The sequence below is a fragment of the Trichomycterus rosablanca genome, chromosome 1, assembly GCF_030014385.1.
Source record: "Trichomycterus rosablanca isolate fTriRos1 chromosome 1, fTriRos1.hap1, whole genome shotgun sequence".
Classification (NCBI taxonomy): domain Eukaryota; kingdom Metazoa; phylum Chordata; class Actinopteri; order Siluriformes; family Trichomycteridae; genus Trichomycterus; species Trichomycterus rosablanca.
In genome coordinates, this window is record NC_085988.1 from 15155706 (window position 1) to 15227794 (window position 72089).

At 41.1% G+C, this 72089-nt stretch overlaps 1 protein-coding gene across 1 annotated transcript; it reads right to left on the bottom strand.

The window, feature by feature from the left end:
* Positions 1-20675: 20675 nt before the first annotated feature.
* On the bottom strand, positions 20676-58393 carry LOC134300492 (synaptopodin). The gene is made up of 3 exons (XM_062985122.1): positions 58213-58393; positions 27582-29617; positions 20676-22340 (listed from the first exon to the last, which is right to left on the bottom strand). The coding sequence occupies exons 1-3, from the start codon at positions 58391-58393 to the stop codon at positions 21411-21413; spliced, it is 3147 nt and encodes a 1048-aa protein (XP_062841192.1). The 3' UTR covers positions 20676-21410.
* Positions 58394-72089: the final 13696 nt, after the last annotated feature.

The window sequence follows — 72089 nt, forward strand, 5'->3', positions numbered from 1 at the left end:
CTTTACAACCCATTGTTCTACATGTCACTGTAAAAGTCCTAACGCTAGAGCTGCTCAAAGCTCTCATCCTTCACCACCCACTGCTCCTCTACATGTCACTGTAATGCCCACTGCTCTACATGTCACTGTAAAAGTCCTACTGACATATTTCTGCTCAAATATTTCATCTGTAACTATACACTGCTCTTCATGTCACATGTGACACATAGAGCAGTGTGTAGTGAAGGATGAGAGATTTGAGCAGCTCGAGGATTAGAACTTTTACAGGAAGACGTAGAGAAGTATACAATTACAGATGAGATATTTGAGCAGCTCTAGCTTTAAGACTTACAGTAACAACTAGAGCAGTGGTTGGTTAAGGATGAGAGATTTGAGCAGCTCGAGGATTAGAACTTCTACAGGAAGACGTAGAGAAGTGTACAATTACAGATGAGATATTTGAGCAGCTCTAGCTTTAAGACTTACAGTAACAACTAGAGCAGTGGTTGGTTAAGGATGAGAGATCTTAGCATCTCTATCATTAGTACTTTTACAGTGATATGTAGAGCAGTGTATGGTGAAAGATGAGAGATTTGAGCAGCTCTAGTACAGTGACATGTAGAGCAGTGGGTAGCAAAATATGAGAGCTTTGAGCAGTTCCATCCTGAGCAGCTTTATTATTAGAACTTTTACAGTGACATGTAGAGCAGTATATGGTGAAGGATGAGAGATTTGAATGGCTCTGTTTTGTCACTGTACCAGTTCCAATGATAGAGCTGGTCAAAGTCCTCATCTGTCCACATACATTGATCTAGGTGTCATTGTAGAAGTCATAATTCTAGAGCTTCTTAAAGCTCTCATCCTTCACCACCCACTGCTCTGGGTGTCACTGTAAAAGTCCTAACACTAGAGCTGCTTGAATCTCTCATCCTTAACCACCCACTGCTCTAGATGTCACTGTAAAAGTTCTAATGCTAGAGCTCCTCAAATATGTCATCCTTCACCACCCACTGTTCTACATGTCACTGTAAAAGTCCTAACACTAGAGCTGCTGTAGTCTCTTATCCTTCACCACCAATTGTTCTACATGTCACTGCAAAAGTCCTAATGCTAGATACATCATACACTGCTCTAGGTGTAACTGTAAAAGTCCTAACAATAAAGCTGCTCAAGGCTCTCATCCTTAACCACCCACTGCTCTAGATGTCACTGTAAAAGTCCTAATGCTAGAGCTCCTCAAATATCTCATCCTTCACCACCCACTGCTCTACATGTCACTGTAAAAGTCCTAACACTAGAGCTGCTCAAATATCTTATCCTTCACTATACACTGCTCTACATGTCACTGCAAAAGTCCTAATGCTAGAGCTGCTCAAATCGTTCATTATTTACCACCCAATGCTTTAGATGTCACATATTATTCAACACTCCATGCTCTATATGTCACTGGAAAAGCTCTGATGATAGAGCTGCTCTACATTTCTTAATATATTTTCTAATAATAGTGCTTAAAAACACAAAGTAGAACTGTGTAAATGACTTATTACTTCTACACAATGCTTTACCTTTCACTGTAAAAGCCTTACACTAAAAGTGCTTGTTATTTATTATTTAGTACACATTACCCTACATTTTACTGTAAAAGCTCTAAAATAGAGCTGTTAAAATCTCTCATCATTCACCACCCACTGCTTGCAGGTCACAGCTAAAGTGTTATACAACTGCTATACATTTCTTTATGGAATTCCTCATAATAGTGCTCAAATTACTTATTACATACTACACAATGCTCTACCTTTTATTGTAAAAGTCCGTCACTAAAACTATTCAAATCACTTATTGTTCACTACACAATTCTCTACGTTTAACTGTAAAAGTACAACTCTACATTTCTTAATAAAATTCCTAATGATAGTTCTTAAAAACTGAAATCACTTATAGCTTGCTACACAATTGTCTACATTTTCTACTGTCCTACAATAGAACTGCTCTACATTTTTGTCTTAGTCTTAATTATATAGCTGTAACCACTTACAGCGGACTTGCTCAAATCACTCATTACTCAATACACAATGCCTTACATTTCACTGTGTACGCCCTGTAATAGAACTGTTGGAGTCATTCATTACTCACTACACAATGCTCTACACAAAGCGTTTTATTCTTGATGCTCAAATTGTTACGGGGGGTGGGGGTAGGGATTACTGGATCCAAGTGCAGAGTGTATTTTTTGTGTTATTTTATTTATTTATATAAATATTTATTTAGTTGTTTATTTATTTGTTATAAACAGAATCGAATAAGTATACCATATACCAAGTATATGGGTAGTGGGTGGTCCAGGGACTCTACTGGAAGTCCCAAAGACAAGGCCAGTGAGGAATCAATAAAACTGCCAGCGGCCCCAGAGTCTACAAAGGCCCTTAATTCAGTGTGCCTTTGAGGGGGCCATGATAATGTGACTGGGAGGAGAAGGCCAGAAGTGGGGGACCCGGTACGGTCTAAACCCGACCTCCCTGATCGGGGTAGACCCTTCCGTTTCCCGACGCCTGTCCCACACCAGACGAAGGACGAGCGACCCTTGAACTCGGCAGGCGGGTACCTCCAAGCTGCATGGGCTCTGGTACTTCCTGCGGGGGTACCGTTTGCTCTGGAGGACCCTGCCAGGACTGTCCAGATCTAGGGGTAAAAGTACTTCTCGCCCGCTCTCTGGCCCTCTGGCGCAGACGGTTATCTAGGCGGATGCACAACTCATAGAGCGCAGAAAGAGTGGAGGGCAGATCACGAGTGGCCAGTTCATCCCTTATCCTGCCATTAAGCCCCCGCTGAAATATTGCTATTAGGGCTTCCTCATTCCACTTGCTTTCTGCTGCCAGAGTGCGAAAGTCAATCACATAATCTGCTACCGAACGAGCACCCTGAAAGAGCTCCAGTAGGCGGGGCCCGGCCTCCTTTCCACCAACGGGCTGGTAGAAAGTTTGGCGTAGGGCCTCGGTAAAAGGTAGTGCATTCTGGGGAACCCTGTTCCCAGAGGGCAGTGGCCCAGGTCAGCGCTCTGCCTGTGAGGAGAGATACCATAAACGCCACTTTTGATCGCTCGGTAGGAAACCGGGATGGCTGCTGCTCAAATACCAACGAGCACTGTAACAGGAATCCCCTGCACTTCTCTGGTTCTCCTGCATAGCGCTCAGGGTTTGCCACCTGAGAGTCCTCTCTGACCGGGACTTGGTCTGGAGAGGAGGTGGCCACCTGAGGAGGGCGCTGTTCAGCAGCCGCAGCCACGGCCTGTTCAGTGTGACATTTAACTAATATTGTCAACTGCTGCATCATCTCGTGCAGCAGTTGCTCATGTCGACCAATGGCTGATCCCTGATGTTGTAGAGCTTCTTTAATGGGTTTTAGCTCCGCTGGATCCATACTTTGGTCGCACCGTTCTGTTACGGGGGGTGGGGGTAGGGATTACTGGATCCAAGTGCAGAGTGTATTTTTTGTGTTATTTTATTTATTTATATAAATATTTATTTAGTTGTTTATTTATTTGTTATAAACAGAATCGAATAAGTATACCAACTTGTATACTTACACTGATAATCACGATATTCAAATGAAATAATGAACGTATGTGACTTTGGTTCGTACTGGATTCGAACCGCGATCGCTTGCACCACAACCCAGCGCGTTATCCGTGCGCCACTGAGCCGGATGGATGACTTAATGGAAAACCGCTACAAAAGCGGCAGAAATGTAAAGGCGGCAAATCGCAAACAAAGAAGACGCCAACTGTGGCGTGCTCAAACAAAGGAAACTTCTGAAATATAAATAAACTTAACTCAGATTCCTCCCCACGCTCCCGTGGAGAGATAGTTGTGTTCTCTTTCGAAAGAAACAAAAACTTAAGTGCTTGTGTAACTGAAAAGTTTTAACAAACTGAAAATGAGCGTCTATTGACTCAGCCCAGTTATCTCGCTTTCTTTTTACTCTTATTTTTCCCTTTAACTCGATTCCTTTTTTTTCTTCTCCTTTTCCGTTTTTTCTTTCTTTCGACTTTCTAATTGTGCTGCACTCTTCTATGTTTAGTTTCTCTTCTCTTTCCTTTTTTCTCTCTTCCTTTTCGTTCACTTCCTTTTCTTTTACTTTCTTTTTTACTTTCACTCTTATCTATACCCACCTTGGCTGATCGCACTGAAACAACGGTGCGACGCTGGCTGCTGTCAGACACAGGGTTTATATGCAGTGCCGCACAGCTGAGCCTGGTTGGCGCTGATTGCCGCTGGGGTTTCTGGGAATTGGAGTTCTGAACCCCAGATCCTCCAGCTCTTACCCTGCGCCGCCCAGGCCCCCTGCTGGCGGTCGACTGCACCGGCGGGACTCTTACACAAATTACCCACAGTAGACTTGCTGTAATCATTCTTTACTCATTACACTGTAAAGATACCACAGGCTTTATCTCAGTCATTTCATTATAACCTACGTAGTGCACAACACATTATGAAAAGCTGCCTTTTATCCTCCTTCATTTTTTTGTAGTTTTATTATTATTATTATTATTATTATTATTATTATCATTATTGTTATTATTATTGTTATTATTGTTATTGTTATTATTGTTATTATTATTATTGTTGTTATTATTATTATTCATATTGTTATTATTATTATTATTGTTATTGTTATTATTGTTATTATTACATTGTTATTATTATTGTTATTATTATTATTATTATTAATAATAATTATTGTTATTATTATTGTTATTATTGTTATTATTATTGTTATTATTGTTATTATTATTATTATTATTATTATTGTTGTTATTATTGTTGTTATTATTATCATTATTATTATTTATTCATTCACTTGAAAGGTAGGAAACACCCTGGGCAGTTCACCAGTCTATCACAGGGCACACACACACACACACACACACACACACATTCACGCCTAATGCAATTAAGAATCTCCAATTAACCTAACGGCATGTCTTTGGCCTGCTGGAGGAAACCGGAGCTCCTGGAGGAAACCAACACATATGCAACTCCACACAGAAAGGCCCCAGATCACTCCACCTGGGAATCGAACCCAGGACCTTCTTGCTGTGTGGCAACAGTACTACCCATAGAGCCACCATTCCGCCCCATTATTATTATTAGTATGATTATCATTGTGTATTTAATGTATTGTAGATAGTATTAGTATTAATAATAAGTATTATATTTATATATATATATCAAAGAGAATAGTGGGAGGGAGAGGGAGCTGGAGGTAGCATGTTTTACACACTTTGGTTACATTCATGACAGGACAGGTAGTTACAGGTTACACAAGATTTATCAATTCAAGTTTTTAATATCAAACACAGTCATGGACCATTTTTGTATCTCCAATTCACCTCACGTGCACTGTGGGAGGAAACCAGAGCCGTTATAAGTTATTTATGTATTACTAAGGTAACTATCAGAAATATTATTCATTTGTTATTATTATGATTATTGTTATTATTCTAGAAATTAATATAGACTATGGTTGTGTTCGAAAACCTAGTGCACTCTGTACATAGACAGCATTTTACGCCATCCTACACGCGCTCCCGAGAAGTAGGCTGTTCGAAGTTAGGCATCTTAAAATTTCAACTGTATTTTGACTCAAGAACTAGGGAGCATCCGATGCTGCCTTAGCGGCAAAGGCAATCCCAGCATTCAATGCTTCAACGACTTTTCTCACAAAAAAAACCCAAATATGGCGGATGATGCAGGGCAACGAACTAAGTTATTTTTTAATGTAAAGAAATTACTATTGATTTTTAATTTGTATGAAGGTGTACAAGTGTCATTTATTTGCAAGTTCGGGCAATTTAACCGTTTTCGGTACACGGAGGGAGATGTTATTTGGCATGCTAGCGCATTGTGCCACCTCATCCCATTGGTTTGAATGGCATGATGCTAACTGTGTTAGCTTAGTAAGCGAAAACCAATGTAATCGCTGTAACCAGAGCTGGATTTCGAGTACGTCGTATCAAATCCAGCTCTGCCTTGCCGGCTCGAGGCTGAGTGGCTGTATGAGCAACAATTGGCCGGTTGCTCAGTTGGGGGGGGACAAAGAACCGGATGTGGGTCTCTCTCTGTCAGAATGCGATTACGACCTCTGCTGGCTGATTTTAGAGACGCCTGCACAGAGCTGAGGAAGAGTGCCCTTAGGGTGTGTCTCTCCGCAAGCAACGCTAGGTGGCACAACACTCATCAATGTGTGGGTGGCAAAAATGCATCCGGCTTGCTGCTCATATGTCGGAGGGGATATGGGTTAGCTTCGATCTCCTCGGTCAGGGCAGGGTTCGGCATAGACAGAGAGAAAGCACGATGCAAATTGGACATGCTAAAAAAAAGGGAGAGAAAAAAAGAGAGAAAATGCAAAAAAAACCTAAAAAAAAAACAAAAAAACCCCCCAGAATCCTCTCTCCTGAGGCAGCTGCCTATATATAGACAGTAAGACAGCGAGGCAGCTCACTAGGTTTTCGAACACACACTATATTGAAATGATCATTTTAATTATATCATCTTTTATACCTCAAAGATGTAACCTAACATGCTTTACAAGAACTGTCTGTGAAGGAGGGAACGAGAAATACAATGCAGTAAATATAAGTGGGTAAACATAATCAATATTTAATTATTTAAAAATAAAATACCACAGTAACATTGGCAAAATAACTGCAATATAAAAACAACCATTGTGGAATAAAAATATCTCAACATAACTTTTTTAATGAATCCGTTATTCTAATGCCATACATCTAATAATAATTTTAGTTTATTTACCAGCTTTTATTGAATAATGTTTTTAATGAAATATTAACAATAAATGTAAACAAATGATGAATTAAATTAAACGTTTCGCAGTAGTGTTTATTTTATTCAGAAGACTAGGGTAGTAATGGTAAGATAGTGTCACACCATTTTCAGCCAGCAGGGGGCAGGACAGGACAGCAACCAACTCTGGGAAAAGAAATTACAGCACATTTACAGCTCTAGCAAAGACAGCTAGGCTACAATGTGGCTGAACTAGTAGAGTAAATGTTATACAGAGACATGGGTCCTGGGGTCCTGAACACCTAGGTTTAATCATCTGTTATCAATCTGGTTTCTTCTTACCTTTGCAAAACATGAAAAAAGGCAGATTGGCTGCTAAACTGTCTAGGTGTAAGTGAGAAAGTACACAACGTGTGTGTATGTTGCTCTGTGTTGGATTGGTGTCCTGTTCAGAGTTTATTCCTCTCTTTCACCCAGTGGTCCCGAGAGGCACTGGAATCACTGGTACGCTAATGAGTGATTATTAAATAAATGAATGAATAAGAAAAGACTTACACTCATGGAGTATTTACCTTTTATCTATATAACATTATGTGGACTTGATCATGTCAGTGACTTTGTACAATAGATTTGATTTCATTGAGTTTTATCCTTTCCATTAAAGCTAATGGTTAGACGACTTCGAGCTGGTTGATTTGATCTACTATTTGGAAGCTTGTTTAGGTTTACCCATTATAGCCATAAGATATGAAATACTAAGATATTCCTACATTGTAAAACATACCAAGTGGAAGCATTTCCAATAGTCCTCTCAGAATATTGTTTATACAGTGGAGTCAGAATATAGACTTTTTGTACAATGTGTTATGGATTTATTTTAAATGCATTTGTGTGCCATTTTTTCCCCATCAGTCTACCCATAATCACACATAATAGTAAAGACAAGTGTTTGAAGTTATTAGTATACAAAAGTATTCAGACCAAATTGTGGTCAGTTCTGTCCCGTTTGTGCTTGATGTGTCTGGAAATCAATAGGAATTCACAATTTTAATTGACTGGACATAGTTTAAAAAGACATGCCCAGGTCTATAAGAGCCACAATTTACACTGCATTGTCAAGACAAAAACTAAACCATGAAGTTCAAAGAACGGTCTGTGGATCATCAGATCAGTTTGAGGCAAGGCATAGATAAGGGCAAGGATCTATGGCTTTAATAATAATAATAACAATAATGTGTTTTACTTATGTAGCACTTTTTATGATCACCAGGGTTCCTCATAACTGGTGCAATTACGACCTCTGCTGGCTGATTGATGGCGCCTCCGCAGAGTTGGGGAATAATGCTGATCAGGGTGTGGCTCTCCGTGCACAAGGCTGATCCGCATATGAACTCGCCTCGTGCAGGTGAAAAAAAGCAGTCGGTAATGCTCATGTGTGTCAGTTGCGAAGCTCGTCAGTCAGCAGTGGAGGGTTGTATCGGTAGAGTTGAAGCGTAACGCGACCAGGGTAGTTGGATACAACTAGATTGGGGGGGGGGGGGGGGGAATCAGAGAAAAAGAGAGAAAAAGAGGCTTCAAGAGAGATTTAAAAGTGGAAACAGACGTAAAGTCACTCTTACCCCTTTTCCACCGACGCGGCACGGAGCCCGTTCCGGTTCCTGAACTTGATTATGAACCGGTTCCGCGTGTTTCCACCGGGAAAAAGAGGTTCCAGACAGCGAACTAGCGGGCCAATCTGGCACCACAAAATACTTGGTTTTTCAGCGCAAACCGTGACATCCGTCTGTGGGCGTGTCATGTTGTACAGCATAGCGACAGCAACAATGCCGTCAGCTGGGGTCTCGTATGGAGCTTAATGCTGCATTTTTATCTTTTAAACTTCACCTGATTACATTTTGAGCCAGTTTGCCGGTGATATTTTCAAAGCGCCTTTAAAAAGGTGAATTGTGTGATATTACGTGATAAAAGTGACCCGGACAGAACGAAAAATGCTTAACGTGAAAAATAAAGCGTGAAGCTTTTTCAACTCCCTGAGCTGCATAAACACACGTGAAGTAAATCCAGTTAAACACAGATACATGTGGTATTTTAGAGTGGATTTGATGTTTATTTCACACAGATGTTTGTTCGTGTTGTTGAACTTTAGTGATCTTTCACCGCTTAAGTCGAGCGCTGAGCAAACCGGCTATATGTGTCGAGGCCGCGGTGAAACCGAAGCACAAAACGCTTCTCACATCAATAAACTAAAGAAAACAACAACTGCGACAAACACGTCACGTCTTCTTATCACCGATTGTTAGATTGATGCTTTTTACATAAAAACAAACATCTGTAACAGCAGCACAAATGCTCACACATAATCTACACGCTAACTTTCGTTAAGTAACACCCACCGATGATGACGCTGCTTGGTTCTCAAAAACTGGTAAAAACGTGCGTCGGTTCTCTACAGAACACCAAAGTTCAGAAACCTGAACAGAACCGGTTCAAGAACCATGTTTTTTTTGGTGGAAAAGGGGTAAAAGAGATCGGGGTAAGAAGTTCTAGAACTTAGGGGCTGCAGCACTAAAAGATCTGCCTTCAGTTGAGAAGAGTCTAGTATAAGGAACAGTAAGAAACATGCCATCAGAGAACCTAAGTGTGTGGGGAGGTATTTAGTGATGCAGGAGCTCCCCTGATATGTGCCAGGGCTATAATGAGCATTATTTTGTACTTGATAAAGGACATTACCTGAAGCCAGTGCCTCTGGTTGAGAATAGGGGTGATGTGGGCAGACTTCTGTTGCGGTTACAGCATTTAAAGCATTGAGATCAAGCAGAAGAAAAATGTTGATGGCAGCACCATCTGCGGCAAGAAGTGGATCGTTTGCATCTCTTAGTAGTGTTAAGTCTTTGCAAGACTTAATAGCCGGATCACAAACAAGCATTTATTACATGAGATATGGGATAAGAACTGGGGGATACACAAGCTTTCAGAAGGCTAGTCAGGGCAGGGTCAAGCTGCCAGTAGGAGGAAGTAGACTTACTTAATACTGTATTTTGGAAACCTGTGAGGTATCAGTCATCTCGAAACTCATTAATGTGTCCCAAGTTACTTGGGAAAACAAAGAAGAGAAGGATTGGAGGACTGCAGGGAAACATTTATATCTTTTAGCCGCTTTGTTAGTGTGGCCTGGCATTGACTAGAAGTACTTGGAGCGGCTGATGAGGGTGGTTTAAGAAGGACATTGGGCCTTGAGTTGCTATTATTTATATAATAGCAGAATAATAGGCGAAGCAAGCTACATTACGGGCATCTCTGTACTTGAGGACGTGTTGTTTGTATAGAATCAAGTGGACAGTGAGACCAGATTTCTTACACAAACATTTAAAAAGTCTACCACAGAGCAGGTATTATTTGGGTGGTGGATCATTCTCAGCACTGCAGTGACACTGACATGGTGGTGGTGTGTTAGTGTGTGTTGTGCTGATATGAGTGGATCAGACACAGCAGTGCTGCTGGAGTTTTTAAATACTGTGTCTACTCACTGTCCACTCTTATAAACACTCCTACCTAGTTGGTCCAACCTTGTAGATGTAAAGTCAGAGACGGTCGCTCATCTATTGCTGCTGTTTGAGTTGGTCAACTTCTAGACCTTCATCAGAGGTCACAGGTGCTGCCCACGAGGCGCTGTTGGCTGGATATTTTTGGTTGGTGGGCTATTGTCAGTCCAGCAGTGACAGTGAGGTGTTTAAAAACTCCAGCAGCATTGCTGTGTCTGATCCACTCATACCAGCACAACACACACTAACACACCACCACCATGTCAGTGTCACTGCAGTGCTGAGAATGATCAGGGGGCTAACAAAGCATGCAGAGAAACAGATAAACTACAGTCAGTAATTGTAGAACTACAAAGTGCTTCTATATGGTAAGTGGAGCTGATAAAAGGTAAGGTTAAAGCAATCCAGAACAGACAAAACTCAGTAGCGAGTGAGAATCAAGTATCGACATGTAAAGTCAACATGGCAGAGCAAAAAGGTGAAGCCAGGGTGAGCAGATCATGAAGTTTAGACATTGCTATGATGGACAATATCTAGACCACCACCCTTCCCTTTCGAACAGGGTTCATACAAATAATTATATCTTGAGAGAGTCAAGTGAAAGTCTCATGGCTGTTGCCAGGTTTCAGTAAGCAGCAGGAAGTCCAGATTTTTTCAAAGTAATCATATCATTAATCAGAGTTCCTTTGTTGGTTATGAAGCGTTAGTTCTGGAGAGCCAAGTAAGTGCGGTTGAGTAGTTACACCACTCAATTCATAGCAGGCATTCTTGGAAGTGGATGGAGAAGTCCATGATTAATTTTAGTTCCATAGGACCGCAAAGCAGGATTGGCAGCCTCCTGTACATAGTGGATGGAAAGCAGTCGCTTAGACCTGTGAATATTCCATTGGCGATGGAGGATACCAAGTGATTGGCAGATATTAAATGAGTCCAGCAGTGTGGACAGTTAAGACATTTAATCTCACCAGCAGAGTATATGAGCAGCATGAGGCCAGTAAGGATCACTGCCAACATAATTAAACTCCTGTATAAATGATGACCAGTGAGTGGCGTGATAATTTTTTACTCCTTTATTGGTTGAAATCAATAGCTTCCCTGGAACACCACAGCACTGCACCAGTAAACCCGTGTTGCACGAGCCAAACACCTAAAAACCCACATCAACCAGTCAAGCATAAGCAAAATACAGTAGAACAGCTAGGCAACATCCCACAGTAAACATTCCTGTTGACCACAACCTAGCCAATGGAACCTCACTCACTGCAGATGAGTCAAAACCTTGGGGAGAGGAAAGGGAGAGGAGGTTCAAGCAGGTGAGCAGCAAGTGAGCAGGATCAGACCACACGGAGAAAATAGAGATAGATAGATAGATAGATAGATAGATAGATAGATAGATAGATAGATAGATAGATAGATAGATAGATAGATAGATACAACCCCAAATCAGAAAAGTTGGGACAGTCTGGAAAATGCAAGTAAAATAAGAATGCAATGTTTCTTACATTTACTTTAACTTTTATTTGATTGCAGACAGTTTGGACCCAAGATATTTTATGTTTTATCTGCTCAACTTATCTGCAGGGCAGTTGTAGCTTAGTGATTAAGGTACTGGACTAGTAATCAGAAGGTTGCCGGTTCAAGCCCCACCATCGCAAAGTTGTCACAGTTGGGTCCTTGAGCAAGACCCTTAACCCTCAATTGCTCAGATTGTATACTGTCACAATTGAAAGTTGCTTTGGATAAAAGCGTCCACTAAATGCTGAAAATGTAAATGTAAACTTCATGTCATTTATTAATAAACATCCATTCCTGCATTTCAGGCCTGCAACATATTCCAAAAAAAAGTTGGGACAGGGGCAATTTAGGGCTAGTAATGAGGTGGAAAAAACTAAATAATGATGTGATTTTAAACAGGTGATTGTAATCATGGTTTGGTACAAAAGCAGCATCTAGGGAAGGCTGAGTCTTTGATGAGCAAAGATGATCAGAGGATCCAGTTTATCAACAAATGTGTGAGAAAATGATTGAAATGTTTAAAAACAATGTACCTCAAAGAAAGATTGGAAGGGATTTGCATATTTCTCCCTCTACAGTGCATAATATCATTGAACCATTCAAGGAATCGGGAGGAATTTCAGTGCGCAAACGCCAAGGGAACGTCTGTGATCCCTCAGATGGCACTGCATCAAGAACTGCCACTCAACAATAGCTGATATAACCACATGGGTGAGGGATTAGTTTATCAAACCTTTGTCAAGCTCTACAATACAGAGTTACATGCACAAATGTTAACCATGTCCAGAAGCGGCGTCGACTTCTCTGGGCTCGGAGGCATCTAGGATGTCCTGACTTGTACCCAGTAGAGAATTTTGAAACGAAAATGTGACAACAACGACCCTGTACTGTTGCATCTTAAGACGTGTTTGCAGAAAGAATGAAACAAGATAAAAGCTGAAACACTAAATCACTTGGTCTCCTCGGTGCCAAAACGTCTTTTAAGTGTGGTGAAAAGGAATAGTAACATTACAAAGTGTTAAATGCTTTACTGTCCCAACTTTTTTTGGAATGTGTTGCAGGTCTGAAATGCAGGAATGGATGTTTATTAATAAATGAAATGAAGTTGAGCAGATAAAACATGAAATATCTCAGGTTCATCCTGTCTGCAATCAAATAAAAATGTAAGAAACTCTGTGTTTTATTATTATTTGCATTTTTCATGTCGTCCCAATTTTTTCTGATTTGGGGTTTTAGATGGATGGATGCTTTATTTATCCCAAAGGAAATTATAGAATATACATCAATTTTATATCCTAATGTCCACAAAACTAATAGGCAAAAAATACAAAAGACCAAAGCCAAAATTAGGACAGACAAACATGATGACAAAACAAGCAAAGCTAAACGAACCAATACTAATTGACAAAAATGCAAATCCTTAAGATTTTGGAATGACTGAGTAAAACAGCCTTCTCTACCATCACTATCAGCCGAACACCAGTTGTGGCTAAACTGTTTGCACTAATGGTTCCATCAGTTCAGTAGAGTTCCAGAGACTTGTGGAATCTATACACATAACCACTAAGGTTATTCTGTCTGCTTGTAGAAAGAAAGGTAAACACAGTGCTCGTCTCTGCATATTTGCATTTGTGATATAGGGAGTAAGAAAGAGGTAGTAAACTGACCCAAACATCTGCTCTCCACCCTGAAACAGAACCCTGCTGAAGGAAGGTTAGCCTGTGTCAGCGTTGGCCGAGTGCTGGTCAGATTTATTGCTGGTTTAAATTGGGCAGTGCTGACTTGTGTTTAAAATACCATAAATGCTGGTTGGTGATTTGTGTTCAGTTGTTGGGTTTGTATGCTAGTTATTTTGTTTTTGCTGGACAATGACCAGCATTTCATGTGTATTTTATGCTGGTTATGCTGGTGACTGACCAACATTTGTTGTGTTGTTTGCTAATTATGCTGGTTTTTGCTGGTCACTAACCAAAATTTGTTGTTTTATGGTGGTTATGTCGGTCACTAACCAGCATTTGTTGTGATTTTTTTGCTTGTGTGTGGTGGTCAATGACCAGCATATGCTGTTTTTTCCTGGTCAGTGACCAGCATTTATTGGGTTTATTTACTGGTTGTGCTGGTTTTTGCTGATCAGTGACCAGCATTTCTTGTTTTTGTTTTTTTTGTGCTGGTTATGCCAGTGACTGATCAACATTGGTTGTGTTTTTTGCTGGTTATGATGGTTTTTGTTGGTCACTGACCAGCATTTATTGTGTTGTTTTTGCTGGCAGTGAGGGTCACTGACCAGCATTTGCTCCAATTCTTTTGCTTGTGTTTGGTGGTCACTAATCAGCATTTATTGTGGGGTTTTTTTGCTGGTGTTTACATGTCACTAACCAAAATCTGTTGTGTTTTATGCCAGTCACTAACCAGCATATGCTGATTTTTCCTGGTCAATGACAAGCATTTGTTGTGTATTTTATGCTGGTTATGCTGGTGACTTACCAACATTTGTTGTGTTTTTTAGTAATTATGCTGGTTTTTGTTGGTCACTGACCAACATTTATTGTGTTGTTTTTAGCTGGTAATGAGGGTCACTGACCAGTATTTGTTGTGATTTTTTGCTTGTGTTTGGTGGTCACTGACCAGTATTTGTTGTGATTTTTTGCTGGTGTTTGATGGTCACTGACCAACATTTATTGTGTTGTTTTTAGCTGGTAATGAGGGTCACTGACCAGCATTTGTTGTGATTTTTTGCTTGTGATTGGTGGTCACTGACCAGTATTTGTTGTGATTTTTTGCTGGGGTTTGATGGTTACTGACCAACATTTATTGTGTTGTTTTTAGCTGGTAATGAGGGTCACTGACCAGCATTTGTTGTGATTTTTTGCTTGTGTTTGGTGGTCACTGACCAGAATTTGTTGTGGTTTTTTTTGCTGGTGTTTGATGGTCACTAACCATTAAATGCTATTTCTTTCCTGGTCAGTGACCAACATTGGTTGGGTTTATTTGCTGATTGTGCTGGTTTTTGCTAATCAATGAACAGCATTTCTTGTGTTTGTTATGCTGGTGACTGATCAACATTTATTGTTTTTTTTTTGCTGGTAATGAGGGTCACTGACCAGCATTTGTTGTGATTTTCCTTGCTTGTGTTTTGTGGTCACTAACCAAATTTGTTGTTTTATGCTGGTTATGCCAGTCACTGACCAGCAATTGTTGTGATTGCTTGTGTTTGATGGTCACTAATCAGCATTTGTTGTTTTGTCCTGGTCAATGAACAGCATTTGTTATTTTTTTATGCTGGTTATGCCAGTGACTGACTAATGTGTTTGCTGGTCACTGACCAGCATTGTTTTGATTATAGGTTTTGCTGGCTAGCATTTTACTATTTTACTTTGTTATTTAACAGGTAAGACTACAATCCGTTCAATTTTATTCAAATTCAATTAAATTTTCTTTACCACATCTGTATTAATCTTCTGTTCCCGTAACAGAACTCTAACCACATAATCCTAAAAATAGACGGATTAACCAATATAATTTATTTGTGTGCAAAGTCTCTTTGATGAGAAAACTAAAAAAACATGATGGAATGAAATTCTTTTCTTTGCATATTGCAGCTTGTTTGGACGTTGGGGTCAAAGCACCGGGTCAGCCTTTGTACGACGTTCCTGGAGCCAAAAGAGCAAACACAGCCATTTACTGAGAGAAATTATGCAGCTGAACTTCAAACATTTGGGGAATTCGCATGGGTCAGCACAACTGGGCAGCGATGCTGAGCCTCTCACTGGGTGAACAACCTTCCTGTTCATGGTTTATTCCCGTCAGGTAAGTATGTCAAGTAATCAGTAGTAAAAAAACACCATAGAGCAAAAGAAAAGAGACGTCTGATATCAACGTTTGTGTTTATTTATAAGTTACACAGCTTTTGTAAGAGTGAGAATAGTGATGCTGGTTGTATATTCATAACAATACAAAAAAGTATCAGCTAAGAGAAGAGCGAAAGCTTGATTAGGCTTAGAACGTGGGGACTGATACGCATCACTGACACTGAGACGGATATATAAGTAAAAGATGCCCAGTCACCCTGCAGCTGCTGTTGCTGTCTGTCAGTCCATGTGGGAAAGTAATTACTCCAAAGATCTGCTGATGTACCAATATAGAGTGTCAGGTCTCCAGGGAAGAATCACTTCTGTGTGTGCCAAATTGCAACACATAATGCCAGTATGAATGCCCTTGGTGTACATGACACATTTCTTCTTGCACAAATTTGTGATTGACTTTATAAATAAACAATCTGTAGTTGACAATGATACCACAACCGGTCTTGTAAATACACTATATGGACAAAAGTATTGGGACACCTCTTAATCACTTAATTCAGGTGTTTCCTTTAGTCCCGGTGCAGCAGGTGTATAAAGTCACTGAATTCCAGCATGATACTCATGGTAAAAGGATGCTATTGCTGCAACAAGTCAGTTCGTCAAACTTCTTCCCTCCCAGATATTTCACGATCAACTGTGAGTGGAGTGGTGTAAGCACACTGTCACTCTCTGGACTCTGGAGCAGTTTAAACATGTTTTGTGGATTCAAGAATCACCCTTCTCTATCTGGACGAGTCTGGTTTGGCTAATGCAAGATGGTTGGGTAAGTTTGGTGAGGAAGAATTTGAATGGTCAGCACAACTGGGTAGCGATGCTGAGCCTCTCACTGGTTGAACAACCTTCCTGTTCATGTTTTTTTTCCCTGTCAGGTAAGTATGTCAAGTATTTAGTAGTGAAAACACCATAGAGCAAAAGCTTCTCTAACTGGACGTGTCTGGGTTTGGCTAATGCAAGGAGAACGTTACCTAACTGACTGCATTGTGCCAACTGTGAAGTTTGGTGGAGGAGGCATGATAATGCTATGGGTTGTTTTCAGGGAACAGTTTGGGGAAGGCCTTTTGACTAAGATCCAGTGCACAAAGCAAGGGCCATAAAGCATGGTTGGGTAAGTTTGGTGTGGAAGAATTTGAATGGCCCACACAGAGCCTTAACCCCGTAGAACACCTATTTGGGATGAACTACAATGGAGATTGTGAGCCAGGCCCTCTTGTCAACATCAGTGTTTGACCTTGCAAATGCTCTTCTGTAAAGTTGCTTTGAGACAATGTCCACTGTAAAAAGCACTATACAAATACATTTGACTCCTCTGGATGAATAGGTAATAATTCCCACAAACACACCTCAATGTTTTAGAAAGCCTTCCCAGAAAAGTGGAAGCTGTTATAGCTGCAAATGGGGGACCAACTCCATATAAATGCCTATGGATTTAGAATAGAAAGCTCCTATAGGTGTAAAGTGTAGTTGCCCTAATACTTTTATCCATATAGTGTATGCTCCATTTCATACAATACAAATGCAAAGGTGTTGTTAAAAATAAAACAATGATATAAAGTCAGTATGAGCTCATCTAACCTTTCTGAAATCCACAAACAACTGCTGTGTTTGGTTTCACTATAGAACTACAGTGACCTTTTAACCAGTGACCTTTACATTTTCTCATATTTGTTCATGGTTAATAACAGATGAAAGCTCATTTATTCATGTAGACTTCTGAGTGTTTTCACACTGCTGTATTAGTCACTTCTATTTACTGTACTGATGCATTATTTTATTTTCACCAACTTCTTTATCCTGGTCAGGTATTCGGATGGGTCCAGTTCCAATAAGAAAACACTGGGTGCAGGACAGGGCGCCAATCCATCGTAGGGCTTCAGAACGGTTCAGATAAAGCATTTTGATTGAAGCTGGTTACTTAAGCCACTTGTTTGAATGCTTACTGCACTGTAGATATTAGAATACAAGAATTCTGTTTCAGGTGCAGACAACATGAGCAGTGTGGGTCAGCTCTGGTGTAGATCATAAAAACGTCTTTGTGATAACTCCATCTGCTTCAGGAGAAAAACAGAGTCTATAGATCTTCTCTATGGTAACATAACTTCAGTGCCAAATGTAGGGCAGCTGCCTTCTGTGGGCACTTGTAGCTTAGTGGTTTAGGTACTGGACTAGTAATCAGAAGGTTGCCGGTTCAAGCCCCACCATCGCCAAGTTGCCACTGTTGGGTCCTTGAGCAAGACCCTTAACCCTCAATTGCTCAGATTGTATACTGTCACAACTGTAAGTTGCTTTGGATAAAAGCGTCCACTAAATGCTGAAAATGTAAAGAATACGGAACAAATGTTTGATGGTTCTGTTAAATAGTTCCTACAGATGTTTTTGAACTTCGAATAATACTTAAAAGCAGGCAGTTACATTTATAGCTGGGCGAGGCTTTACCTTGTGCTTCAGTAGCAAGGCGCGACCCACCCTGTTACAGTCATTTTGTAAAATCTAGCAATTACATGACTCACTGCGTGTACTTGACCCAGTACTGAATTTACTGGGAACATGCAGCTCTTTTCCACAGTCATTTTACGTTTTCATGTTTTTGCACTTGCAATGTTTTTCAAAACCAGGCACAACAATCTACTGTGCTAGCCTATCACCACTAAATCTGGGCTGTCAACTGGCCAGACAACGACACAGACATGGTTAGCTACTCTAACCTGTGGGACAGAATGAAATGACATTTATGCAGAATTATTAGTTTTACAGATACCTCTTTTCCACCAGGCCGGATCCAGCTCCGTTCTGGTTCTTGGACTTGATTTTGAACCGGTTCCACGTGTTTCCACAGTAAAAAAGAGGTTCCAGACAGCAAACTAGAGTTCTAATCTGGCACCACAGAATACTTGGTTTTTCAGTGCGAACCATGATGTCATCTGTGGGCGTGTCACAGTGTAGAGGTTTGGATGCTTTTACATAAAGCTGCTAAACCGCGTTTGCGCTGCTTTTTCATCTTTTAAAGTTCACCGGATTAAATCTTGAGGCAGTTTGCTGCTGATATTTGTTGATATTTTCAAAAAGATGAACTGTGTGATATGACGTGTTAAGTGACCCGGACAGCGTGGCTTGTTGTACTAAAACAATAACCGATGAATTTTGGCAGTACAGAGCGCTTATAATTATTAATAACAAAGAGATATTGAGTGTGTTTCTGTGTCGTACTTTTAGTACATTCAGCCACGTTACGCTTTTTTTAGGTGAAGCTTTTTTGACTCTCATTAGAAGCTGATTCTCAGAACCCCGAGCTGCATAAACACCCCACGTGAAGTTAATACAGTTAAACACAGATACATGTGGAGCATTTAGACTGGATCTGATGGTTATTTCACACAAACGGATGTTTGTGTCGTGGAACTTTAATGATGTTTTATTGCTCAAGCCGAGCGCTAAGCAAATCGGCAATTTGCAAGGGAGAGATCGAAGCGCAAAACGCTTCTCACATCACTGAACTAAAGAAAACAACAACTGTGTCAAACACGTCTACGTCTTCTTGTCACCAATAGTTGATCGATGCTTTTTGCATAAAAATGAACATCTGTAACAACAGCACAGATGCTCGCAGGTAATCTACACGCTCCACCATCACATCACTACTCTTTACTTTTGTTGTGTATCGCCCACCGTTGATGACGCATGCTTGGTTCCCAAAAACTGGTGGAAACGCGGGTTGGTTTTCTACAAAACACCAGGGTTCGAAGTAACCTAAACAGAACCGGTTCAAGAACCAGGGATCTTTTGGTGGAAAAGCACAGACAGTGGTAGATTCCATAAACCTTGGAATCTAATCTGTTGATGCATGCTCAATAATTCAGGTACACAAGTCCACAAGGTTGAATCAGTTCATCTGGACACAAGTTTGTTGTAGAGATACGTTTCGTCACTTGGATTGAGTGGCGAAACGTATCTCTACAACAAACTTGTGTCCAGATTAACTGATTCAACTTTGTGGACTTGGAATCTAATGTCATATAAGCTGTATGCTTTCTCCACTCATAGTTACGTGATTTATTTATACATGTATTTTTCTCTTACTTAACGTAATGGTGCATCGTTTCAAATCTGTTGTTTATGGTTTTCTCCATTATACAGCAGAGCTTAGAAGCCACACTAGAAATTGGGCAGATTGTCATCATATTTTGGTGTGGGTTTTCCTATCTTAGTACATCTTGCTCTCAATCCTTCCTTTTTCTCTTTCAAAAATCATCTTTCATTTTTGCACCAATGGTTTCTTTGCAAACATTCCTAACTCCCATAGCAAAACAACAACAACAAAAAACACTGAAATAAGCAAAATGCACAAAAACACAAACACTGAAGGCACTGAACATGAAAAAAAATTTCTTTGGTCTCTAGAAGCTGTCAAAGTCTTTGGTTAAATAAATCCATGTAATGTGCAGTCAAAAAGAAAGAGTCAAAACAACTACAGGTGCAGAGGTATTCAGTACCAATAAGGGTTTCCTCTTTATTGCACAGGTTAGTGCTTTCCCTGTTTGAACACACCTGGTTCAGCTCCTTCCCATCAACAAGCCCTTCAGTTGTCAGCTAAGGTAAAGCCAGACTGGGACTGAATACCACTGATTCAGAGGGTAAGCGCCCCCTATTATTGCTTAATAATTCCACACTCTGGCATTAAAAATGCCTCCAGCATTACATTCAGCATGTAAAGGTCACTTTGAGATAAGGATTACAGAGGTTAAATGACCCTCTAAGGCATATGCGTATCTGTGCCATTCTCTGCTCTATTCTACTGGACTCCTTCAAAGTAAACCATTCTCTGCGATGTCTAGAGTGTATTCCATTCTTATCATCTTCCAATTCCAAAAGAGAGGTTTATTTCTGTATGGTAATTCAATACTGTAATCCCTTCATGTAGTATATAGTCCATAATCCATTGAGTAGCCTTTTTCCTCAAACACTTTTTTTAACCTCTAGACTGTCAACCATTCTTTATTCCAATTTCTGTGATGTGCAGATGTAATTCAGTTCTCATGTCTATTTTCTATCATTCCCATATTGTCATCTACTGTTCCACTCATCTGTTTATCCCTAAATCTAAATTAAAGTCCATTCTCTTTTCCTTAGCTGGCGATGCATACTCATCCAATCATGTTACGAGATCCTTGGAATGTAGTCCATTCTTATATCCATTCTCTGGTCCATTTCATACGATCCTACAGTGCAGTCCAAACTCTTACTCTTATTCTTATGTTCTACAATCCCTGGATTGTAATCAGTTCTTTTTCCTCAAACATGTAGTCCAATTTCTGATTGCTGGGGTGTAGCGTATGCTATGGTCAATTCTCCATAATCCCCAGTGCATTCTTTGGTCAATTCTCTGAGATCCCAAGAATAAAATCCTCCATTTTCAATCCTCATTTTCAAACCAGATCAGCTTAGCGTTTACAAGGTATGTAGAGGATTCAAAGAGGTTTGGATAAAAAAAAAAAAACAAGCATCTTCCAAATGTTGTAAATGTTCAATTTTGTACATATGTGTGATAATTATACCTTTATAAGATTAAAAACTGGTGTAGCCAGATCAAGTGCGGCAAATAATAGATCAGAGTGCTAGAGACAAGTACTGCATATCTCTAGTGAAAAGCGCTGTTTTTCTCTCTGTTTGTTCCAGACTGTAGGCACATTTCCAATCTCCATGATCCCTCCATTCTAAAGGTCTTCAGACACTCCGATTCTCTTGAGCCTCAAGCTCCCGGTCCAGCCACGTGGACAGGTGTTGTAGCTGCGCAACCCTGGTGAGCGCACTCCAGAGTCTTCTGACTCGAGTGAAGCATCTGAACCATCGGTAAGCGAGCGTGTGGTGTAGAGGCGAAGTGGGGAACGGACCGTCCGTGTTGGGGTGGCTGGGGGGCTTGTGAAAGTGGGTGACTGAGCACTTAGTGAGCGAGACTGAAAGGGGCTAGTAGTTTTGGTCTCAAAGGGCAAGAAGCTGTTGCTCACTGGGGAAATGGGAAAATTATGGCCACTCAGAGCTCCAGGAGAGGGGCTGTTCTTCCGCTTGGCAGCATTGATGATGTTCTTGGCTAGAAGGCGGTGGTTGGCCTTGGTGTCCTGGGGGGAGGGAGATTTGCAACTGGATTCCCAAGGTGGTGATACAGGGGTGGTGGCTGTGTGGTTACTGATGGTTGTGGAACCAGGACTTTGGAATGGTCTTTGAGAAGATCTGATGGAGTTTTGGATTGACCGAGATGTAGGGGAGGATGTGACTCGGTTCTGGAAGGGTTTCGGTGTCGGGGAGGTGCAGGTAAAGTTTTGGATAGAAGGACTGGTTGAGGAGGAAATGTTTGAGTAAGCGAATGGTCTTGAGGTTGGGGCAGAGGTGGAGTTCTGGATTCGGCTTGGGGGCGGTGAAGAGGGTACAGAGTGACTGATGGGTCTTGGGGTTGGGGAGGAAATGATTGGGTTATGGATGCTTCTTGGTGGTGGGGAGGTGAATAGAGAACTTCGGGGGCTCTGAGAGCTCCACACACCACTTGGAGGCTTGTCAGTGCTGCTGAGTCTGCGGAACAGGCTGGATGTTCTGGACATTTGGGTGCCGGAACTGTTGCAAGGGGCTGCAGCTGGAGACTCTTTCATAACCTAAATGAGAAAAAAGATGTTATTAGAAGAGTATTATACATGGTTTTAATAGTAGTGTTAGTGATGGATGCAGATTAAGCCTAGCCAGAGCTGATGAAGTACATTTTATGATTTCTGACCTAAAGTGACCATTTTGTTAAGTACTGGTAAAATCCTCTTTAAGACTAAAGACTAGACTAGGCTTAATACACCGATCAGCCATAACATTAAAACCACCTCCTTGTTTCTACACTCACTGTCCATTTTATCAGCTCCACTTACCGTATAGAAGCACTTGTATAAGCACACTGTAGTTCTACAATTACTGACTGTGGTCCATCTGTCTCTCTGCATGCTTTGTTAGCCCCCTTTCACCCTGTTCTTCAATGGTCAGGACCCCCACAGGACCATCACAGAGCAGGTATTATTTAGGTGGTGGATCATTCTCAGCACTGCAGTGACGCTGACATGGTGGTGGTGTGTTAGTGTGTGTTGTGCTGGTATGAGTGGATCAGACACAGCAGCGCTGCTGGAGTTTTTAAATACTGTGTCCACTCACTGTCCACTCTATTAGACACTCCTACATAGTTGGTCCACCTTGTAGATGTAAAGTCAGAGATGATCGCTCATCTATACCTGCTGTTTGAGTTGGTCATCTTCTAGACCTTCATCAGTGGTCACAGGATGCCGCCCTCAGGGTGCTGTTGGCTGGATATTTTTGGTTGGTGGACTATTGTCAGTCCAGCAGTGACAGTGAGGTGTTTAAAAACTCCAGCAGCGCTGCTGTGTCTTATCCACTCATACCAGCACAACACACACTAACACACCACCACCATGTCAGTGTCACTGCAGTGCTGAGAATGATCCACCACCTAAATAATACCTGCTCTGTGGTGGTCCTGACCATTGAAGAACAGGGTGAAAGGGGGCTAACAAAGCATGCAGAGAAACAGATGGACTACAGTCAGTAATTGTAGAACTACGAAGTGCTTCTATATGGTAAGTGGAGCTGATAAAATGTACAGTGAGTGTAGAAACAATGAGATGGTTTTAATGTTATGGTTGATCAGTGTATGTATACAGCTCACACAAAGAGGCTAAATGCAACCCTCCAAGCTCATGCCAACCAGTCGAATGCAATTTGAAAAGGTTACGAAAGCTGTAAACATACATTTAAACACGTCTGTACAATGTGCCAAGATTTCCAGAGAGATTTAAATAACCACAGCAAGCACCTCTTTTTTTTCTGCATGGTGAGCTTACGTGCCCTGTTCGGGTTACCAGCACACAGTCAGCCAAACACTAACCTTTGCTGAGGTATGCACTTGTTTGGATGAGCCTGCTGGGTAGGTTTTCACCTCCAGAGAAGGTTTACATCATATGAGAAGAAGGGAAAAGGTTGGCCTCTGTGTGAAGGGTCAGTGGTTACATTTCTGCACCAGTAACTGGACGGTGGTGAGTTCAAACCTTTGGATGCTTAAAGAAAGCTTCAACTAAATAATAATAGGGGGCGTTTTTTGAACTCCTATGACTTTTTTAGATATATAATTCATTTTATGATCATTTGTACGGATGATTTTTAAATGTACAATAAAACTAATAGATCCCCCATTTGTCTCTTTTTGCTTGCCCTAACGTTCTTTGCTTAATGCATTTTCTCCCCATTTTCCTCCCGATTTAGCACACTCAATTTTGTCTTCCACTGCTACCAGAGATACCAGATTGCATCCGAGGAGAGCACGTCGCTGTACACGCCTCTTCCGACACATGTACAGTACTCGCCCGTGCTTTTTGCACAGGCGTCTGTTCCGCCAATCAGGGTCCTTACACAGCGTATGAAGACCCACCCACCCACACACAGTCCAACCCCCACCCTGCAGATACGGTGGACGAATAGTATCTGCTGCAGGCACTGCCAATTATGCCCGCCAGATGGCGCCCAGCCGACCAGTGGCAACACCGAGTTTCGAACTGAGGAGTTCAGAAACTCTCTGCTGGTGTGCTAGCAGAATATCTCGCTGTGCCACCTGGGCGCCTTGTCCTAACGTGCTTAATGGCCTAAAACTGCAGATACACGTGAACCTTGAAGAATGGACATGATCAGTCATGAAATGGGAGCCAGGAAACAACAACAAGTATATTCCGGTAGCCCTCCTCTACTGAGATCCGGGTTCAAATCTCAGTGCTGCTATCAGCCAGCTAGGTGGCTACACAGACATGATTGGCTATGTCTGAAAGGGGGATTGACAAAGCCCTGGAATGGAGTGGCACCCTGTCCAAGGTATTCCAGTCTTCCACACAGTTTTTTTTCCTGGTTAAACTAAACCTGCTGTGACCCTGGCTACAATAAAAATGATAAAAATGAATTTAAATAAATAGAACTTTACTAGGGAAAAAGCTGGTGTTTTAAACTTCACCACAATGAAAGAAAGAACTATATAAGTGCCATTATTAACTCAGCTTGTCTGGGATAATATAGTTTTAAAACTTCCCAAGACATTGACAATCGGTTTATTTCTACATTTCTATATTATTATATTCATTTTGTTGTATTTATATCTTGGATCACAACTTTTTTTTATTGTAGATTTAAGACACTGTAGAAAAAGTACAACTTTAGAATAGTGAGAAAGATGAAACAGACAGTAAAGCATTGTGAAAAGTAAAAAGAGAGACCATATGGTAGAGTTTTTTAATCAGGTTGATGTTAAAGGGAATAACAGAACACTGAAAAAAGCAGAAAGAGAAATCCAAAAGATGAGCAGAAACATCGCTATATATAAGACATGTAAAAATCTAATCAATCTAAAAAACTCACACAACACACAGTCTTCCTGTACGATCAACACAATCATGTGAATTTGTTCCATTATATAAACTGTTTAACGATTCATATCACAGTTTAACAGAATTGCGTACATATTCTTTACAAAATGGACAATCAGCAGCATACATATGTCTGGCGAGTGTAAATATATACTATATGGCCAAAAGTATACCTGATCTTGTTGGATACCCCATTTTAAAACCATAGGCACTGATATTGACTGCCCTTACATAAAGTCACTGTTCCTTCTTTCCACAGGATTCTGGAGTGCATATTTTTGTGGTCAGGGACTAATGATGAACAAAAAGGCCTGGCTCACAAGCCTTCAGCATTACATCTTATCCCAATGAAGTCCAATAGTGCTGAGGTCAGAGCTCTGTCCAGACCACTAGAGTTCCTCCACACCAAACCCAGCACACCATTTATTTTGGAGCTTTCTTAGTGCAATAAATAACTCAATAATTAGAGGAGTGTCCACATACTTTAGGTAAAAATGAGCTGCTGTTTATTGACTCAACATGATTTCTAGTAGTTTCATGCAGATGATCCAAAACAGATCAAGCACATGAAGTGCAGGCTGTCACATCAGGTAAATGTAGATCAATCCAACCAATTATCAGTAAAATGTCATATTTTGGTAATTAAGTTAAGGTTTGGCTTTAAAGAGGCACTAGACACTAAAGCACTATAAAATCTGTTTTTATGTTTGAACTTTTTATCTTCTCTGTACTGAGAAATTGACAGGATTCTACCAACTGCTCACAGAGTATTAAGCTCTCTAAGTAACATCAGTCTAATGCACTATCAACCCACCACAAAGAGTTTAAGCTCTTGACTTTGATTCACAGAACTGTGCTGCCGATCTGGCTGGATGTCCAACAGATACAAGTGGTCAAGGAAGGGAAAGTTGGATTGAGTTTCTACTCATAAGGTGCTGCACAATCTGGTTGAGATGAGTGGCTTGACTCTCCATATGTCAGATTCCACTGCTGGCTAAAGTAAAAAAGGCCAGTGACTGCATGTGTCAAAGGGGGCAGGTGCTAGTCTGCAGAGGAACTGTGACAGGAAATTGCAAACAACTCAGGAGAGGAAGAAGTCTGGGGGGAAATACTAATAAAAATCAAACATTATCATTATACAGTATAATTTTTAGCCGTTGCTTTATTCTGGTCAGGGTTACGGTGGTAACCACTGGGCATGATGCAGTAACACACCCCAGACAGGATGCCAATCCATCACGGGGCCTCGGCCAATCCCCCCAGATAAAGCCATTCTCTGTATGTAGACGACCAAATGCCAGATAGCACTTAAGGGAATTTAAATACATTTACATTTTCGGCATTTAGCAGACACTTTTATACAAAGTGACTTACAGTATATAGTCTAAGCAATTCAGGGTTAAGGGCCTTGATCAAGGGCCCAACAGTGGCAACCTGGCAGTGGTGGGGTTTGAACCAGCAACTTTCTGCTTACTGGTCCAGAACCTTAACAGCAAGGCTACAACCTAGCACTGGATTAAACTGGATACCAGCGGTAGTGTGCAAGCATAATTTTACTTCTGCGCCACCCGGCTGCCCCCAAACATTAACATGTGTATTGTTACAAGTCAGGTGTGTTAGTGCAAGAAATAGACACAATGTGCTCAAGGACCAGCATTATAAATATGTAAAGACAGCCTTCATTTTTAATGTTCTTTGAGTGCCCTATTAAAACTACACTATAACAGCATGGAGACTCTGCTGCCCTATTTACCCAACAGCCATACGGTATAATTACAAGTATAGAGTTAAGTGACAGCTAGGGTGTTCCCTTGCTTCTCATTTTATGCCTGTGTGCTCTTATTAAATTGCAAATCGTAGATCAGAAACTTGAGACGCCATCTGCTAAAATGCTTTAGGAGACCGTGGCAGGCTTCGACCTACAAATTTGCAAGTAAGACAAGAAAAATACTGGTTTCTGGTTTAAAAATATTCAGATCAAAATAAATCGATAAATCATGAGTGTAAGAGAGAACTGCACTGGCTTATCTAGTGACGTGAAAAACTGTGTGAGCTGAGGGTCACAAGACTTGAAAAATCCATCCAGGGCAGAACATCTGGTACCTGACGGTTATTGCGTCTTAATGCAAAACTGACAAAGTTCACTATAGCCAAACACACATCATCATTTAATTAAGAGCTAAAGGAACCTTCTGAGCCTGTAGAGACTAATAAACCTTTACGTGTGAAAATAATCTAAAGCGTTTCTAGTTTCATTTTCCTGGAACTTTCTTCTGTTTGTTCGTCAGCTAGAACTGCACAATCTGCTCGATTATTCCATGTTAAGTCTCAGCGCATGTTTTGCTTTGGTCTGTTGAGAATACAAAATGAAGAAGAACAGTAGAAAGTTTGGAAGAAGAGAAAAACAGACTAGAAGAAATAAGTTGGCTTCCAGACCTGTGGGGTAATTCCAGCCTTCTTGGCAGAAAAAGTGGGTTTTGGTGCCTGGACCCCCGACCGTGGTGAAATCACACGTTCAGAAGCTAAGCTTGACACAGATGTGGTAATGTCACTGCTTGCTGATCGGAGAGGCATCATGGGAGGGGAAAAGCAATGGGCTGACCTGTAAGCATCTGAAGAGTTGTACTGAGTCGGAAGAGAGGACTGTCCGGAAAAGGCGGATTTCATTAGTACAGGTTTGGGAGGGGGTGCCCCTTTGGGAAGGGTGCTTAGGGGATCCTTGGTTGGGTTTAGAATAAACAGTGAGGAGCTGATTTGGTAAGGCTGGTGTCGAGACAACTCCATCTCCACTCGGCTGCAGCCATTTTCCAACACCGGATTCTCCTGGACTGGAACTGGAGCTGGTACATGTGCCTGAAAGCTCCTCTTTTGAGTAGCGTGCTGGGCTTCCAGAGTCTTTGAAATCTCTGTACTGACGTTGGAGGCATTAATAATTGCCTTGACTCGGCCAGGCATGTTTGATGGATACTCCCACGAAGGAGGCAAAGACATGGTCGGAGAAGGAGATCTTCGTCTGTCTGCACTGTCGTGAACATACCTCTCCATTCTGGACTGGCGCTTGGCAAACAGATCTGCCCCCTTACCAGATGCATGGGTCAGGGCTTGCTCAGGTTTGTGCTCTACTTTTTTCTGAGTATAAGAACATTTTAGGGTTGAGGCCCACACTGGAACCTTAACCTCTTCCACAGTGCTCTCATCCTTGTCATCCTTGGCTTGAAAGTTGGAGGCCTCCGCACCGAGGGCCATCTGCTCCTCCTCCTGATGTAGCTCCGCCTGGCTCCTACCTTTACGCAGGTCATCAGTTCTTCGAACCAGAGACAGAAGGTCGGGGTTAGGGGACACCTTTGGTTTCTCTTGAAATGTGAACATAGACTTGCGGCTCGTCCTCCGAACCCGACCTTCATCCAGTAGGCCTGTGCGTATGGGTGTCTCTGACCTCCTTTCGGTCAGGAGCTGAGGGACGCAGTTGAGATGAGGAGCAGCTGGGGATGCACAGTAGGTAGGAGTTGGTGGGGGAGACATGGCTGTAGGTGGGTGAGGATCAGTTGGAACAGATGAAGGTAGACTCACGGAGGTGGGGAGAGGAGGGGTCGGGTATAAGGGAGCAGGAGGTGGAGGGGAGAACACTCGTCTGGAAGACACTGCAACATGTGGCTCCATAGGAGTTGAGAGTTGCAATTCAGAATATGTACTAGAATGTGATTCATACTGAACTGGCAGGGGAGGAGTGGAATAGGAGGGGGCGGGAGGGATATCCGGAGTGGAATTGCTAGCTCCAGCTGAATTTACCACAGCAGAGGAGAAAAAGGGCCTAGCTGTTCTGTTTGTGATGGTTGACTGCTTCGATGCTGGCGTTCCTTCTTTTCCATTATATCCAGTGCTGTGGCATATATTTGGGCTAGCTTTAGAGCCCTCATACACCCCATTAGGCTCCAGTTCCTCTTGTTCTGCTTGGTTAGGAACAGAAACAGCAAAATTGTCATCACCGCCAGTAATCTTATCTTTTCCTGCCTCTTCTTGCTCCTCAGTGATTTCCTCATCTTTCTCATTCACAGGGAGAAAATGTCTCTCTTGTACATTGTTTGGCACATTTTCCACTTTGTGTTTAACGTCCTCAGCCTCATCCATGTTATGTCCACAGTCGTGCGTTGCGTCAGATGGCTGCAAGGTTTGCGTATCGTTTTTACAGTGCTCCAAGTCTCCAAACTGGCTGTCAGTTGAACACTTCCTGTTCCATGTTAATGCACCTGAAGGTGAATCGGGTTCATTCTGGGACGACTGCTGGCCTCCTTCTTGTCCTCCGGCAACGCTTACGAGCGTAAAGGCGTTTACTCTCTGTCTGCGGCGGTTGAAAAGCTGGACGCCTTTAGAGTTGGGATTGGATGGCACGGTCAGTTGCGCTGCAATGATCTGACTTCGCGTCTGCGCCTCCTTCAGCTCTTTCTCCGACAGACTGGCGCTTCGGCCAAGATCTGAAATTAAGAAAAGCATTGCACAGAAAGGTCAGCAAAATCATGAGGAATTCAATTTCTGTACAGTGTCATCACTTATGGCTAGGGCTAACGGCACAGTTCACATCCAAGGCTTGTCAAAGAGAATTACGTGAGATGTTACTTAGCAAAGCTTGTAAATGTCCAGCTGTTGTGAACCAACTAGGATAGACTATTCACAAGCCAGTAGAGGTATATACTATTTTTAAAACCCATATAATTGTTGCTGAAACATGTGGTTCTGATTAGCAGCTCTCTAGCTTTGTAGGCTGAATTCTTTTTGGCACTGTTTTGCATTAGAGTGTCTCTTATGGAGGCCTGAGGTAAGAAGTACAAATATTTTAAAGCCTTACATGGAGATAGATTTTACCAAACTAACATTTGCATTTTTTGCCAATTTCATTTAACTCATATTGTCCTTAGTCAGTGGTTAACCGGTAAGCACCAAGGTAAGCTTGTCACTGTGCTCTATAAGAACACATCTTTATACACCGACCAGGCATAACATGTGAAGTGAATAACACTGATTATCTCTTCATCACGGCACCTGTTAGTGGGTGGGATATATTAGGCAGCAAGTGAACATTTTATCCTCAAAGTTGATGTTAGAAGCAGGAAAAATGGACGAGTGAAAGGATCTGAGCGAGTTTGACAAGGGCCAAATTGTGATGGCTAGGCGACTGGGTCAGAGCATCTCCAAAACTGCAGCTCTTGTGGGTTGTTCCCGTGCTGCAGTGGTCAGTATCTATCAAAAGTTGTCTATGGAAGGAACAGTGGTAAACCGGCGACAGGGTCATGGGCGGCTAAGGCTCATTGATGCACGTGGGGAGCGAAGGCTGGCCCGTGTGGTCCGATTCCAACAGACGAGCTACTGTAGCTCAAATTGCTGAGTAAGTTAATGCTGGTTCTGATAGAAAGGTGTCAGAATACACAGTGCATCACAGTTGCAGGGCTATTTTGATATAGTGAACGTGGCACTATACTGAACAGTAGAACAGTAAGAACATGAATGTCAGCTGTCTGTAGTGAGCAGTTCTAAACATACAAATCATAATGAATAAAGATGCAGTGGGTGTATTAAAGCTCCTCCTGACATCATTAGTGTGATTATAAGATGATAGGCAGAGTTCTATGTTTATACTGAGACACCACGCAAAATCTCCACATAATTCCACACAGATTCCCATGTGCAGAGTGTTATGCCTGGTTCACACTACAGTACACGATTTCTGCTCTGATTTTCGCTCGGCGACTGGTCGGCGCTAGATTTGCCGGCTCGGGAGCAACTCGGCGTTCGCTCGGCGATCAAAACTCGGCTCTCAATCGGTAAATGTCTATGCTGCATATATACAAATGTATAAAATATGCAATCAAAAGCAGATAGAACTATATCAGCTGTTTGTGCTTATTTCAAATCAACCAACAGAATTAACTGAACAACGACTTCACTGTCTTGTACTAGTCCAACAAAATGCTTAGTATGCTGTCTCGACATCAGATCTGATTTGACAAACACCAAAAAGGCCAAAAGTATGTGTACTCGTCTTCTAACTATTCATTTGAAAGGTTTAGCCACACATATTGCTGACATTTTGGCAACAATTTGAGCATAACTTACCCATACCACAAAAACAAGGTCCATCAAGACACAGCTTTACAGTTTTGATGTGGATTAACTCTAGTGGCCTGTAGAATTCTGATTTCAGCCCCATTAAACACCTTGGGAAGAATTAAACGTCAACTGCAAGTCAGATTTTCTTATCCAACATCATTACATCCAACATATAAATGCTCTTTGAATTGAAGGGCCTCACATCCCCACAGACACCATCCAAATTCTTCTGGTAGGCCTGTCCAGAAAATTAAAGGCTTTTAAAGCTGTGAAGTGTGGGACAACATATGAATCAATGCCCATATAAGGTTCATATTAGTGCACAGGGTTTTGGAATGAGATGTCCAACCAACTCGTGCTCAAGCGTCCACATACTTTTGGCTATCGAGTGTATCCTCTGTTAATTCACTCACTTATTCTATTCTGTGATTGTGTGCAATATGACGCACAGTACCCACATATACATACACCATAAATCTTTACCCCGGATACTGTCAAGTCATTGGCTTGTAAATCCTTTTGGCTTATGAATCAGCTTGTACTGTTTTTGTAAAGCTTTTTGATTGTATCGACTAATACTTACAGCTTTAATCAGTACTATAATGAAAAAACTAGCATTGGTCCACATCTACATTCTAAATAAATTTTAAAAAATATATGTTGACAATACATGACATAGAAATTACTAGTACACAGTGTTGACAATCCACAACAAACAAATAATAAAAACATTAAAGACCTTGTGTTAATAACTTGGAGCAAGCCGAGGCCAAACAGCCAGCTCTCTGTTGAAAAATGCCAGTGGTTGTATTGTCTGGATTTAAGAGCTCTCATTCCATGCTGTAAAGCAGAGGTCACTAACAGGCGGACCGCGGTCCGGGTCCGGACCCAGAAGCTGTCCCATACGGACCCGGACCTACAGCCAAAACAGAAAGTTATGATTTGAAACCTGACAGAGCGCTTCTATTTTAACCGGCGCAGCTTTTGTAGTCTTTACGGTAGCGGTTTAGCGGATGAGAAAACGCACACACCAATCACGTGACACCACTCAGCCAATCAAGTCTGTGCATTCCAGCCGGTAAACACAGCGACTCTACAGTGCAGACAGATGAGAGAGTTAGAGGCGAGTTACATGTGGAAAGACGGTGGAAAGAAAAAGAAAGATAACGAACGTAGAAAAAACGAAGGGAGAGATACAGACGACTGTGCCGGAGAAAGTTGAGAAAAAGACGAGTGAGACAGGAGACATGACGCTCTCCAAAAAAGAAACGTGTACAGCGAAAATACAGCATTTAATCCGTGATGGAGAGACTCATTTCTGTTCTTACTTCCCACTGGAGCACAATTTATTTTTATTTTCTCTTAATTTGATAAGAGAAAGGTTTGATAAGTTGGGGCGGTCCGGGTCCTCTCTGTGTGGAGTTTGCATGTTCTCCCCGTGTCCGCGTGGGTTTCCTTCTGTGCTCCGGTTTCCTCCCACAGTCCAAAGACATGCAAGTGAGGTGAATTGGAGACACTGAATTGTCCATGACTGTATTCAATATAAACTTGTGACCTGATGAGTCTTGTGTAATGAGTAACTACCGTTCCTGTCATGAATGTAACCAAAGTGTAAAACATGACGTTATAATCCTAATAAACAAACAGACATCTGATTTGACAGTCAGTTATTGATTACATGCAGATGTTGATACAACTACTAGGCTACTTATATATAATATACAGTATATATCAATATATATGTTATATATATACAGTATATATGTTATATACTGTATATGTTATAATATACTGTATATACAGTGTATCACAAAAGTGAGTACACCCCTCACATTTCTGCAGATATTTAAGTATATCTTTTCATGGGACAACACTGACAAAATGACACTTTGACACAATGAAAAGTAGTCTGTGTGCAGCTTATATAACAGTGTAAATTTATTCTTCCCTCAAAATAACTCAATATACAGCCATTAATGTCTAAACCACCGGCAACAAAAGTGAGTACACCTCTTAGTGAAAGTTCCTGAAGTGTCAATATTTTGTGTGGCCACCATTATTTCCCAGAACTGCCTTAACTCTCCTGGGCATGGAGTTTACCAGAGCTTCACAGGTTGCCACTGGAATGCTTTTCCACTCCTCCATGATGACATCACGGAGCTGGCGGATATTCGAGACTTTGCGCTCCTCCACCTTCCGCTTGAGGATGCCCCAAAGATGTTCTATTGGGTTTAGGTCTGGAGACATGCTTGGCCAGTCCATCACCTTTACCCTCAGCCTCTTCAATAAAGCAGTGGTCGTCTTAGAGGTGTGTTTGGGGTCATTATCATGCTGGAACACTGCCCTGCGACCCAGTTTCCGGAGGGAGGGGATCATGCTCTGCTTCAGTATTTCACAGTACATATTGGAGTTCATGTGTCCCTCAATGAAATGTAACTCCCCAACACCTGCTGCACTCATGCAGCCCCAGACCATGGCATTCCCACCACCATGCTTGACTGTAGGCATGACACACTTATCTTTGTACTCCTCACCTGATTGCCGCCACACATGCTTGAGACCATCTGAACCAAACAAATTAATCTTGGTCTCATCAGACCATAGGACATGGTTCCAGTAATCCATGTCCTTTGTTGACATGTCTTCAGCAAACTGTTTGAGGGCTTTCTTGTGTAGAGACTTCAGAAGAGGCTTCCTTCTGGGGTGACAGCCATGCAGACCAATTTGATGTAGTGTGCGGCGTATGGTCTGAGCACTGACAGGCTGACCCCCCACCTTTTCAATCTCTGCAGCAATGCTGACAGCACTCCTGCGCCTATCTTTCAAAGACAGCAGTTGGATGTGACGCTGAGCACGTGCACTCAGCTTCTTTGGACGACCAACGCGAGGTCTGTTCTGAGTGGACCCTGCTCTTTTAAAACGCTGGATGATCTTGGCCACTGTGCTGCAGCTCAGTTTCAGGGTGTTGGCAATCTTCTTGAAGCCTTGGCCATCTTCATGTAGCGCAACAATTCGTCTTTTAAGATCCTCAGAGAGTTCTTTGCCATGAGGTGCCATGTTGGAACTTTCAGTGACCAGTATGAGAGAGTGTGAGAGCTGAACTACTAAATTGAACACACCTGCTCCCTATGCACACCTGAGACCTAGTAACACTAACAAATCACATGACATTTTGGAGGGAAAATGACAAGCAGTGCTCAATTTGGACATTTAGGGGTGTAGTCTCTTAGGGGTGTACTCACTTTTGTTGCCGGTGGTTTAGACATTAATGGCTGTATATTGAGTTATTTTGAGGGAAGAATAAATTTACACTGTTATATAAGCTGCACACAGACTACTTTTCATTGTGTCAAAGTGTCATTTTGTCAGTGTTGTCCCATGAAAAGATATACTTAAATATCTGCAGAAATGTGAGGGGTGTACTCACTTCTGTGATACACTGTATATAGCAGTGATAGCTCAGTGGTTAATGTACTGGACTAGTAAACAGAAGGTTGCCGGTTCAAGCCCCGCCACCACCAAGTTGCCACTGTTGGGTCCCTGAGCAAGGTCCTTAACCCTCAGTTGCTCATCGTGTTCAGCTCATTGTGTAAGTCGCTTTGGATAAAAGCGTCTGCTGAAAATGTAAATATATATATACAGTGTATCACAAAAGTGAGTACACCACTCACATTTCTGCAGATATTTAAGTATATCTTTTCATGGGACAACACTGACAAAATGACACTTTGACACAATGAAAAGTAGTCTGTGTGCAGCTTATATAACAGTGTAAATTTATTCTTCCCTCAAAATAACTCAATATACAGCCATTAATGTCTAAACCACCGGCAACAAAAGTGAGTACACCCCTAAGAGACTACACCCCTAAATGTCCAAATTGAGCACTGCTTGTCATTTTCCCTCCAAAATGTCATGTGATTTGTTAGTGTTACTAGGTCTCAGGTGTGCATAGGGAGCAGGTGTGTTCAATTTAGTAGTACAGCTCTCACACTCTCTTATACTGGTCACTGAAAGTTCCAACATGGCACCTCATGGCAAAGAACTCTCTGAGGATCTTAAAAGACGAATTGTTGCGCTACATGAAGATGGCCAAGGCTACAAGAAGATTGCCAACACCCTGAAACTGAGCTGCAGCACAGTGGCCAAGATCATCCAGCGTTTTAAAAGAGCAGGGTCCACTCAGAACAGACCTCGCATTGGTCGTCCAAAGAAGCTGAGTGCACGTGCTCAGCGTCACATCCAACTGCTGTCTTTGAAAGATAGGCGCAGGAGTGCTGTCAGCATTGCTGCAGAGATTGAAAAGGTGGGGGGTCAGCCTGTCAGTGCTCAGACCATATGCCGCACACTACATCAAATTGGTCTGCATGGCTGTCACCCCAGAAGGAAGCCTCTTCTGAAGTCTCTACACAAGAAAGCCCGCAAACAGTTTGCTGAAGACATGTCAACAAAGGACATGGATTACTGGAACCATGTCCTATGGTCTGATGAGACCAAGATTAATTTGTTTGGTTCAGATGGTCTCAAGCATGTGTGGCGGCAATCAGGTGAGGAGTACAAAGATAAGTGTGTCATGCCTACAGTCAAGCATGGTGGTGGGAATGCCATGGTCTGGGGCTGCAAGAGTGCAGCAGGTGTTGGGGAGTTACATTTCATTGAGGGACACATGAACTCCAATATGTACTGTGAAATACTGAGCAGAGCATGATCCCCTCCCTCCGGAAACTGGGTCGCAGGGCAGTGTTCCAGCATGATAATGACTCCAAACACACATCTAAGACGACAACTGCTTTATTGAAGAGGCTGAGGGTAAAGGTGATGGACTGGCCAAGCATGTCTCCAGACCTAAACCCAATAGAACATCTTCGCGCTCCTCCACCTTCCGCTTGAGGATGCCCCAAAGTCTCGAATATCCGCCAGCTCCGTGATGTCGTCATGGAGGAGTGGAAAAGCATTCCAGTGGCAACCTGTCAAGCTCTGGTAAACTCCATGCCCAGGAGAGTTAAGGCAGTTCTGGGAAATAATGGTGGCCACACAAAATATTGACACTTCAGGAACTTTCACTAAGGGGTGTACTCACTTTTGTTGCCGGTGGTTTAGACATTAATGGCTGTATATTGAGTTATTTTGAGGGAAGAATAAATTTACACTGTTATATAAGCTGCACACAGACTACTTTTCATTGTGTCAAAGTGTCATTTTGTCAGTGTTGTCCCATGAAAAGATATACTTAAATATCTGCAGAAATGTGAGGGGTGTACTCACTTTTGTGATACAGTGAGTACACCCCTCACATTTCTGCAGATATTTAAGTATATCTTTTCATGGGACAACACTGACAAAATGACACTTTCACACAATGAAAAGTAGTCTGTGTGCAGCTTATATAACAGTGTAAATTTATTCTTCCCTCAAAATAACTCAATATACAGCCATTAATGTCTAAACCACCGGCAACAAAAGTGAGTACACCCCTTAGTGAAAGTTCCTGAAGTGTCAATATTTTGTGTGGCCACCATTATTTTCCAGAACTGCCTTAACTCTCCTGGGCATGGAGTTTACCAGAGCTTCACAGGTTGCCACTGGAATGCTTTTCCACTCCTCCATGACGACATCACGGAGCTGGCGGATATTCGAGACTTTGCGCTCCTCCACCTTCCGCTTGAGGATGCCCCAAAGATGTTCTATTGGGTTTAGGTCTGGAGACATGCTTGGCCAGTCCATCACCTTTACCCTCAGCCTCTTCAATAAAGCAGTGGTCGTCTTAGAGGTGTGTTTGGGGTCATTATCATGCTGGAACACTGCCCTGCGACCCAGTTTCCGGAGGGAGGGGATCATGCTCTGCTTCAGTATTTCACAGTACATATTGGAGTTCATGTGTCCCTTAATGAAATGTAACTCCCCAACACCTGCTGCACTCATGCAGCCCCAGACCATGGCATTCCCACCACCATGCTTGACTGTAGGCATGACACACTTTTCTTTGTACTCCTCACCTGATTGCCGCCACACATGCTTGAGACCATCTGAACCAAACAAATTAATCTTGGTCTCATCAGACCATAGGACATGGTTCCGGTAATCCATGTCCTTTGTTGACATGTCTTCAGCAAACTGTTTGCGGGCTTTCTTGTGTAGACACTTCAGAAAAGGCTTCCTTCTGGGGTGACAGCCATGCAGACCAATTTGATGTAGTGTGCGGCGTATGGTCTGAGCACTGACAGGCTGACCCCCCACCTTTTCAATCTCTGCAGCAATGCTGACCGCACTCCTGCGCCTATCTTTCAAAGACAGCAGTTGGATGTGACGCTGAGCACGTGCACTCAGCTTCTTTGGACGACCAACGCGAGGTCTGTTCTGAGTGGACCCTGCTCTTTTAAAACGCTGGATGATCTTGGCCACTGTGCTGCAGCTCAGTTTCAGGGTGTTGGCAATCTTCTTGTAGCCTTGGCCATCTTCATGTAGCGCAACAATTCGTCTTTTAAGATCCTCAGAGAGTTCTTTGCCATGAGGTGCCATGTTGGAACTTTCAGTGACCAGTATGAGAGAGTGTGAGAGCTGTACTACTAAATTGAACACACCTGCTCCCTATGCACACCTGAGACCTAGTAACACTAACAAATCACATGACATTTTGGAGGGAAAATGACAAGCAGTGCTCAATTTGGACATTTAGGGGTGTAGTCTCTTAGGGGTGTACTCACTTTTGTTGCCGGTGGTTTAGACATTAATGGCTGTATATTGAGTTATTTTGAGGGAAGAATAAATTTACACTGTTATATAAGCTGCACACAGACTACTTTTCATTGTGTGAAAGTGTCATTTTGTCAGTGTTGTCCCATGAAAAGATATACTTAAATATCTGCAGAAATGTGAGGGGTGTACTCACTTTTGTGATACACTGTATATATACAGTGTATCACAAAAGTGAGTACACCCCTCACATTTCTGCAAATATTTTATTATATCTTTTCATGGGACAACACTATAGAAATAAAACTTGGATATAACTTAGAGTAGTCAGTGTACAACTTGTATAGCAGTGTAGATTTACTGTCTTCTGAAAATAACTCAACACACAGCCATTAATGTCTAAATGGCTGGCAACATAAGTGAGTACACCCCACAGTGAACATGTCCAAATTGTGCCCAAAGTGTCAATATTTTGTGTGACCACCATTATTATCCAGCACTGCCTTAACCCTCCTGGGCATGGAATTCACCAGAGCTGCACAGGTTGCTACTGGAATCCTCTTCCACTCCTCCATGATGACATCACGGAGCTGGTGGATGTTAGACACCTTGAACTCCTCCACCTTCCACTTGAGGATGTGCCACAGGTGCTCAATTGGGTTTAGTCCATCACCTTTACCTTCAGCTTCCTCAGCAAGGCAGTTGTCATCTTGGAGGTTGTGTTTGGGGTCGTTATCCTGTTGGAAAACTGCCATGAGGCCCAGTTATCGAAGGGAGGGGATCATGCTCTGTTTCAGAATGTCACAGTACATGTTGGAATTCATGTTTCCCTCAATGAACTGCAGCTCCCCAGTGCCAGCAACACTCATGCAGCCCAAGACCATGATGCTACCACCACCATGCTTGACTGTAGGTAAGATACAGTTGTCTTGGTACTTCTCACCAGGGCGCCGCCACACATGCTGGACACCATCTGAGCCAAACAAGTTTATCTTGGTCTCGTCAGACCACAGGGCATTCCAGGAGTCCATGTTCTTGGACTGCTTGTCTTCAGCAAACTGTTTGCGGGCTTTCTTGTGCGTCAGCTTCCTTCTGGGATGACGACCATGCAGACCGAGTTGATGCAGTGTGCGGCGTATGGTCTGAGCACTGACAGGCTGACCTCCCACGTCTTCAACCTCTGCAGCAATGCTGGCAGCACTCATGTGTTTATTTTTTAAAGCCAACCTCTGGATATGACGCCGAACACGTGGACTCAACTTCTTTGGTCGACCCTGGCGAAGCCTGTTCCGAGTGGAACCTGTCCTGGAAAACCGCTGTATGACCTTGGCCACCATGCTGTAGCTCAGTTTCAGGGTGTTAGCAATCTTCTTATAGCCCAGCCCATCTTTGTGGAGAGCAACAATTCTATTTCTCACATCCTCAGAGAGTTCTTTGCCATGAGGTGCCATGTTGAATATCCAGTGGCCAGTATGAGAGAATTGTACCCAAAACACCAAATTTAACAGCCCTGCTCCCCATTTACACCTGGGACCTTGACACATGACACCAGGGAGGGACAACGACACATTTGGGCACAATTTGGACATGTTCACTGTGGGGTGTACTCACTTATGTTGCCAGCTATTTAGACATTAATGGCTGTGTGTTGAGTTATTTTCAGAAGACAGTAAATCTACACTGCTATACAAGCTGTACACTGACTACTCTAAGTTATATCCAAGTTTCATGTCTATAGTGTTGTCCCATGAAAAGATATAATGAAATATTTGCAGAAATGTGAGGGGTGTACTCACTTTTGTGATACACTGTATATATATATATATATATATATATATATATATATATATATATATATATATATACTGTATATATATAACATTCCGGACCTTTGCTTCAAGAAATTTTCTCTAACTGGACCTCTTTAAATTTTAGTTGAATACCCATGCTGTAAAGCATTTCCTTTAGCATGCAGCTCTACTCCCTCACTTAGCATTCCTGAACTGCCGAGAGAACTTCCCACTTCGGTCTGTGGGTTTCAGCTTAATATCGCCCCTCACATACCCGCCGAGCTACACTGATGTCCTAACACATATTAACACAACACGCTGCACTTAAAATTCCTTCAACTTTGACCCCAATATTTCAGTATTATTATAACTTTCAAAGCATTATTGCGCAGCTTTAACTCGCACAACAATCACCTCCATTCTTCATTCAAGCTGCGCTTTAAAAATTCTCCAAAAAGTTGCAGAGATTACCATTTTAGATTGTGGTTAAAGTGCTCGGGTGGTGCAGCTGTCTGTTATTCTAGCCCACAATCGCTGAGATCCAGGTTTGATTCTTAGTGGTGCTATCAGCCACCCAGGAGTCTACACAGTCATGAATGTCTGAGGTGATGGCTAAAGGCCCGCGATGGATCGGTGCCTTATCCATGGTGTTCATGCCTTGTACCTATTGTTTTCTAGTGGAGCTCACCAGGATAAAGCAGATGATGAAATGAGATTTAAGCTGTTTTGTGCAAATGTTGCCTGTATTGTCATAACTTCTTTTGTTTATGCTGCTCCCGGATTTGTTGGGGTCACAACAGCTGATCATTCTGGTTATTTTTTACTATTATTTACTATATATTTTACTATATATTTTTTTCATTTAATTGTCATCAACCCCTTTACCCTAGACAGGGTTGCGGCAAATCCGATTTTACCAGGAAACACTGGAAGCGAAGGAATACCTTTAATGGGGTACCACAGGGCTCCGCCATTCCCACCTCAACCAATCATGCCTGACCAGCGATAGCAGCAAACCTGGACATGGCGAATAGACATCAAATTCAGGTCTCAGTGGTGGTGCGCTAGCGACTGTTGCACCAACTGAGCACCCTTATAGTTTTTATTATTTCCATCAACTATTTTATCCTGGTCAGAGTTGCAGCAGGCCTAATTCTACCAGGAAACACTGGGCTTATGCAGGAATACCCTGGGTAGGGTGCCAATACATTATAGGGCTTTAAACCCCCTGTCCCAGACATAGCCAATCACGTTTGTGTAGACACCTATCCGGACAGCCAATAGCATTGCTGAAATTCCGGTTTAGTGGTGGGCTAGCATAATAGACTGCTGTGCCACCCAAACACCCCTTTTTCTTCTTCTTTTTCCTCTTATTATTATTATTATTATTATTAATAAATACATTCACATCAAGAACAAAAAATCTAATGCTAAGAAATATAATTTTATTAAAATCCTGAAATGCAGAACACCCCCAATGACATAACTGGACTCATACTGACTATTTAAGTGTTTAACTGGAACACTGTAAACACAGTCTGTGTCTTAATAGAGCTTGAACTAATTGTGCATGTTCCACTGTGAGAGAAGACGCGTTCATCTTGAAATCTGTGGGTCTGGCAGGGCGCTTTCTAAGCATATTTGTCAGTCCACCAATATTCTTTCAGCACTTACTTCGAGTTATTTGTTGCATTAAAATCAATGGCAGCACTTAAATATTTTACTGAGAATTTTATGACTAGATCTGTCAGACTCATAGAGATTTAACATCAAGCAAGGCAAATACGTCTGTTTAATCTGTGATGCATTCAGGCAGAGAGAACTCTGTCATCCGGACTGGAAATTGCCTCATTGTCAGTCTTCACCATTTTCCATGATCCTACTACACAAACTATGTACCTTGTGCTTCTTATTAGGACAAGGGATCTTGTGACATGTGGGAGCACACAGGTGCACAGACGTGATTTAAACAAAGCAGTAAAACGTAGAACCTGGGATTTAAAACAACCTAAACCCAGGAAGACAGCGAGAGAAAGATGAATAAGACTGAGACCACATAAAACCTGTGAATGTAATGCACTCACACGCAGAACATTTCACCACGACCATAAGCCCTATCATTTAAAGTTTCAAGTTTATTTTTTCTCATTTTCTTTCTGCACTTGCAGTGATGAAGTGTTTCATTTTCACTCTTTGTAGATTTAGAAACTTGTAATATACCGAAAGATTAGATATCCAGGGTCTACAATTTTCAATTTCCTCTTTTATATTTCCAAACATTGTAAAACAAGTTTTGGTTACATATGTGCCAGACAGACTGCTTTTCACCCAGTTAAACCCAGTTAAACAGAACCAGTCTGGCAATATGAAGCAAGCTAGAAAGTCTTAAAACGCAGTCTATAGAGATTAAAATATTGATGTATAGCAAAGTCATTACACTTGCAGCATTTCAGACGCCTTTATCCAAATATATACAACCTAAGCAGTAGAAGTTTAAGAGATTTGCTCAAGAGTCCAATAGTGGCAACCTGGCAACCTTGTGATCACTGGTCCAGTACCTTAACCACTGAGCTACCACTGTCATTAAAATTTACTGAAAAGGGAAAGGGTCTGGAAAGGCTCTATGACTCCAAAATACAACAGTACGAGCACTTATCCACAAAAGAAAAAAATTTAACCCTGGTGATACTTCCAAGGAGAGGCTGGCCTACCCAATTTTCACCAAGAACGCAACAACTACTCATCTAGGAGGTTACAAACGAACCCATACAAACATCCAAAGACCTGCAGGTCTCGCTGACTGTAATTAGTCAACATTTAACCCACAAGCTATCAGCATCCCATTAAAATAATAGACACATCACTTAGTTTCATATCAACTCATCGTCATACTTTATGCAAAGTGTAACATGCAGTTAGACTTCATACTAACACCAAACCGCTTCACCGCTTCTGATGTATAAAAAACGTTTTCCTGTTTGGGGTTAGAAACTACACGCGTCTGTACACATAGCTGGCACACTGAAAATGGGTCGAGGTGAGTTTCAAATGTTGGAAATGACTTGAAATGACATTTTTAACTGACAACTATAATTGAATCTAAATGAGTGTTCTCGGCTTTTGGTTAACTGGATAACCACTGACATTCTTATTTGGTATGTTTGTAAGAGAGAGTGGGCAGGGTATTGTATGATAAGGACGACCACATGACACCGTTGTGGTCCACAAGTATGGTAAAAAGACTAATTTTCAGGTCCTTGGACAAAGGTTTGTAACATAGGGTGCCAATTCTTGCTTTACATTTACATTTTCTGCATCTATCCAAAGCGACTTACAGTACTGTGACAGTATACTGTCTAAGCAGTTGAGGGTTAAGGTTGCCCAACAGTGGCAACCTGGCAGTGGTGGGGTTTAAACCAGCAAACTTTCGATTACTAGTCCAGAACCTTACCTGCTAGGCTACAACTTGCTTGATACTAGACTTCAGCTGCTCAACGGCCTGTGATCGTTATTATCTGATTCTCTTCTTCATGATGCACCAATTTTTAACTGGAGACAGATCTGGACTGCAGGCAGGCCAGTCAGGCACATACACTCTGTGTCTGAGAACTGAATATTTACTCACTCACTCACTTTCTTAATTGCTTATCCAATCAGGGTCGCGGGGGGTGCCGGAGCCTATCCCAGCTTTTTTTCAATGGGTGCAAGGCACACAGTAACACCCTGGATGGGGCAACAGTCCATCGCAGGACAACTGAAAATTTAATGTACTTTTTTTTTTACTTGTATTTAGCCCCTGTCTAATTTTTTGAGTGTGTTGCAGGTATTCATTTCATTGTTGTTTTTGAAATACAGGCAAGTTATTCAGTGAAAAGTCAATAATCTTCTATTAATAAACTGATAAACAACTGATGGTGGGTCGGAGTGAGTGCTGGTGAAACCCAAACCAACAGCTGAAGGGACTTGATCAGTATAGTTGCTAAACACATAAATGCAGTGATGTGCCCATACTGATATTCACTGTTACCATACTGCTTATTGCAGTATGTTGGCGCAGCAGGTAGTGTGGGTGCCGCACAGCTTCAGAGTCCTGGGGGCCCGGCTTAGAATCAGTCACTGTCTGTGAGAAGTTTCAGCCACAACAAATATGAACAGGTGCAATAAATCAGTTGTATATAAGAAAGTATAAGTTTTCAACTTTGCAGCAACAGTTTAGGGAAGGCTTCTTCCTGTTCCGGCATGACTGTGCCCCTATATACGAAGCAAGGTCTATAAATGAAACTCCAGAGACCTGCAAAGACTTTGGACTGAAATGGAACATCACTTTCTTGACCAACAACAGTGTTCAACCACATAAATGCTCTTCTGACTAGATGAACACTAATCCCCACAGACATATTTCAAAAACCTGTGAGAAGCCTACCCATAAGAGTGGCTGTTTCTATTCCTAAAACAATCACATATAGGTCACTCAATTTTTTCTGGATTTTCTCCCACCAAGGTTCAAGGTCCAACCGCACCAAGGTGTAGGTGAATGAGTGAGTATTTAAAGGACCCCCCGCGACCCTCATCAGTATGAAACGGTTACTGAAGAACTGCACTTTGCCAGCCAGAACCACTAGATTCAAGAGAGATTCAAGAGTTTTATTGTCATGTGCACAGAAAAACCAGCAGTTACACTGTACAATGAAACTCTTACTTTGTTCGTCCTCCAAACGTCAAAGTATTATACATAAAAACAAAAATTAAACTAACACAATAAAAAACTTGGTATAAAAACTTTTTAAATATAAACTTAAACTATAAAAACTTTTATATACAATGAGTAAAAATAGAAATAAAAGTAAACTAAGGTAGTAAAAAAAAGGCACATAGCAGCCGTTGTTTAAGGTGCAGAAATATTTTGCAATGTTTAAGAATGCAGGACTGTAAAACCATCTGAACTAAGCCGAGCAGCCTTGTGGAAAATAAAATGTACAGAAATATCCATCAGGCTGTCCAAACACCAAGGTTTGTGGTCAGACTTTTACAGCATTTGATCCATAGCGACTTACAGTACTGTGACAGTATATTGTCTAAGCAATTGAGGGTTAAGGGCCCAACAGTGGCAACCTGGCAGTGGTGGGGCTTGAACCAGCGACCTTTCGATTACTAGTCCAGTACCTTAACCACTAGGCTACACCTGTCCAACCCACAGTTTAACTGTTTACAATGCTCTAATAACTTTTAAGCTTGTTTAACCTATTTATTCTACAAATAAAATACATGTAGTTGTTTTATAGCTTGTATTGAATGTAACCGTTGAGCAAACCTGACTGAACGTGACGTCTCAGATAACCACCGTTTAACTGCACACCGACCGTTAATGACAGTTAACGGTTTTTGTTGTTGTTGTTTAAACACTGAATCGTCTATATAACAGACTAGACTAGAAAACCGTAAAAATTTCGAATTAAAACAAAGTTTAAGTCTTTCTTACCGTCATGACTGATAAACTCTCTCTCTCTCTCTCTCTCTCTCTGTCTGTCTGTCAGCTCTGAGCTAGACTGAGCCCTGTTCCGTTATATACGAGTTTTTAAAGGCGCTCGCATCTTTTCCCGCCTCCTTTTAGCGGCTCGAGCTCGGCTCGTGTTTCCCTGATGATGAACGGTCGCGCGCCAGGCAGCTCCACATACACACACACACACACACACACACACACACACACACACACACACTGAGCACTTTATTAGGTACACCTATCTGGTAAATATACTCTACATATACTATATACGGTGCAGTTGTAGCCTAGTGGTTAAGGTACTGGACTAGTAATCCAAAGGTTGCTGTTTGTTTGTTTATTAGGATTTTAACGTCATGTTTAACACTTTTTGGTTACATTAATGACAGGAAACGGTAGTTTTATCTTCACACAAGGTTCATCAGTTCACAAGGTTATATTGAACACAGTCATGGACAATTTAGCATCTCCAATTCACCTCACTTGCACGTCTTTGGACTGTGGGAGGAAACCGGAGCTCCCGGAGGAAACCCACGCAGACACGGGGAGAACATGCAAACTCCACACAGAAAGAACCCGGGCCGCCCCACCTGGGGATCGAACCCGGGACCTTCTTGCTGTGAGGCGACAGCGCTACCCACTTAGCCACCGTGCCGCCCCAAATATACTCAATATGGTTCAAGCCAGGTTGCCAACTGTTGGGCCCTAGAGGAAGGCCCTTAACCCTCAGTTGCTTAAAAGCGTCTGCTAAATGCTGAAAATGTAAATACACACAAATCTATTGGGACACCGCTTCTAATTTTATGAATGCATGTGTTTCAGCCACAGCAAATATTAACAGGTGCATTAAATCAACTGTATAAAGGTAAGTATATGCTTCCAACTTTGCAGCAACAGTTTAGGGAAGGCCCTTTTCTGTTCCAGCATGACTGCTCCTGTGCACAAAACAAGTTCTTTAAAGAGATGAAGACAATCTTGTTTTAAATAAACTCTATTTAAATTTTCGGCACATAGCAGACACTTTTATCCAAAGCGACTTACACTATTCAAACACGCTTCTTAGACAGCGATTCCATCGGGTTTCGCATTTAAATAAAAACACTTGTGCAAGTTTATACAAGTTAAAAATCAGTAATAATTTATTTACGTTTGAAAATAACTCCGTTCGTTTCCCCGCACCGTCAGCCATGTTTTTTTTTTTTTTCTGTGAGAGAAGAGCTGCCGCACTGAATGCTGGGATTGCCTTGATCACTAAGGACACTTCCGATGCTCCCTCGTTCTTGAGTCAAAATTAATGCAAGTAATTAATCAGTTGAAAGTGGCGAACGAATCCTTTTCCCTATTGTGACAGGCATGATAACCTCGGGGTTGCCCGTCCTTTCTTAACGATGTCCAGCTTTTCTTGAAAAGTCCGTCTTGAAAATGGGTTTGTAAGCAAATCTGCGACCAAATCCATTTCTTCTCCCCCTTCAGCCATTGTGGGTTGATAAAACAGCTTAAATCAAGAAAAATATATTTTCGCGTGTGCAAGTCACTACAAATAAAGTTAGTTAAATCTGACACTTTATGTTCTTTAACCATCCAATCAGAGGACTTAAAACGCCAACGTAATTGCACGCCTGCTAGATGACCTTGGCAACGGCAACTCAAAATCTGATTGGTTAAAGTATCGATTTCATTGCCATTTATTTTAGGCTAGAGGCGCCCGCACTACTGATTTTGGCCCTCACGGTCCACCACTGCTATATACATATACTATACACAGGGCAGTTGTAGCCTAGTGGTTAAGATACTGGACTAGTAATCCAAAGGTTGCTGGTTCAAGCCCCACCACTAACAAGTTGCCACTGTTGGGCCCTTGAGCAAGGCCCTTAACCCTCAATTGCTTAGACAATATACTGTCACAGTACTGTGAGTCGCTTTGGATAAAAGCGACCACTAAATGCTGAAAATGAAAATGTAAATATACTCAAGACTATTGGGACACCGCTTCTAATTTTTAAATTAATGTGTTTCACCCACAGCCAATATAAACAGGTGCATTAAATCAACTGTATAAAGGTAAGTATATGCTTCCAACTTTGCAGTAACAGTTTAAGGAAGGCCCTTTCCTGTTCCAGCATGACTGTGCCCCTGTGCACAAAACAAGTTCTTTAAAGACATGAAGACAATCTTAAAGAAACTCCATTTACATTTTCAGCATTTAGCTGACACTTTTATCCAAAGCGACTTACAGTACTGTGACAGTATGTTACCTAAGCAATTGAGGGTTAAGGGCCTTGCTCAAGGGCCCAACAGTGGCAACCTGGCAGTGGTGGGGCTTGAACCAGTGACCTTTGGATTACTAGTCCAGTACCGCTAGGCTACAACTGCCCTGCAACTCCAGTGGCCTGCACCTCAGCCTCACTGAACAGCTATGGAATACTTATTTATACAGTATTTATGGCATTAAGCAGACATTTTTATCCAAAGTGACTTGCATGTGTGACTGTATACATTTCAAGCAGTTAAGAGTTAGGGGCCTCGCTCAAGGGCCCAACAGTGGCAACCTGGCAGATGTGGGGCTTAAACCAGTGACCTTCAGATTACTAGTTCAGTACCTTAACTGCTGAGCTACCTCTGCCTGAATGAACTGGAACATCAGTTCATCAGTTTAGACTTTCTTGACCAACATCAGTGCCCAGCCATGCACAGCTATTTTGACTAGATAAACACAAATCCCCACAGACATATTTCAACGACTTGTGAGAAACCTACTCATAAGAGTGGCTGTTTCCATACCTGAAACGATCACATAGAGGTCACTCTATTTTAATATAATTTGCTTTTGAAACAGGATGTCTTGTGGTCGGGTGTCCAAATAAAGAACAAGAGTTCTTCAAAAAGTTTCCACACTTTTTTAAACTCTATTTATTAAGAATTTCAAAAACAAATGACATCATTTTTCTACATAATCACCTTCTGATGCATTTTTCCAACTTTTTAATTCCATCAGCAAAAAATGTTTTTGGTTGAGCGCGTAGCCACTGATGCAGCACTGCTTTCACATCATCATCACATGAAAATCTTCTTCCCCTTAAAGCTTCTTTGAGTATCTAAATCCGGACTATAAGCGTCTCTCAGACACGACCGATTACTACTCCTCCCACCATCACCGTTTCCAACCAAAATATGATGTATGAAGATCCCTCATACTTTAGGCCATAGTGTACATTGATAGATTAGTTTACCAACTTCGTCTACCATACAGTGAACTTTGTGGTTACACAATTACTGACTGTAGCTTATCTGTTGCTCTGTACATGACACTAACATGAAAATAACATGGTAGTTTGTGTTGTTCTGGTATGAGTGAATAACATGCAGCAGTGTTGTTGGGACTTTTAAACACTTCAGTGATAATGCTGGAAGGATAGTGCTCCAATCAAAACTATAAATCCAGCAGCACCCTGTGCTCAGACTGTATCTACTGATAAAAGACAAGAGGAAGATAAACACATTGTGCATAAAACATAAACAACAAAAAATCCCAACAACACAGTTGCGCCTGCTACACTCATTCCACAACACACACTACCATGTTAGGTCACTGCAGGGCTATGAGTTCTTCAACACCCATCATCTAGTGAGTGTCTCTTTTTATTGATAAATAGGAGGTGGTGACAAAGTGTACACAGCAACAGATGAGCTACATTCAGTAATTGAATACCCAAATATGAATCTGTCTGGTAGGTATAGATAATTGTACCTAATAGCAGATAAGTGTATCTAATGAAGAGCTCAATAAGTGTATTTTTGATGTGAAGCACCTCACGAATCTGACTTGATACCCAACCAGTCACTCATTTGTACCAGGTTGAAGTTTCTCCACAAGAGGGAGCTGTTAGCACAGTTTTGACATACTTTATTTTTACCTTTTTCACATTAAATTTGTAATAAATAGGACACATAACAATATTATATTTTACCTATTACATTTACAGCAGGGACAATCAGAAATCACCTTCTTATTATGTGGCAGGTTTAAATTACCAAATCTTGCTTATCTGGCCATTTACAAAAGGCAGATGACTCTGCACTCATACATCAAACACATATTACATGTACTGCCTATATACAGTCATATATCATGTTTCCGTTGGCTTACTTCAGCATTAATTTGGGTTCAGAAAAAAAAAACTGCAGTCCCTAACAGCACATCATGGGCCCTCAGGGTGAGAACCACTTCTCTAATCCATCATCCAGTCTATTCATCCAGCTGAATCACACATACCTACGGAAGTGCACAATATAAAATGTAGACCTGCCTACAGTTCACACCCTTTACTGAGCACTATGCAGGAAGGAGGAAACAGTTTGAGGTCAGCCCTCATCACAGATTTGGGTTTGTAATTGTTTGTATTGGCCAGGTCAGGAGCTGAGGCTGTTAGAGTTTGGGTTGAACTGGGGTAATGAAGTTTAAATCAGGATTGTAAATGGGATTATTAGGAATAAAATATAATTGGTGTTAGGATTATTATCATTAATATTTTGAGTTCAGTTGAAAATGGTGTTAAGATTGTTAAAAATAGGTTTGGTATTGTAATTATTTATTAAAAATTAGAAATGAGCTTGGTATTAGATTTTGGGATTATTCAATTAGGGGATTTTTGTCATTGAAGTAATTATTGTAAGTTTTTAAAGATGGGTTTGGTATTGTGATAAGTGTTAGGGTTCAGAAATGTGGCTGGATTTTGACATTATGATTTTTTTGTAAAGATTTAACAGTGGGATTGTTTTTTTTAAATTATAATTATTAGTGTTATAGTTAGATGGGTTGACATGAATTTGGTATTGGATTCTTAGGATTTATATATATATATATATAAGGTTAATATTTCAATTAGGATTATTAGTTATTATTGTTTAGAGTTGGGTTTTGGGGTTATTATTACTATGGTTTAGAGAAGAGGTTTGGTATGGGGTTAAATTTGGGTTGGTGTTTAATATAGGGATTATTGTTGTAAAGGTTTAAATGTCAGAGCTGACAGGATTTAGATTTAGGCTAGTATGTCGTTTGGGATTGCTATCATTTCAGTTGATGGTTAAGGTTCTTGCACAAGGAAACAACATTGGCTTTTCAGCTCAGCTGGAATTTGAACTCACAAATTCTTATCTGGAGTGTAGAACCTTGAACATTACCAATGCCCAAACAGCGGTCATCTATGATTAGTTATTTGACTCTGTGCCACTTAAGTTAACATGAAGCTTTGAGGAAGGGAAAGGTACTTCCTGTTTCCGAAAAGAGAGAGAGTAAGAGATGGAGGCAGGGCAGGGCCTCCCGGCAGCATTGGCAGTGCTGCAGTATTTTGTCTGAAATGTCTGAAATGTTGGTGGAGGGAAAAGCCTCCCTTGGAACGGGAGGATTGGGAGCCTGAGGGCTGGGGATCAGAGGTTAGACTATCCTGACGGATGTGGCCCTTCATCACAGATAAAATGACACACTCCCACTAGACTTTACATGTGTGTGTGTGTGTGTGTGTGTGTGTGAGAGAGAGAGAGAGAGAGAGAGAGAGAGAGAGAGGGCAAAGAAAGTATGATTTTGATGTATTTTTCCAAATATTTTTCTGTTTATTTCCAAATAAATAGAACACTGAACTTACTGAAATTTACATACAGTTTAGGTTGTAAAAAAGGTGGGATCATTTATTTTGGCCTCCTACATACATAAAACAGTGGACATAAATAGTGTGAGATGTCCTGCTTTTTGGCACAGAAGCTTCTAAGCCTATTGCGATGTAAACTTACTGTGGAAAGTGTTAACGAGGTTCTAGCAGCTTCTAATTCATGGTCAGGGGCACTGCCAGGGATTTTGGGCCTCATTTAAGTATATCACATTGATTCCCACTACCCCAGGCCACGCCAACTCCAAAAATGCAACACTGTGCATACAGTGGAATTCACTATTTGATGTGAGACTGATACTCTCTGTAAGAAACGTGCTAAAGGCGCTACAGTCTTCTACAGTTTCAATGCCAAAAATTATTTTCAGTTTCTTTTCTCTTTAATGTGTCAGTTTCATCTTTTTCTGTTTTTTGGTTTCCAGATATGTCTTTAAAATAAGATGTGATGCTTCAGTCCTCACTTGCAAGTTTCTGCTGGCAAGTACTGTTTGTGCTTGGTTTGAGGGTGGATTGACCATTACATGTAAACTGAAGGAGGCTGTCTGGGTGTTTACTTTTTTGTCAAAACCTTTGACAAAGTTGGTTTTAAATAAAATATTGTATTAATAATGATAGTCTAATCATTATTTTGAGAAAAGAACACCTTATGTTCAAATAATTTCATTTTAGAACACTTGTCAGTGACAGGCCCTTAGAATCATTCTAACTCTGATCCTCTTCCATCCCTTACTCATATTTACATTTGCTGCATTTAAAAGACAATTTGAGCAATTGTGGGTTAAGGGCCTTGCTCACAAGCTCAACAGTGGCAACTTGAACCAGCAACCTTCTGACTAGTACCTTGTCCAGTACCTTGCCCACTGAGCTACCAGTGTCCATGTGGTGCCCCGGCTGACCTGAGAGCAATTAGTTTTTCTTCTTGACCTTGGCAAAAGACTACTTTGGAGGAGTCGTTGGTGCAGCCAGTCAATCCATAAAAAGAAATGACCATGCAGATACAGTCAATCATAGGATATTAGAAGCTTTCTTCTCGCCGCCTAAACATACAAAAGTTGTATCAGCATTTTCTGAATTTTCACTAGTTGGGAGTGGGTGAGTGACTGGACTTGCCCTGTCTCTGTGTATTCCTGACCCAATGTGACCCTGAGCAGGATGAAGTGGTTGCAGAACAAATTGATGACATTTGTCTATCTATCTATCTATCTATCTATCTATCTATCTATCTATCTATCTATCTATCTATCTATCTATCTATCTATCTATCTATCTATCTATCCCAATCATTTAGTGACAGAAGACAAAACAGTTATCTAAATAAGTAATATCTTAAGATTGCAATGACATACGTACTGTAACTGCCCATTATGTTACACCGACCAGGCATAGGCTAGGCGACTGGGTCAGAGCATCTCCAAAACTGCAGCTCTTGTGAGGTGTTCCCAGTCTGCAGTAGGAACAGTGGTAAACCGGCATCAGGGTCATGGGCCAAGGCTCATCGATGCACGTGGGCAGTGAAGGCTGGCCCATGTGGTCTGATCCAACAGACGAGCTCCTGTAGCTCAAATTGCTGAAGAAGTTAATGCTGGTTCTGATAGAAAGGTGTCAGAATACACAGTGCATCACAGTCGCAGGGCTGTTTTGGCAGCATAAGGGGGTTATGCTTGATTGGTGTATATAAACGTTTGGTTTTACACAGACAGAACTTTAACTTCAAGTCTTGTTTTGGTTACACTGAGAAACCGTGTCTGTGGGTCAGATGGCTGTTACCACATTCAACATTTCTGTTCTGAGACCTTATTCTAACATACACCAGATTTTTCTGATGAAACCAGACCCTCTTCATCCACTTCTGAAGCGTTTGGCTCTTAATTAGAAACACGTTACACTGAAAATGCACGTCTGTTTGAAATGCCAGGCAGGGTCGCTTTAGCATGCAGATGTAGAATCCAGAGCTCTCGGAACGGACAAAACGCAGAGCTAATGTCAGATCTGTGTACTGTGCTTGAAATGTATGGTAAATGATGGGGAAAAGGCTGAGACATGAAGTACAAATAAGGAGACAGCATGGGTACATGCTACTATACTGTGCAAGCATGTGGTAGAATTGATGTGTGTGTATTTTTTTTTTATGTCTCAGTGTCTGGGACTAATAAAAAACAATGAAGCAATAACTGTTGTTTTATTTTCGTCCACACCCTTTCCTCAACTTGTTTTGGAGACTTTTGGAGTCTTTTTTTATAGTGAACTGTAAGTTATGTGATGTGGTTCAACAAAAAGTCATTAAACAACAGAATAAGAAGGATACAGCCACCACCACAGGGAGGGAGTAACGCCTGGGAGTAACATTTAAACATTTAGCGTTTAGCAGTCTTGCTGGGTTTAAATGCCTCTCATCACTCTCTGTAGGGAGTTATGCATGTTCTCCCTGTGGTCATATAAGTTACTGTTGGATCCTGGATAATTGGCACTTTCTTCTCGCCTCCTGAACATACAAAAGGTGGACTGGCATTTTTTGAATTATCACTAGTTTGGAGTGGGTGAGTGACTAAACTTGCCCTGTCTACTGTGTATTCCTGACCCACTGAGACCCTGACCAAGATGAATTGTTTGCAGAAGAAATAGTTCACATTTGTGTTGGGTTTCTTCATATTTACTAAGCCATAACATCAAAACCACCTCCTTGCTTTTACACTCACTGTCCATTTTATCAGCTCCACTTACCATATAGAAGCACTTTGTAGTTCTACAATTACTGACTGTAGTCCATCTGTTTCTCTGCATGCTTTATTAGCCCCCTTTCATGCTGATCTTCAATGGTCAGGGCCCCCACAGGACCACCACAGAGCAGGTATTATTTAGGTGGTGGGTCATTCTCAGCACTGCAGTGACACTGACGTGGAGGTGGTGTGTTAGTGTGTGTTGTGCTGGTATGAGTGGATAAGACACAGCAGTGCTGCTGGAGTTTTTAAGCACCTCACTGTCACTGCTGGACTGAGAATAGTCCACCAACCAAAAACATCAAGCCAACAGTGCCCTGTGACCACTGATGAAGGTCTAGAAGATGACCGACTCAAACAGCAGCAATAGATGAGCGATCGTCTCTGACTTTACATCTACAAGGTGGACCAACTAGGTAGGAGTGTCTAAAAGAGTGGACAGTGAGTGGACACGGTATTTAAAAACTCCAGCAGCACTGCTCTGTCTGATCCACTCATACCAGCACAACACACACTAACACACCACCACCATGTCAGTGTCACTGCAGTGCTGAGAATCATCCACCACCAAAATAATACCTGCTCTGTGGTGGTCCTGACCATTGAAGGACAGCATGAAGGCAGGTTTAAAAAGTATGTAGATAAACAGATGGACTACAGTCAGTAATTGTAGAACTACAAAGTGCTTCTATATGGTAAGTGGAGCTGATAAAATGGACAGTGAGTGTAGAAACAAGGAGGTGGTTATAATGTTATGGCTGATCAGTGTAGACCCATCATAACAAAATAAACAGATTTTCTGAAAATCAAAAGCAAACCCAAGTAGCCTTTGAGAATTCAAGAGTTGTCCAATCACAGTTGTCCTATAACAACTACATAAAGTCTGAATGTTCTCCATGAGCCGGAGCTGCTTTTACTGTTTTTTCCATCAGCACAACACCCACGCAGGAGTGAATAGACCGAGGGTGATCTGTCTTCCTGATCATAATTCCTTCCAGCTCGCTCATTTTGGCTCATGCACCATAGTCAGTGGTTGTGTGGCATGAGAAAGTGAGGACCACTAAAGTACAGAGGATATTTCATTTACCCACAATGAAAAGAAGCAGATGTTAATATTCAACATGCTCTGAAGTTTATCCAGCTAGGTGACATGGGGAAAGCAATGTGCTGCTTTCCTGATGATGACATATACACTGTATGCTAAACTTACACCAACACCAGTAGTAAACCATGATTTGTAAACGTTTGCCCCTCTGACCACCCATCCCTCGTCAGAAAAAACAGCCTAATTTACAGTCCTCTCCTAAAGTAATGCAAAACTTAAGAAACAAACCTTAAGATGATATTTCAGCTTTTGAAATGCATCAAGAAAACAGCACCATGGTAATACCACAGCGGGCAGAACTTGTCATAAAGTCAGCAATAACAAAGCCCACCTATTTGGAGGAAAGATATGATTGGACAATTTGATTATCAGTGAATTACTATAGCTCAGCCCTTAAGCTTTAACTTATAGCTGGACCACCAATCACCAACATTCTGTCCAACAGCAGAGGCCACATAATTCTAATAATTGGGAGAACAAAGCGGCTTCTTTACCTTCACATTCCAACTCAAACAGGTTGAATAGGCAGGTGTGACTGATTTATTTGCTTAGATTTGTATTAGTTTAAATGCTGATTGGTAAATTATGAGTAGATAAAATAAAACTTACTTTAAAAATACATGATGAGGCATAACATTATGACCACCTTCCTAATATTGTGTTGGTCCCCCTTTTGCTGCCAAAACAGCCCTACAACTGTGATGCTCTCTGTATTCTGACACCTTTCTATCAGAACCAGCATGAACTTGTTCAGCAATTTCAGTTACAGTAGCTCCTCTGTTGAATCGGACCACAGCCTACATGCATCAGTGAGCCTTGGCCGCCCATGACCCTGTCGCCGGTTTACCACTGTTCTTTCCCTGGACCACTTTTGATAGATACTGACCACTGCAGACCGGGAACACCCGACAAGAGCTGCAGTTTTGGAGGTTGTCTATAGCCATCACAATTTGGCCCTTGTGAAACTCGCTCAAATCCTCACGCTTGCCCATTTTTCCTGCTTCTAACATCAACTTTGAGGATAAAATGTTCACTTGCTGCCTAATATATCCCCCCCACTAACAGGTGCCGTGATGAAGAGATAATCAGTGTTTTTCACTTCACCTGTCAGTGCTCATAATGTTATGCCTGGTTGGTGTATTTTTTAATATATTAGGCCCTTTCATCCTGTTTTAGCATGATTGTGCCTCTGTAAAAAAAACTGATGTGACCTGCACAGAGCCCTGACATCAACCTCATCGAACAGTTGTTTGACGAATTAGAATTCTAATTGCATGCCAGGTATTTTAGTCCATTATTTGTGCCTGACCTTACAAAAGCATTTTTGTGAGGCCACAGAGGGGGCACAGAGGCGCATATGATTTGTTGATTTGTTGTAATTGACAGTCGCCTCAGCTTAATGAGTGTTAATTCGCCCCAGGTGAAGGTTCCTCTATATATCACAGTTTCTTTCTCTCAGTTTTACCTGAGAGAAACTCCTCTGTCTGGCAAACCTGCTTTTCTTTGTGAAACAGTGGTGGCGATTTAGGTCCGGTATGGTTTTCTATTGACAGTGTTGCCTGCATAGATGATCTAATTTCATTGTACCAACTCTGGATGAGCAAGCTGCCCCAGAGGCAGAGTGACAATCTCTTTTTCCGGAGCAGTCCTAATGTAGTGGAACCATGCTGGGAACGGACTATGCCAGTTGATGGTAGAGGTACAGTTCATGTATCTCCATTCCTGACCTGTGTTAGGGTTTCCTATTTTCTCTTTTTCTGAAAACTGAGTTGTTAACACAGCTGATATTGAAACAACCAATTATCAGTCCTGCGCTATACGTCTTCTATCCACTTTCTCCGTTGCAGGCTGTGGATGTTTTGTCTTCTGTTGTTTTTGTCACCTTATTGATTTGTGATTGTCCCCTTTACTGCTAGTGTCTGTTTAGCCACAGTATTGTTCTACCTTTGTTAAAGCATTTCTTTCATGCAGGTGCAGAGCATGCCGTCATGATTTAATAATGAGGCAGGCCCATCTTGTTACAGTTCTCCCTGTGTCTCCATGAGTTTTCACTGTTTTCCTCTGTATTCCAACCTTGTATTTATTGTTTCTGGGTGGCGCCAGACGCACTTTGACCTCGAACAAGATAAACAAGCGTATGTATACACCGATCAGCCATAACATTAAAACCACCTCCTGCTTTCTACACACACTGTCCATTTTATCAGCTCCACTTACCATATAGAAGCACTTTGTAGTTCTACAATTACTGGCTGTTACAGGACCACCACAGAGTAGGTATTATTTAGGTGGTGGATCATTCTCAGCACTGCAGTGACACTGACATGGTGGTGGTGTGTTAGTGTGTGTTGTGCTAGTATGAGTGGATCAGACACAGCAGCGCTGCTGGAGTTTTTAAATACCGTGTCCACTCACTGCCCACTCAGTTAGACACTCCTACCTAGTTGGTTCACCTCGTAGATGTAAAGTCAGAGATGATCGCTCATCTATTGCTGCTGTTTGAGTTGGTCATCTTCTAGACCTTCATCAGTGGTCACAGGACGCTGCCCTCGGGGCGCTGTTGTATGGATGTTTTTGGTTGGTGGATTCTTCTCAGTCCAGCAGTGACAGTGAGGTCCCATCAGCATTGCTGTGTCTTAGGCACTCATACCAGCACAACACACACTAACACACCACCACCATGTCAGTGTCACTACAGTGCTGAGAATGATCCACCACCCAAATAATACCTACTCTGTATTGGTCCTGTGGGGGTCCTGACCATTGAAGAACAGGGTGAAAGCAAGCTAAAAAGGTAATAAATGGACTACAGTCAGTAATTGTAGAACTACAAAGTGCTTCTAAATGGTAAGTGGAGCTAATAAAATAGACAGTGTGTGTAGAAACCATGAGGTGGTTTTAATGGTATGGCTGATAGGTGTATGTGTGGCTTGTGCTTCTTTGAGAGAGCATACATTTACACTTTCGCATTTAGCAGACGCTCTTATCCAGAGCAACTTACAGAAGTGCTTTCACAGACAAAGATGCTATTAAAGCTAAATAAATGCATGTTATTGCTCAGCTTAAGTGCTTAGTAAAGAGTTGAGTCTGTAATCATCTTTTGAAGACGAGAGCCTCAGATGTATGAACAACAGGGGAAGTTCATTCTACCACTTGGGTGCTGGTACAGAAAAGAGCCTTGATGCCAGTCTTCCTCAAGTTCTGGGTTGAAAATCAAGACGGGCATGACTAGTGGTTCAAAGGTTGACAGGTTTTGGTTCGTTCATGGGTTGAACTTTGTCTAACATTTAAAAAGAACCGGTTTTGACCAAGCAGATTGTCAGAAATCTCACAGTGAACTTTTAAAATAAAATGTTACATTTGTGAAAGTCTTTGGACAAAAATGATGTGCTTTACATAGAAGGAACAGTTGCAGAAACCACTGAAAACCAAGTACAATGTACAAGTGTATGTAAAGCTTTCTATGTAGTAAATTAGATATTAAATTAATTACTTACTTGTTTTCTGAGGTGGGCGGCTGGCAGTGGAGATCAGTAACGGCTTTGCTTCGACCCAGCCATGCTTTTCTTTCTCCCAGGAATGAGGACTAGTCCTGTCTGAGATTGTTGCATCACTGGTCATGGCACCACCTTCGGTCCAGCTGACCCCTCTCCTGATCGGCTCATGTCCCCTTTCCATTCCTCCGCTCTGGGGTGACTACTTAAAGAATTTACTCAAACAAAAAAAGTCTTAGGGTCCGTCGTCTTGCTTTGTGTTTGCCCTTACTGGTGGTCCGAAATGAGGATTCTAGCTTGTTTGGATATGTCCAGCTTTGCTTGCAAAACAAAACAAGTAAAAAAAAAAAGAGTTCTGGCTGCTTGTATCTCTTTCCACAAGAATGTAACTCAAACTTCAATCCTAGGAGACTCTGATGCACCCTGGATCCATTCCAAAGGAAAATTGCCAAATAAATTTCACAATTTGCGCTGTGCTTCAGTGCAGATCCGGTAAGCGCTGTAACACCATCCACTGTTCTGCTCGGGTTTGTTTTCCTTCAGCAGTCCAGACATTTCTCTTCCTCTCTTTCTTCTTACAGCCCCCAAACACTCCCCACTCGTATATCAACACCAGACAGGGCACGGCTCTCGAAGATACACACGCTACAACAATGTCTCAGAAGAAAAGCAACTTACTGTAGCTTACTCTTATTTCATTGAGGCATGAAAGCACCATTCATTGAAAAGGTCATGCACACTCTTCAAATGTCACTGGTGATTTACATTTCAGCGAGGATTTATTGTTCTTTATTGGTATGTTTCTGTTTTAAACACACGCTTGCTCGTACAGTCCCGCTATACTCTCACATTCCTGACAAATCGCCCTGGGTGGCTTCGTTAAACCCTGTGTGTCCTCCTAATGCATGTCAGGTGAGTTTATTTATTCTGTTCCCGATTAGGCCCAACGAGACGAGGCAGTGGAGATGGTTTTTCCAGACTTCACTGCTAGGCTGCGGTTACTGCCATGAACTTGGGTTCCTCTAGTCCACACACATCTGAAAAAAGGGGTATAAATATGTCAGAACGAAGGCAAGAACAGATTGCAGTGCTGTGAAATCTGATAGCAAAAATATTAAAGTACACAACTGGAACACAAAGTAACTTGTTCAAATTTTACACCACCCACTTGAAATGCTATTACCCACAACCTAATCATGGGTTGTTTCACCTTTGAGAGCAAACTTTGGCTTCCCTTTATAATTTGTTTTTAAGTATTGGCTACACACTGATGTGAAATCATTTTAGGGCGATCATGGGGAGGCTAGCCGAGGCAAGGCAAAGTTAATTTATATAGTACAACCCAAATCAGAAAAAGTTAGGACAGTATGGAAAATGCAAATTAAATAATAAATTAAAATGCAGTGTTCCTTACATTTACTTTGTCTTTTATTTGATTGCAGACAGTTTGAACCTGAGCTTTCATGTTTTATCTGCTCAACTTCATTTCATTTGTTAATAAACATCCATTCCTGCATTTCAGGTCTGTAACACATTCCAAAAAAAAGTTGGGACAGGGGCAATTTAGGGCTATTAATGAGGTGAAAATACTAAATAATGATGTGAGTCCAAACAGATGATGTCAACAGGTGATTGTAATCATGGTTTGGTACAAAAGCAGCATCCAGGAAAGGCTGAGTGTTTGATGAGCAAAGATGATCAGAGGATACAGTTTGTCAACAAATGTGTGAGAAAATTATTGAAATGTTTAAAAACAATGTACAAAGTAAGATTGGAAGGGATTTACATATTTCTCCCTCTACAGTGCTTAATATCATTATACCATTTAAGGAATCGGGAGAAATTTCAGTCCGTAAAGGCCAAGGGTGCAAGCTTAAGCTGAACGCCCGTGATCTACGATCCCTCAGACGGCACTGCATCAAGAACCGCCACTCAACAATAGCTGATATAACCACATGGGTGAGGGATTACTTTGGCAAACCTTTGTAAAGCACTACAATACAGAGTTACATGCACAAATGCCACTTAAAACTTTACTGTGCAAAAAAGAAGTCTTATGTTAACCATGTCCAGAAGCAGCGTCGACTTCTCTGGTCTCGGAGGCATCTAGGATGGACCATCACACAGCGGAAACGTGTATTGTGATCAGATGAATCAATTTAAAAAAAAAAAAGCTGTGTGCTCCGGACCAAAGATGAAAAGAACCATCCAGACTGTTATCAGCAACAAGTCCAAAAGCCAGGGTCTGTCATGGTATGGGGCTATGTCAGTGCCCCTGGCTAAAGTAATTTACACCTCTGTGATGGCAGCATTACTGAGATCTAATTGAGATCTTAGAGCAACATGTGCTGCCTTAAAGACGTCATCTTTTCCAGTGACATCCATGCATTTTTCAACAAGACAATGCAAAGCCACATGCTGCACACAGTAATAAATGATCGACACATCATTTGATTAATTCATCTTTAGTATCTTTTTTATCCTGGTTGATCTGGTGACTATACAGGAAACTGTGGCTACAAGTCACTCTCTCACAGATTAACTAGTTCACATACACCCGGGGTAATTTAGAATGATTTAACCTTTGTACTTTTTTAGGTAGGTAGGAGGAAACTGAACTCAAAGGGACAACACTACAAACTCAACACAGACAGTGACCAGTGAGTCAGAGATCAAATTTCACATCCCCATGAGCCATGTTGCATCCATTATACCAGCTAAATCACCTTTCTGGTCAGGAAATCCAAGTACCCATAGCAAGGAACTCAAACAGACATGAAACGGACATTCCAAACTTCCTACAGACAGTGACCACTGCTCATGATAAAAGCTTGGACCTTAGCACCAGCAGTGTAACCTGGAACAAAAATCAGACATTTCAAACATCGATGGGAATGAAACATATCCCAAATATAATAACCTCTATGTAGGGGAGTATTTAGATAAACTTTAATACAGTGAATCATGGGGTGAGGTATGCATGACTCAGCTTTTTATTCAGATAAAGTCTGGCTTCATTTTTTTCACATTTTTATCATCTGTGAGACTGACCCACCTCCCGGTAAAATTTCAATAGAAGGAATTAACTGAATTTCCTATTTGTGTGATAGAAACCCAATACACAAGTCATTCTGCCTTAAAATTTATAGCACGGAGAAGGAAAGGGTGTCAAAAGGAACAAGGTGTCGCCTAATTAAGGTCTAAAATATGACAAAAAGCCTTGTCTCACTTCCTGAAAGCAGGGAGGGTCTGCGGGTTAGGAGCTGAAAGCCTGCCAAGAATGTGCTTGACTTCTCTCAACCTCTGCTTTATGAGCTCCAAGCTTCAAGAGCCTCAGTTTCAAGTTTTAAACAAAAGGGAGAAAAAGAAAAACTATCTGCGGGGTGTAAATCACCTCTAACCTGCGCGGTATCTCATGGTATCTCGTTGAACCTGAGCCTGAGGGCACGTAGGCTACATAGATGCCATTTATCACGATCACTACTCTTCACACCCTGTTAAAGCCAATTACAGTTCATACAAAGAGGAAGCATCATCTGGCTCCTCTGGAGATCAACCCCAGAACACCTCTCCATGATGTCATCTCTGAGCTGGAGACAATCGACTCAAACAAACCCACTGGACCACAAGAGCAATCACATGAGCGTTCTCTGTACGCTTGGTGATATCCGAGAGTGGAGAATAGCTCTGTTGTTCAGATATGCTACTGAAATGTACTAGTCAAAAGTTGCCTCAGAATTTAAGCCCCAGTCTTTTCTGTAACTGGGTGGGTCACAACTTGCCAGAGATGGGGACTTGAGTGACTTCAGACTCGACTCGTACTCGTTTGAAATGACTCGGACTCGACTCATGACTCACATAAAAATGACTCGTAAACAACAAGAGTCCCTAGCTTCAGCATGTGTTAACATCAGCACGTATGTATATGTATATATATATATATATACCCATCAGCCATAACATTAAAACCACCTCCTTGTTTCTACACTCACTGTCCATTTTATCAGCTCCACTTACCATATAGAAGCACTTTGTAGTTCTACAATTACTGACTGTAGTTCATCTGTTTCTCTACAGACTTTTTTAGCCTGCTTTTACCCTGTTCTGCAATGGTCAGGATCCCCACAGGACCACCACAGAGTAGGTATTATTTGGGTGGTGGATCATTCTCAGCACTCCAGTGACACTGACATGGTGGTGGTCAGTATATATATATTTCCGCAACGCACGCAATGGGTAAATGTTACAGCCAGCTTCCGGCATAGTGATGAAGCGTCGCTCCCTACTCCCTACACAGTTTGAAGTTCACTTCATTTGAACATTTTTGTTAGCTTTGGATTGGAATCTCACTTAAAATGGTGGAATACCCTACGTAGTGCACTTCACAGGAACAGCTGGTGTGAATGAAACGCTCCTAAAGAATTGGCACTAATGATTGTAAGAACCGCTTTCTGAACCAATCAGACCTTCTGATTTTAATTTTTAGTAAGAAATGCTGTTATTTGCATTTATTCAGTTTGCAGCGTCACACAGATGATGTGTCAATGAAACGCTTGATTGGCTTTCTAAAGAGTCACAACCGGGAAAAGTTTGGAGCATCTGGAAGAACATAAGCTAAGGTAAGCAGTGGTTATGATTTTTTTTTGCTGTGTTTTGGATTTTGGCTGCTGTGCTGTGATTTATTATGCGCTTTTGTTTTGCAATAAAAACAAAACGTATAAGTTTAAGCTTTTAACTGGTACCTTCTTGTTACGGACATTACATTCATTTGCACAATGACTAGGAAAGTAAAGGCACTAAGTAAAACGGCAAAATACAGTTGCTAATCTGTTGTTGTTTTTTATCTGAACTTACATATTATATGTTTATTTGTACGCTACATTTCCAATATTCTGTGTATATTATGTTGACTCGTGACTTGACTCGGACTCTAGCCTAAAGACTCGTGACTTGACTCAGACTCTAGCCTAAAGACTCGTGACTTGACTCAGACTCTAGCCTAAAGACTAGTGACTTGACTCGGACTCGTATTTTGTGACTTGTGAACATCTCTGCAACTTGCTACTGTAAGTAATAAGTATTAGGTGAGTTGCTTCAGGAAGGTAAAAAGGAATATTTAAAGACTTAAGTGTCACTTTAAACGGAGATGTACAACACAGACAGGTCATCTGAATGGAGTTCTAGAGATGCTTTATTGCACCTCCTTATTCAAATGGTTTTCTCATTGTATGCCTTAATGTATCTGTATATCTGCTTCATTTAACACATGTACTACAGGTAACTATTATCAACCCAACATTTACAATATCACTGATTGTCACAATTCTTTTTTACACAAATCAGGCGTATCATTATGACCACCTTCCTAATATTGTGTTGGTCCCCCTTCTGCTGCCAAAACAGCCCTGCAATTGCATTGCACTGTGTATTCTGACACCTTTCTATCAGAACCAGCATTAACTTCAGCAATTTGCCAGCCTTCGCTCTCCATGTGCATCAATGAGCCTTGGCCGCCCATGACCCTGTTGCCAGTTTATCCACTGTTCCTTCGTTGGACCTCTTTTGATAGATGCTGACTACTGCAGACCGGGAACACCCCACAAGAGCTGCAGTTTTGGAGATGCTCTGACCCAGTCGTCTAGCCATCACAATTTGGCCCTTGTCAAACTCACTCAAATCCTTACACTTGTCCATTTTTCCTGCTTCTAACACATCAACTTTGAGGATAAAATGTTCACTTGCTGCTTAATATATCCCACCCACTAACAGGAAAAAAAATTAACTAAACAGAGGAAAAAAATAATCAGTGTTATTCACTTCACCTTTCAGTGGTCAATGTTATGCCTGGTCAAAAAAAAAAAAAAACATTGACAGAGAAACCAGCATTGCCATTACTGTATATCAGTAGTAAAATATGTATAAAGGTAAAATTAGAGTTCTCCAGGTATGTAGTTTAATTATAAATATGATTAATTTTAGGATACATCAGTGCTTTTGTGCATGCAACGGGGCGAACCCCACGGGTAGTGTCAGGCGACCAGTCTGAGGAACTGGAAGGAATGGTAAGGGCACAGATGTTCTTCTTTTCCCCGCCAATAAATACAGCCATTTACATAAATACAACCGCGTGCACACTGGGACGAAAAACAAAATGGATAAGTATACAAATGAACAATGATCACTTCAGCCACAACCAATGACTGCAAAGTCATAAAGGCTGGCTCTCTCTCTCTTTAATCACAGACTGACCCCTGATCTTTACCTGCGTGCTGCTTATATATCCGTAACTCCTCAAGAGTACTGAATATACATATAGTTCATTTCTTACTATGAGTAATAGCAACAATATACCATCTTTTATCCACGTTAGTGACCATGGCACTTTCAATAAATACAATCATTCACTTTATTTATAGTGTACACTTTTTCATCTTTAACAGATCTTTTCTCCCCCCTCTCCTTCCCAGGTAAGTAAAACCCTATTGTTCCTTAATTACTCTTTTAGTCATTCATTCACATGTTCAACAGGTAAGTACATACAATGATCACACTGGTGATTATTATTATTATTCTGGTGGGCCCCTAATACACAATATTGTGGCAAGAAAGACCAGCGACGTTCCCCCTGCTTATGCCATCATAAGCATAAACATTAGGATTAGGGTTAAAATGAGTTTAACAGTTGGAATAGTGTGGGGAGCATAAATAGATGTGTTTGTTATGATGTGACTTATGGTGCATTTTTTTGTTTGTGTTTATATTGAGTTTGTAAGTTACCCTGTTCGTTAAGCATGTTGTGTTCGGTGACTTCTTTGTTGTGTTCACTTGTTCAGCATAGAGAGTGGAATCTGCCATATATCACATCTGGTCTGTTTTTCATGCCTTTGCAACTCACACGAGGGCAACTGCAAATAAAAAGAGCTGCCTCCTACAGTCAAAGAGCAGAAATGTTTCCTTACGTCTCGCCAACGCCACAATATAGCCAAGACAACTAGCAAGTTAAATATTATTAGGTGTTTTTAAGAACCAATTGTGTTTTATAGATGGATTTTCAAAGTATTTTTATTGCCCTAGGCAAATAAAGATAAGTAAGATTTTTAAAATATCTGTTTCAAGACAAGAAAAAGATTAGAAAACTAGTGCTGGTGATAACTCATCCTGTCATGCTAAGTATGTGACTCTTATTAGTTGAACAAGGCTCAAGTACACATGTTTTTACAGTGAGGAAAGCTTTTCGCTCCTGAATTCTTGCTCAGTGATGCCAAAATGCTCCAGGACAATGTCTATACAAGCCCATTTCCTTAGCTAATGATTATTATAATAATAATTATTAAGTGCCTGTTGACCATGGGGGTGGTGTTTCTCCAGAGTATCCTGTCTACTGTTTGGGTCTTTAGGCTTCTTAATGGCTCTTTCATTCTTCCTCTATATTGTTGCTGGTCGCCCTCTTTTTCTTTTTGCTTTAACTCTTCCAAGCATAACTGTCTCTTTCAGTGAATTGGTTCATCTTATGCTGTTTCCATACTGATAGAGCTTCTATTTGGTTATCTGGTTTGCAAGTGAGAGGTTAGGTTTGATTTGGTCAATGTGGATGTGTTCCTGTTTTTATCACACTTCTGGAACCTTGAGGCAGTCATTTACATTTTTAGCATTTAGCAGACACTTTTATCCCAAGCGACCTGCATATACAACCCAAGAATTCAAGGGTTAAGGCAGTTGCTCAAGGGCCCAACAGTGGTAACCTGGCAGATGATGGGCTTGAACCAGCAACCTTGTATCTTTACCACTCAGCTACCACTGCCCTACAGTTATAAACTGTGCAGCAGGTATGACACAGAAAACATGGTTTAGAATGACACTGAAGTTGTGTTGTTGCTTCTTCAGAGAACCGAATCCATTTAAAACCCAAATTCTGCTAATGTGGGCATCTGTTAAAAGGTCTTTGATCACAGGTGAAGTCTTGTTACAAGGTTCTAGGGGTCAATGCATTCAGAGATAAGATGTGCTGTCAGATTTCATTTTGGAACAAAATAGGATGATGTGATTGTACACCGATCAGCCATAACATTAAAACCACCTCCTTGTTTCTGCACTGACTGTCCACTTTATCAGCCCCACTGACCATATAGAAGCACTTTGTAGTTCTACAATTACTGACTGTAGTCCATCTGTTTCTCTGCATGCTTTGTTAGCCCCCTTTCATGCTGTTCTTCAATGGTCAGGACTCTCCCAGGACCACTACAGAGCAGGTATTATTTAGGTGGTGGATCATTCTCAGCACTGCAGTGACACTGACATGGTGGTGGTGTGTTAGTGTGTGTTGTGCTGGTATGAGTGGATCAGACACAGCAGTGCTGTGCTCACTGTCCCTAATGGACTGAGAATGGTCCACCAACCAAAAATATATCCAGCCAACAGCGTCCCGTGGGCAGCATCCTGTGACCACTGATGAAGGTCTAGAAGATGACCAACTCAAACAGCAGCAATAGATGAGCAATCGTCTCTGACTTTACATCTACAAGGTGGACCAACTAGGTAGGAGTGTCTAATAGAGTGGACAGTGAGTGGACATGATATTTAAAAACTCCATCAGTGCTGCTGTGTCTGATCCACTCATACCAGCACAACACACACTAACACACCACCACCATGTCATTGTCACTGCAGTGCTGAGAATGATCCTCCACCTAAATAATACCTGCTCTGTGGTGGTCCTGTGGGGGTCCTGACCATTGAAGAACAGGGTGAAAGCAGTCTAAAAAGGTATGTAGAGAAATAGATGGACTACAGTCAGTAACTGTAGAACTTCAAAGTGCTTCTATATGGTAAGTGAAGCTGATAAAATGGACAGTGAGTGTAGAAACAAGGAGGTGGTTCGAATGTTATGGCTGATCAGTGTATATTATCCACTGATCCATATTGTATACATACGTACATTATGGCCAAAACCATGTGTACATCATAATTTTTTTACCTGTGGCTTTGGAATGGAATGTCCAAAAAGCTCATGGACAGGTGTCCACATTCTTTTGATCAAAAAGTCTACCTTAATAAAATATAATGACTTATTTCTAAATATGGAGTGAAAAGGAGCTAAACAAGTGACTAAAACAAACAAAAAAAACTGTAAAAGAATACTTTTGTACTCAAGGTGTGTGTGTGTGTGTGTGTGTGTGTGTGTTTAAGTATGTGAGCGGTAGCATAACGGTGTCTAACACCAGTTTATGACAGGCGTCTTTTTAATCTCCCAGATCCATTACAGCCTGGCAGACTCGAATCATTCAGTCATCCACAGCGACCTGCTTTCATCGTACGCATACACACAAAGGCTCTTTTAAGCACCTGTAAATGCCTGAAAAAATGATTTGGGGGTTGTGTTCCTGAACCAGCATTCCTTGCTGGTAATGTTCAGAGAGCTTCTGATAACGGCGTGCCTCGGCTTGCATGTGCTGGTGACAGATAACCAAAACAAAGTGAGCCTCAGACCTCGGAGACGATTACTAACGGTGATGTATTGTACCTAAGGGCAGGCCATGCACAAAACCTGCAGGAGACTATGCAATATTAGATACAGTTAATGTAATTATTTCCTAATAAACTGGCAACCCAGGGTATATGGAGAAAAATGTACAGAGAGTTACCAGTTTATCAGATAATAAATCACTGAACCTGATAAAAAGTCACCCTAGGTAACAAAACTTAAGGTGAATCTACTAAAGATAACATTTCTAGAAAAAAACATATATACAAGAGGTCGCTCAGGTGGCACAGTGGTAAATTGTGCTAGTCCCCAACCGCTGGGATTTAGTTCAAATCCCTAGCTGTGCCATCGGTCGGTCAGATGTCTATAAACAGACAGGATTGGCTATGTAAGAGAGGGGGTGGCCAAGACTCCACAATGGATTTCTGTCCCGTGTTACTGCATTGCACCCAGTAATTCTGAAAAAGCCAGACCCACTGCAACCCTGACCAGGATAAAGTGATGGTAAAACAAAAAATGTAAAAAAGAATTATATACAAAGTATTGACAGGGTTTAATAACTCAAAGCCCAGTGCCTGAATATTTGATCAAATTACAGCATGTCAGTACCTGTAAAATTACAACGTCATTAATTGTAAAATTATTTGTAAAATTATTTGTAAAATTGTAATTTTTTTTGTAAAATGTCAGTAATTGTACAATTACAGTATGTGAGTAACTGTAAAATTACAGTATGTCAGTAACTGTAAAATTACCGTGTCAGTAATTGTACAATTACAGTATGTCGGTAATTGTACAATTACAGTATGTCAATATCTGTAAAATTACAGTATGTCAAATGTCAGTAATTGTAAAATTACATCATGTCAATATCTGTAAAATTACAGCATGTCAAATGTCAGTAATTGTAAAATTACAGCATGTCAATATCTGTAAAATTACAGCATGTCACATGTCAGTAATTGTAAAATTACATCATGTCAATATCTGTAAAATTACAGCATGTCAAATGTCAGTAATTGTAAAATTACAGTATGTCACATGTCAACAATTGTAAAATTACAGTATGTCATGCCATTAATTATAAAATTACAGTATGTCACCTGTCAATAATTGTAAAATTTCAGCATGTCACATGTCAGTATATGTAAAATTACAGTATGTCACATGTCAATAATTGTAAAATTATAGTATGTCACGCCATTAATTGTAAAATTACAGTATATCACATGTCAGTAATTGTAAAATTACATCATGTCAATATCTGTAATATTACAGCATGTCAAATGTCAGTAATTGTAAAATTACAGCATGTCAATATTTGTAAAATTAAAGCATGTCAAATGTCAGTAATTGTAAAATTACAGTATATCACATGTCAGTAATTGTAAAATTACATCATGTCAATATCTGTAATATTACAGCATGTCAAATGTCAATAATTGTAAAATCACAGCAGGTCAGTAATTGTAAAATTACAGTATGTCATGCCATTATTTATAAAATTACAGTATGTCACATGTCAATAATTGTAAAATTACAGTATGTCACATGTCAATAATTGTAAAATCACAGCAGGTCAGTAATTGTAAAATTATAGTATGTCATGCCATTAATTATAAAATTACAGTATGTCACATGTCAATAATTGTAAAATTACAGTATGTCACAAATCAGTAATTGTAAAATTACAGTATGTCACATGTCAATAATTGTAAAATTACAGTATGTCACATGTCAGTAATTGTAAAATTATAGTATGTCACGCCATTAATTGTAAAATTACAGTATATCACATGTCAGTAATTGTAAAATTACAGTATGTCAGTAATTGTAAAATTACAGTATGTCAGTAATTGTAAAATTACAGTATGTCAGTAATTGTAAAATTACAGCATGTCAGTAATTGTAGACACAGAGTAAAGTCTTGAGAAAAAACAGACTTAATTCTTCTTGGAGAAAGCCTTGAGGCAGTTAAGCTCAGTGGAAAGCTCTGTCAGCTTGTTTGCTGCTTGAGGTATCATGTCCGTGCCTTATATTTTGTATTAAGATTTGAAAACTGGCGCTTGTGTGACACTAACGTGATAGCACATCTGCAAAATGTTCAAACTAGAAAGTTTAAATCTCAGCAGAGCCGCTTAGCTGGCTGGGCATTCACACAAACACAATTGGACGTGTTTGATAAAGGAATTGTTGGAACTGGTCTTTTTGTCACTACCGCTAAGAAATGCGATCTCTGGGAATGGTCTGGGGAAAGGGGATGGATGGGTAACATGGAGCGTAGCGTGTCTGTTCGTATGTGATATGACTTTATATGGAAACCCAAGATTAGCAGGTGATATGAGGTGGCTGTAGATTGGATATGTGTCGGAGGGGGTTTGTGGTGATCCGGATCTCCTTGATCAGATCGGGGGTTGTGCAAGCAGCACATTAGGAGATAAGATGGGGGGGGGGGGGGGGAAGGGGACATATGAAAACCATATAGTGTAGCAAAGCAGGTAAATGTGGGACTTTCCTTACTTGTTAGCTACATTTTTGTCATAGCACTACAAATACTAATAAATTATACACCTTGCTTTATCATGCTAGAATAGGAGCAAGCCTTTTCCAAACCATTGTGTCAAAGTTGGAAGTATACTTGATATTACATACCTATTAGCTAGTGTTGAGTGTGGCTAAAACATGTAAACTCAGTAGTTCAAAATGCTGTCCGCATACTTTTAGCCATAAAGAGTAAGTCCAAAAGCTTGAATTTACTGAACCTACCATAAAATAATCTCTACATTAAAGGTGCATTCACAATATTCAACCGCTGGCTGTGTCATTGTTTTCTATGGAGTGTGGCGGTGCTGCTTACTTTGTCGCTGCATCTCTCTAAACGGCGTGCACCATTAATAATTAAGAGAGGTTTAGTGTTGCTATTTCTTTTATTTAATACATTAAACCACGTTAGGCTTTTTTTAATGTTAAGCATTTTTGACTCTCTCAGAACAGCTGATTCTCACAATTTCTCAGAACTAGGGTTGCCAGATTGCAACAGTGGTTCCCAGCCAAAAACCTTTTCAAAATCCACCAAAATACATGAAAAACCGCCCAAAACAACACAGGATAAGCAGATGATGTTTAGCATTTCAAAAATAATAAACCAGTTAAACTACCATGACCTACAAATTAATATCTTAAAATGTACAGATCAGTAATTATAAATCATAAACGACAATTATTTTTGCTTGCATTTCTTTGAAGTAGCCTACCAAGTTTTTTAAATGCATTATTTATTATAGGACACACAACCCTTTGCAAGTAAATAAGAATAAACTTGCAAGCAATGAAAGAAGTTTAACCACTTGTACATATAAACCTTGCTTACCTTCATATTCAACTCAGCATCACTTGTAATTCCAATTTCCAACAGGAGAACTATGTACAGTTATTATGAAGAACTATGTACACAAGCCAGGCTAACTATAAATAAAATAAAATGTAAATAAACTAATTTGAATAAAACAAGCCAAATTTCCAACAACATCTGCCCAATTAGGCAGAAAATAGCCCAATCTGGCAACACTGCTCACAAGTTTAAAAGTGAAACAGTGAGAAATCCAGCTAAACACAGAAACATGTGGAGCTTTTAGATTGGATTTGATGGTTATGCCACACAAATGCAGATTTGTCTCATATGCACAGTTTGATGATGTTTTACAGCACCGCTCAAACCAAGCGCTAAACAAAGCAACAGTTTGCGCCAAGACTCACAGTGACTGGAGCGCAAAACACTTCTCATGTGAATGCGGCCTAAGAGAGATCGGTTGCTGTTCCTGAGGACCTGGGTTCAAGCCTCACCTCGGGTCACTGACTGTATGAAGTTAGCCACTCGCTGTCCTTGTCCTTATTGATTTCCTACGGGTGCTCTGGTTTGCTCCCATCTCCCAGCTTCTAGAATGCTTCTCTACATTGTATGTGTTTGCTTGCAACTGAATGGTACCTTATCTTATGTATTCAGTGTTTTGGGATGATGCATAACCCATGCTATCCTAATAAAGATGAAGCAGTTGTTGAAGATGAATGAATGAATGAATAAATGAATGAGAGACCCAACTGCTGGTGCAAACGTGCATACAGAATGTCCATACGTGAGCTGATGTAGATCATATGAAACAGAAGCAGATGCTCAGTGAGCCGTTCTCTCTGCAGCCTCATGTGTAATGTATAAGTCATCATGGTAACTAAGATACTGGTTCAACAAAGACACACTGATACTGCACACCACTACACACACACACACACACATATAGGTGCGATGTAGAGGCTACCTGAAGTTTTCACTCAGCTTACCGTCTTGCATTGAGATCTTTGTATTATTCAGCATTTAGCAGACATCCAAAGTGACTTCATTCAA

Coding starts and splice junctions, on each gene's coding strand:
- LOC134300492 (XM_062985122.1), bottom strand. CDS start 58,393: ATGGAAAGGGGACATGAGCCGATCAGGAGAGGGGTCAGCTGGACCGAA. Junction 29,618..58,212: donor CCGCCCACCTCAGAAAACAA/GTAAGTAATTAA, acceptor TCTTAATTTCAG/ATCTTGGCCGAAGCGCCAGT. Junction 22,341..27,581: donor AGGCTGGAATTACCCCACAG/GTCTGGAAGCCA, acceptor TTTCTCATTTAG/GTTATGAAAGAGTCTCCAGC.